Source organism: Morus notabilis, unplaced genomic scaffold, assembly GCF_000414095.1.
Source record: "Morus notabilis unplaced genomic scaffold, ASM41409v2 Scaffold99, whole genome shotgun sequence".
NCBI classification, from domain to species: Eukaryota; Viridiplantae; Streptophyta; class Magnoliopsida; order Rosales; family Moraceae; genus Morus; species Morus notabilis.
The window spans coordinates 2,092,446-2,156,733 of NW_010362482.1; the positions used below are offsets into that span (position 1 = coordinate 2,092,446).

The 64,288-nt window shown below is 32.1% G+C and overlaps 5 protein-coding genes across 7 annotated transcripts; all 5 read right to left on the minus strand.

The window, feature by feature from the left end:
* Positions 1 to 16,561: 16,561 nt before the first annotated feature.
* Positions 16,562 to 17,636, minus strand: LOC112092299 (gibberellin-regulated protein 3-like). The gene is made up of 4 exons (XM_024168158.1): positions 17,481 to 17,636; positions 17,296 to 17,337; positions 17,144 to 17,186; positions 16,562 to 17,003 (listed from the first exon to the last, which is right to left on the minus strand). Exons 1-4 carry the CDS (start codon positions 17,532 to 17,534, stop codon positions 16,819 to 16,821), a joined length of 324 nt encoding a protein of 107 aa, XP_024023926.1. The 5' UTR covers positions 17,535 to 17,636; the 3' UTR covers positions 16,562 to 16,818.
* A 7,451-nt stretch (positions 17,637 to 25,087) lies between these two features.
* Positions 25,088 to 29,877, minus strand: LOC21410439 (NLR family CARD domain-containing protein 3). The gene is made up of 18 exons (XM_024168157.1): positions 29,668 to 29,877; positions 29,305 to 29,599; positions 28,829 to 29,041; positions 28,470 to 28,528; positions 28,111 to 28,248; positions 27,856 to 27,930; positions 27,641 to 27,724; positions 27,481 to 27,542; positions 27,255 to 27,324; positions 26,910 to 26,985; positions 26,676 to 26,806; positions 26,375 to 26,434; positions 26,189 to 26,263; positions 26,009 to 26,113; positions 25,823 to 25,918; positions 25,649 to 25,729; positions 25,472 to 25,573; positions 25,088 to 25,367 (listed from the first exon to the last, which is right to left on the minus strand). The coding sequence occupies exons 1-18, from the start codon at positions 29,707 to 29,709 to the stop codon at positions 25,299 to 25,301; spliced, it is 1,833 nt and encodes a 610-aa protein (XP_024023925.1). The 5' UTR covers positions 29,710 to 29,877; the 3' UTR covers positions 25,088 to 25,298.
* A 5,379-nt stretch (positions 29,878 to 35,256) lies between these two features.
* LOC21410440 (IAA-amino acid hydrolase ILR1-like 2) lies at positions 35,257 to 38,911 on the minus strand. Its single transcript, XM_010102217.2, has 5 exons — positions 38,431 to 38,911; positions 37,283 to 37,408; positions 36,869 to 37,183; positions 36,060 to 36,188; positions 35,257 to 35,933 (listed from the first exon to the last, which is right to left on the minus strand). The coding sequence occupies exons 1-5, from the start codon at positions 38,809 to 38,811 to the stop codon at positions 35,547 to 35,549; spliced, it is 1,338 nt and encodes a 445-aa protein (XP_010100519.1). The 5' UTR covers positions 38,812 to 38,911; the 3' UTR covers positions 35,257 to 35,546.
* Positions 38,912 to 48,510: 9,599 nt separating this feature from the next.
* LOC21410441 (chaperone protein dnaJ 16) lies at positions 48,511 to 52,572 on the minus strand. 3 transcript variants are annotated; one of them, XM_010102218.2, is made up of 11 exons: positions 52,175 to 52,572; positions 51,017 to 51,140; positions 50,622 to 50,816; positions 50,440 to 50,544; positions 50,097 to 50,147; positions 49,906 to 49,995; positions 49,713 to 49,821; positions 49,465 to 49,613; positions 49,327 to 49,380; positions 49,018 to 49,237; positions 48,511 to 48,927 (listed from the first exon to the last, which is right to left on the minus strand). In XM_010102218.2, the coding sequence occupies exons 1-10, from the start codon at positions 52,309 to 52,311 to the stop codon at positions 49,022 to 49,024; spliced, it is 1,230 nt and encodes a 409-aa protein (XP_010100520.1). In that variant the 5' UTR covers positions 52,312 to 52,572; the 3' UTR covers positions 48,511 to 48,927; positions 49,018 to 49,021. The 3 variants fall into 3 exon arrangements, with proteins under 3 accessions (XP_010100520.1, XP_024023962.1, XP_024023964.1); XM_024168194.1 differs by having other exon boundaries at positions 48,511 to 48,942; XM_024168196.1 differs by having other exon boundaries at positions 48,511 to 48,948.
* Positions 52,573 to 63,054: 10,482 nt separating this feature from the next.
* Positions 63,055 to 64,105, minus strand: LOC21410443 (zinc finger protein 3). The gene has a single exon (XM_010102220.2). The coding sequence runs from the start codon at positions 64,015 to 64,017 to the stop codon at positions 63,154 to 63,156; it is 864 nt and encodes a 287-aa protein (XP_010100522.1). The 5' UTR covers positions 64,018 to 64,105; the 3' UTR covers positions 63,055 to 63,153.
* Positions 64,106 to 64,288: the final 183 nt, after the last annotated feature.

The window sequence follows — 64,288 nt, forward strand, 5'->3', positions numbered from 1 at the left end:
ATTACATCTATTGGTGATATGTTTTCATACATATCTGAACACCAATTAGTAGTAGATATAACTATTGTAATAGGTGTATTAATCGATAAAAATATACCTTTACATTGAAAATGTACCTTTATGTGAATAGTTGTAATGCTTAAGGAGGATGCATTCATTCATAAAATGACACCTCTATCTTTATTAATTCTCCAAAAAATTTACAGACTTAATTTATGTTCTGAAACTCAATATTATTGCTAAATATTGTGTTTAATGGTTTGTTGTATCTTGAGAGTAATTTGACATTAAAACTCATTAACAAACTTTAAGAAGTGAGGACAAATAAAATTTTAAATAAAAGTATTCTTATATGCCTTAAACTCTCTCTTATTTCTGTATTCTTTTCATCCTCTACTCTTAAATTCTCCTACGAAGACTACAAGAGCAATTAATTATTTCCGTCGCTCTACTAGTTTTATAGTGAAAGGACTGCCAGACTATTTCAAATGATTACATACACACAGACACACACACACACACACACACACACACACATATATATATCATTACATGATCTTTCCGAAAAGAAAAAAAAAATTAAAGTTCTACAATCACATTTACAGTTAGTATCTGGTGGAAGTAATATCGTTCACTTTGTAATTATGATGAATGTTCTTAGATACCATATTCGATTCTTTGTGGCTTTTGCCAGCCAATATATTTTCTTTTGGGAAAGACAATGAAATGACAACGAAAAAACGTAATTTCACCAGATAAAATATTAGTAACGAACGAGAATCACTCATTATTATATAAATGCGGCTCTCTAGAAGTTTCATAATGGAAGAGACCGAATCGCAGGCTTTTGAAATGGTTCCTTTCCCCCATTGTCTTTTCAAAAAGAAATATATGAGGCCGACACTACAATCACACTACAATCATATAAATGATATTTGTTTTGTGGATGTGATTGAATTTCAGGGATATTGATTAGATCTTTTTTATTTTTATTTTTTTCTAGGACTTTAGATGTTTAATTGTCGTGTACAAATCTCAGCCAAATAAAAAAGAATCAAAATCTCTTGCGTCTATAGCTAATTATCTATTATGCATCCCTCCAATTAAAGGCACTGCAGGATAAAAAAGGTACCCAGGTTATCTTCTTGTTTACCACTAACGCATAAGATTCCGGAGAAAAAGGAACCAAAAAGAGACGAGTAAAATAGGAAATGACAGCGTATAATTTGGGAAAAATTAACATTTTATATATTTTTACTTTTATTAGTATTTGATTTTAGCGAAAATAGTAGAAAATAATCTAATATGAAAAGTTTAAGAAAGTATATAGGTCAATTTTTAGTTATAGAAATTAATAAGCCATAACTTGTCAAGTTATGGTTCATAACTAGATAAGTTATGGACAAACTTATTAAGTTATGGTTCATAGCCAGACAAGTTATAGACAAAAATCGTCAATAACTTGTCAAGTTATGGTTCATAACCATACAAGTTATGAACAAAAACAGTAATTTGACCTATTTATTAACTTATGTAAACTATTGACCTATTAATTTTAATTCATCTCAAGTCTTGGCATATTTCTCTCTTTCTCTCTTGATTTTATTTGGATTTATCTAATATTAGGAAATCTCTAAATTTTATTATTTAGGTAACTCACTCGATTATGTAATTATGGCCCCATTCATTTCGTTAGTTCGAATCCAACTCGAGTTTATGTTACAATATTTTCTCAAATAAAAATTTAAATTTAACTTTTTCTGATACAGTATTTTCTCTAACATGAATTTATTTTTTAACTCAAGTTCTTAACTTGAATAAACGAAACGAACGTGGCATAATTTGTTAAATGTAATGCATTTATAGTACTCCTTACTAGTGAATTATCTCTCTCTTTCTAGTGTGCGAATGTTACATTGTCAAATCATATTTAATTCTTCGTGTTTTCATCTTTCTTTTATTTTCTTCCTTAAATTTTAACAAGAAAAACAATACTATTTTTTATAAATGAAAAATCTAGAAAGGGAGGAGTCTACGTTAGCATAATCTTTTTAAAAGTTTATTAATAGCGCTTTAGATATTAACAGGAATGTTCGTTAAAGGTCTTATGATCAAGCCCTACCTTTTGATGAGAGCACATCACCCATACCTCACTGAATGTGCAAACTGTAAGGACATGTAGGGAGTATCGTCTTAGACACTCTAAATCGAGTATTAGAACCATCCAAAAAGGAAACAGATCTTATAGGACATATCTTCACATACACAAATTTTTACACAAATCAAGTATTTGGTACCAAACACAAATATTTGCATTTATGATCCTCAAAATGGACCCCTCAGCATTTGAATTTTTGACCGTAGACCCACCATACTAATTCATTATCATTGGGGCCACCCACTCAATCGTAAGGACCATATTAGCTAATGGAACGTGATTGATCACATGAAGCGGTAACGTCAAGAATCATTCACTATATACGGCTCGTTACAAGTTTCTGAAAGAGGAACCGCTATGTTTTGAAAATGGTCTCTTTTTTTTTTTTTTTTTTTAAAGTGGATTTATTTACACAGTTCTATTTACTCTCCAAAATCACCTTTTAAATACACACCCAACATATTTTTAAATTTATTAAATTTATTTTTACACATACTATTCAAAAACTTAACTATTTCCATTAAATTATTAATTCTTAATCACTTCATTTTTTTAACACATGCGACATTATCCTGTAAAAAGCATCAAAATGACATATTCAAATAAAGGAAAAAAAACAAAAGAAACAATTTTGAAAAAAAAAAAAACATAGTGAAACAACTCAAAAAGTGGAAAAAGTAAATAAATTTAAAAAAAAAGAAAATAGAATGAATTTAAGATATCAATTGAGGTATAAGCAAAAAAGAAAAAACAACAAAAGAAACAAGAAATCATGCAAAACCATAAATCATCATAACGAGAAAAAAAAAAAAGAACGAAACCAAAATGTGAGTAAAAAATACAAAATGGCAAATGAATTGAACAAAACTTAAAGGGATTTTACCAAAATTGTCTCTGAACTTATCGTGATTTAGTAAATTATTCTAGACTTTTAATTTTGACAATCAACACCCCGATCTTGTAAATTGTTGTAATATAGTCCATTTCACTAAATTTGCTCAAATTTTTTTATTCGGTTTAAGGGATTAAAAGTTGAGTAATTGAAGGATTTGTGTTACATTTGAACTAGAATGTTAAAATTTTTAGTAGAACATGCTTTTTTATACTAATTTAACACAATTATTGTCAAAAATGGGACATATTACAATATTTTACAAGTTGATGGAGCAACTTGCTAAAATTAAAAGTTTAAAAGGATAAATTCTTTTTCATCATACAAGTTAGGGGTAAATGTGTAAAATACTTAAACTTAAAACGGCAAAAACAACATAAAAAAAGGGAATCATGCAACAATATAGAAAAAAAAAATGAAATGGTTAACATTTAAAAAAATGATTAGAGAAAAAAAAATAAACACAGAGAAAAGAAAAGAACAATCATTATTCAACAAATAGGAAAGACAACTTAACATACCTCTATATAATTTTTAGTCATTGAACAGTGAAATTAGGGTTTTGTCTTAAATTTCAAGATAGTAAGAGTTTATAATTTAAAGACATGACATGTGGGTATGAGGAGAGGAAAAATAATCCTATGATTAGTTTTATTTTTGTAATAAAAGTTAGTTACGTAATTAAGTCTATCATAATATCGTTTTTTTATTCATTTTATGTGAGGACCTTGTTTTTATGAAAAGTGTGAGGACCTTTTTGTGTTAAGAGATTTTAATTTAGTGAGAGATATGCTTAATAAAGAAAGATTTGTAAATAGAATCACCTTTTTTTTAAAAAACATTTCATGTTATATTACATCTGGTTATATCATTCCATTGTGTTTCCAAAAAGAAAGTATATGAGACCAATAATCATAAGGCACTCATTAGCTACGGAATGTAACGTTCACTTTCATATAAATGATGCGTGTTTTGTGAATGTATTCAGTGACGGAGCCAAAAAAATTTATTAGTGGGGACTAATATCTAAATAAAAAATTTAATCACAATAAATAAATATTAATGCACTATAAATGGAATATTAACATTAATTACAGTAGGGGCTTATTAATACTAATACAATATATTATATATATGAAATATGAAAGGAAAAATGATTTTGAGTGGGGGCTTAAGCCACAACTGCCAAGGCTTTGGCTCCGTGCTTGAATGTATTTAAGTTTCAGTTAGACGTTTAAGTTTGTAATACATTAACTTCAAGTAATACATTAACTTCAAGTGATTTAATTATGGAGTACAATTATCAGCCAAACAAAGAAAAAACACAAAATAGTCTAATTCCATAGTTTGTTAAGTTTTCTCGTTCTGACTTACATTAAAGACTAATACTAACACAATGGTTCATATGCTATACTATTCAGAACAATATACCAAATAAACCTTAAAAAATAGGTACATGAACAAATTAGCTTAAAAATAGGTACATGAATGAATTGGCTCATGTACGAATATAGGTATACAAGTTTCTGTTTCTTTTGACAAATATATGCGGAGTCATAATAAGAAAATTTGTGTACTCTATAACAAACAATAAAAGAATTTAACTAGAGTAATAAAACATTGTGCGTAATGTTTCTAACTGGGGCAATTTGAAATGAAGGTTTTCTGCTCCTTATATAGGGCTATAGACTTACAGACCCTTTTACTTCTAAACCGATGCGGGACTCCTTTTTATTTTTTCAAAACTGATAAATACAAGACATTAAATTTGTATGCTAAAACTGAGAGTAAGAGTATACCACTTCATCCGTCAACAATAAGGTATTTATCTACATACATGTCTAAGAATAATATGTTTGTTATTGTTTAAACTAATCTACTTACAGGGATTTATTCAAATTTCGATCTTGTCAAAATTTATTCTTATTTCTCTAACACTACGTAATTGTAATGGTATAGACAGAGTTAGAAAATGTGTTTAGTAGTGTAGTAAACTATAAATTCCTAATAGTTGTAATCCTTTATCTTGTTTATCTTCTTCCTTCAAATATATAAAGATAGGTCGTGTTGTATCCTAAAATTTGAAATATGGTTTTCTGCCCCTGCAGGTAGAGTGACATAAGTTTTTGAGAATTTAAGAGGAGGTCACAATGAGACGAGCCGTTTATCATTATGATAGGTGTCAAGTTTAAATACAGTGATATATGCAGTTGAGACATCTTAACAAAATATTATATATGTATATATATATATATATATATATATATATTTGAAATAATCAAGTATCATTAGAAATAAAAAAGAAAATGTAAATGAAATTTTTTTAAAATTGTGCATAAAATTTAGAATTAATAAGTTTTAAAGGACAAAATTTTGAATTTTATACCTAAATTAAGGGTGTGAATTCCTTTTTTGCTAGCTAATTGCACAAGATCCTAGTGAAAGGGGCCAAAAAGAGACAACGAAATTAAAACAAAAAATCGAATCCATTGGGGATCGAATCTGAAATATCTGATTCCGTAGACCAACGCCTTATCTATTGGGTCATGGAGTCGTTGTATAAGTCAGGATCAACTAAAAACTAATATAAGTTATATTTTCAGTAGTTTACTTCTAATGTGCATGTGTATATATGTAGTAGGGGTATAAGAATTGAGCCCGAACCCGACTAACATGTCTGGCCCGACCCGAAAATATAGGGTTATATTTTTTATATAAAAAAAAATCAGATTCAAATAGGCCCAATCCGCAATGTGCGGGTTGGGCCGCGGGGCGGGCAACATTTCACCTGAGTTGCCCCAACCCGCCCATTTCTGAATGAAGTTGTAAAAGTTTGTAACCCTAATCCAAATCCTTCCTCCCAGTCGCAGCCTCCAGTTCACTTCAAGCCTCCCTCGCCTCCCAAGCCTCCCAAATCCTTCATCGCCTGAGTCACCTCGATCTCACCTCTGCCTACATCTCACCTCCGCCTCCATCTCACCTCCGCGGCTCCGCCTCCATCTCACCTCCCCCTCACCCCCAGTCTCACACTCTCGATCTCGCCTTCCTCACCCTCAGTCACGCATTCTCTCGATCTCGCTTCCCTCTGTCCCTCAGTCACGCATTTCCTGATTTTGGGATTGCCGGTTCGAGCTCAACAGATCCAAGAGTATCACCGCTGTAAGTACTTAACTGATCTTCGTTTAAACTAATTTGGTTATGTTTTCACGGAAATTTTTTCCTCTGGTTGCCTTTCTCTCCATTTTGCTTCTGTTTTCACCGTAAGTGTTTTTTTCTTTATTCGATTCTATCAACATGTGAGTTAATGTTTGTTCTAGCTTTTTTTTGTGTGTTATCACCGGATTATTCTCTTGATTGATGGATTTTAGGAAAAAGAATTCATTTCTTTGCTCTGCTATGTATTTCCTTATCTTGGGGGTTTCTTGATCTTGCGCGGTATTGGTGGGGGGTTTCCTGATCTTGGGGCGGCGGCGCTGGCGGGTTCATGGGTGGGAGATTGAGGGAAAAAAAAGGGGAAGGAAGTGGTGGAGTTTGGAGACAATTAGAAAAGTAGAGAGAGATAGAGATAGAGATATAGAACTTTGATTGCATTTTCTTGAGTATGATTATGGAAAACAATAACAAATTGATTCTTATTTTTTTCCTTTTTTTGTTTTAGAGTGAGTTGACATTTCAGGGACTGTGTTTGTATTTGTAGGTATATATGTGTTTGTGTATGGATATATATGTTTGCAAGAAGTATTTTTTTTGGAATGGTGCTCTGTTATTTGGTTGGAATTGTTTCATGGATATGGTTATTTGGTTGGAATTGAAGTCTTTTTTTGTTCTTTAAACACCATATTGATTATATTGATTACAAATCAAATAAGGTTTATGTTTTTTTTTTTTTTCCAAAATCTTGTTTTTGTTTACAAATCATATTGATTATATTGATTACAAATAAAATAAGGCTTCTGTTTTTGTTTCCAAAATCTTATTTTTGATAATATTGAGCTTTAATAATATTGGTACTTGTTATTGTTTCCAGGCCAGCCGAGGAAGAAGAGTAAAGAGAAGACTGAAATCTTCATTGAAGGCAAGGCTGAAACATAAAGGTTAGTTTTATTTGTTTTCTGTTTTTTGTTTTATGTTTGTTTTGTGATAACTGAGAACTGGAAAATATTATGTTTTTCATGAGAACTGAGATGAACTGATTTTAGGTTAATCTCTACGCTTAGTCTCAATCATATGTTTTCTGTTTTTAGTTAAATTTGTGTGCTAGATGGAAAAATTTATCATCCACCCGACATAAACTTCTGCAAGTACTTGGAAGTCCTCTGCTGAAACAGAAAGTGACCAATGCCAGACTAAAAATCCAACCTCTGTCTCTTTGCCTAAAGAGCCCATTACCTTGCCCACTCCCACACCCAGCCCTAACCCTGTACCTAATTTGGGCACTAAAATTGAAAATGAAAAAGAGGAGGGAGACAGTAAAAAGAGGAAGAAGTCACAAAAAAAGTCTCATGTTTGGGATCATTTCAAAATCATAGAGGGTGAGGATCCAAATGAGCCTAGGTGTAAGTGTATGTATTGTGGGGCAACATATGCATGTGATAGTAGGAGACATGACACCAGTAGTATGAAGGTTCACATAGAAAAGCAATGCAAGAAATACCCATATAAGATCCAAGACAAAAGGTAAAAAATTCTAAGTTTCCAAACAAGCACTAAAACTGGCAGTAATCTTGTTGCTATAAGCTTTAACAAGGAGCATTGTAGAAAATCATTAGCAAAAATGGTGATTGTAGATGAGCTTTCATTTAGGCTTGTTAAAGGTGAAGGATTTAAGAATTTTTGTTGAGTGACGCAGCCTAGGTTCTCTATCCCCTCGCGTGTTACGGTTGCCAATGACATTTACTAACTTTTTTTGGAAGAGAGGAAGAAACTGAGGGCTGAATTTAGTAAGGGCAGACAAAGGATTTGCCTAACAACTGATTGTTGGATATCCTTACAAAATATTAATTATTTGTATCTAATTGCACACTACGTTGATAGTGAGTGGACTTTGTAAAAAAGGATTATAAACTTTTATCAAATTTCAAGCCACAAGGGAGAGAGTGTTGGTAAAGTCATTGAGTCATGTTTGCATGCTTGGGGTATTGAGAAAGTCTTCACTATGACTGTTGATAATGCCTCCTCAAATGACTCCATGATTACTACTTGAGAAGGAAGATTAAGGGGTGGAAAAGGGTTATTTTAGGTGGGGAATTTCTGCATGTTAGGTGTTGTGCCCATATAGTGAACTTGATTGTCAATGAAGGTTTAAAAGACCTACATAATTCCATAGCTACCATTCATAACATTATGAGGTATGTGAGGTCTTCTCCGGCTAGGTTGCTGAAATTCAAGTCATGTGTGGAGCGAGATAAAATTGAATACAAAGGTCTCGTATGCCTAGATGTCCCTGCTAGATGGAACTCCACCTATATGATGTTAGATACAACCATTAAGTTTCAAAAGGCTTTCGAAAGATATGAAGAGGAAGATGACAAGTTCGTGTCTTATTTTTGGGAAGATGAGGGGGAAACGGAAGATTGGCCCGCCACTTGATGATGATTAGGAGAATGTTAAGGTGTTTGTGAAATTTCTGAAGACTTTTTATGATATAACTTTGAAGTTTAGTGCCACTTTGAATGTCACTTCAAAATCTTACTTTCATGAGCTTTATGAGATGCAAAACCAGCTATCTGAATTAAGCAAATAAGAGGATTCAATGCTTTCATCCATGGCTGTGTGTATGAAAAAGAAGTATGACAAGTATTGGGGGAATGTTGAGAATATAAATTGTCTTCTCTTTGTGGCTGTTGTACTTGATCCTAGGTACAAAATGGATTATTTGACATATTGTTTCTCTATAGTGTATGATTCTTGCACTTCTAAAACATTAGCAAAGAATGTGAAGGATACTATGTACCGGCTGCATGAGGTTTATAGTGGGGACAATGGTGAATCTGTGGCTAATGAAAGTAGGGGAGGCGGCAACAACAAGCATAACGGAGGCAAAAAGGGAAGCATAAGGAAAAGGGTGTTTGTGGAGCTCCTTTGTTAGGAAAATGAATGAGAATAATGTGAATGAGTATAAAAATAATGTGGACAGATACTTGACAGACCCTATGGATGATCCAACTCGGTCAAATTTTGATGTTTTAGATTGGTGGAAGAATAATGCAACTAATTACAATGTTCTCTCACTAGTTGCAAGAGACATTCTTATCATTAATGTTTCAACGGTTGCCTCAGAATCTATTTTTAGTACCAGAGGCCGCATCCTCGATCCCTTTAGGAGTTCATTGAGCCCCAAGATGGTGGAGGCATTGATTTGTACACAAAATTAGCTGCGTAGTCGTGAGCACATCAACTTTATTGACATGGAAGAGTTTAATGAATATGAAGATATTTAGTCGGGTAATAATTTTACGTTTTACTTTTTCTTTTTTAACTTTACTTCATCTTCTTGTTGTTTATTTTGTTGTCCTAAACTTGATTCTGATGATTTTTTTAGTTATGTTTTCTTCTCAAGATTTTTCAAGTTCTGTTGCAACGCATGAGGGGCAAGTTGGGACTAGAGGTGCTATTATTCTGGATTAAACTGTTTGGAGTGGACTAAATTTCCTATTTTGCTGGACTATCTCTATATGGACTGTTTATTTGACGTATTGTTAATTTTATTTCTGGACTTTATTGATTGTTAAGAAGTGTGTTTGATGTTATATTAATGCTTATGGATTGTTTGTGGATTTTATACTTTTGGACTGTTAAAAGAGGTATGAAGTCATAGATTAAAATTGGTTTTCACCAACCCGAGCCTACCTGAGGTCACCCAACATGTTGCGGGTTTGTGGGCTTAAAAGAGTGTTGCGGCCTAAAGTTTTCTCAACCCGCACTGAGCGGGTCGGCTCAATTTTTCAGCTCAACCTGACCCTACCCGGCTGAATTACACTCCTAATATGTAGTCTTTTCGATAAGCGCTTTGGACCTGCTACGAGTGATAAGAGCTAAGGGGCTAATAATCATTTACACTGAACCTAGAGCTTCCAATCCTACTTTCCAACATGAGGACCACAGGCAGTTTACTTCGTTTCTTCCCTTAATTAATTAACAGGTGATTAAAATAACAGTAACTTTAAGAAACGACAGCAATATAAACCACCACAGGGCAAATCTGTTGCGGCAACCGTGAAAGAACGACACAATAAAAAATGACATCATATCAAATGACAATAATCTTTCCAAACTAAATCAATAGAAAATGACATTAAACATAAAGTTATAAACATCAAAGACTAGAGCTGAAAATTTAGACCGCCCGGGCCCGGCGGCCCGAAAGGGTAGTTAGGGCCAGCCGGCCTGGCCCGGCCTATAGTTTTAATCGGGCCGGCCCGGCCCGGCCCTAAATAACTTTATATAGGCCCAGCCCTACCCTAAGGCCCGACGGGCCTAGGACAGGGCTATTACAGGCCGGCCCAGCCTGAGCATGATTTATAAAATTTTTTAAAAAGATAACGAAATTTATAATAAATAGTGAATATTGTAAAATTTTAATGGAATAAGACTTTATTTATGTAATTATAACTGCCTCATTAAAAACCATACCAAGAAAAATCCATTGGGATAAAACCTTAGTAAGAAAAAAAGAGTGCAGTATTATTTTCACAGTTACAATTTATATATACTTAAGAAACAAAAATATCTAACTGCCTGCTACACTACTCCCAGCATCAGAAGCGTTATCGTCAATGTATAAGTTTTGAAATTGATCTATTAAATCTTTGTCTTCGGCTGTGTGTTGCATCCACAAAGAAGCATTTTCCTAATCTTTTAGACATATTAGCACCTCAACCATTTCTGGAGTCAACGAAGTCCTTCTTTCTTCAATTATCCTCCCAGTTGTGCTAAAGGCAGATTCTGAAGACACTGTTGATACTAAAATAGTCAAGATATCACATGCTAATATTGAAAGTACTAGAAATCTTACACCTTGTAGCCTCCACCATGCTAAAATTTGGAAGTTGTCATCATTATCAGCACCATCTATCACCGAGAATTTTGTCTCAAGGTATCTGTTGAGCTCCTTATATTGTGTCGTCGTTGGTGTTGATAGTGGTGGCATGACACTTGCAGTCGATGACGAACTAGAGCAACCACGATGAGAAGATATAAAATTCCAAAACTTCTTTTTTGAGCGGGCCGGCTGATCTTGTTGCGTTTGTTGAGTTGTCAAGTTACCGAACTTGTTCTCGTAAATTGCATAAATCTCAAACAACTTCTCACGTGTGTTAACAACCTGTGAACTATAATCTATGTCCAACTGGGCACCGATATGAGAAAAAACATTTTTAAGACCGGATAATTTTACTCTAGGATCCAAAATAATAGCTAAACAATACAACAGAGGAATTTCATACCAATATTTCCTAATCTTTGCTTTTATTTTTTCTACCATCGGTTTAAATAACATATCATTTCTATATGTTTCAAATAAGTCTGTAATCTCACAAATTTGATGCAATATTAATGGAGAAGAAGGATAATAAATACCAGATAATAAAATAGTGGAATCATAAAAAACCTCCAAAAAAGACACAAATCGTTTGCAAATAAACCAGTCATCTTCCTGCAACATTGTTTTGCCCATTTTTTGTATTGAAAAAAATAGTGATAATATTTTTATATGGCAAAGTACTCTTCAACATCATATATGTTGAATTCCACCTAACAGGCATGTCAAGACCAAACTTTATAGGCTTCATACCTTCTGCTTTACAATACCTCTTAAACTCAGCAATGGGGGGGTTTGAATTATGAATCCAAGAAATGGCATTTCGAATATTATCAATTGTAGAACTTACCATACGCATACCTGATTTGACAATAAGGTTAATTATATGTCATGCACACCTTTGATGAAGTAAAACTCCACCACTATACGAGTTTATAAGTCCCTCCAACATTGATATCGCCCTTACATTAGCTGTAGCATTATCTAAGGTGATAGAGTTAATGCAGTCTCGTATACCAAAATCTTGAATAACACTAACAAGTCTCTCAACAATGTTGTCAGCATTATGTGAATAATCAATAAGTCTAAAACCAATAATTATTTTTTGCATATTCCATTTAGAGTCTAAATAATGTACAATTACGCTCAAATAATCTTGATTCGCCCTACCACTCCAAATATCAGCTATTAATGCAAGACATATTTTCTCATAGTATGCAATCATATCACTCCTTAGTAGTAGTTCTAGAAACTTTTTGAAATTGAGGACAATATGCACGTTGAATATGCGCTTGATAATGTGGGTTATCACCAAGGTTAATAGGTAAATCTAAAGCATAAATAAATTGACATAAAGATTCCCTAGGAACTTGAGGATTATAGACCAAGTACTTACCGAACCATCCGGGTTTAATTGAAGTTGAGTTTGTGTAGGCTCCGTCCTGGCTTAATGAAGTCTAGCGCATTTAACTTTGTGATCTCTCAAGTGTCAAGTTCCACTTGTAGAATTTACAGTCAAAACTTTTTTACAATATATACATGTAGCTAATTTTATTTTCTTACCTCCGGCGTCAATTTTTTCTTGTGTAGTGAAGTATTTCTAACATTATGCACGTTGTCTCGCATGTTTTGTTGCCGTTGATGATGTTGAACCACTTGAGCCCGTCGGCATTTCTGAGGGTTGATTCGGTTGAATATTAATATTTTGTGGCATGTCACCTACTTGGTCACCCGCCTCCATTCGTTGAATTGTTACTTCTTCAATGTCTTGATCATCCATTCCATAGTAATCAACACCATCAAGACCATACATATACATATTTGGTTCCATTTTCTATTTCCTACAATAATAATAACAACAATAAACATATTAATACATGCTAACACTAAAAATTAAATATTCACAATAAATTAGATATAAACAAAATTAAAACATTTATAATTCTAAAATTTATCAATACCTTGATTACTTGATATGGATAATGGAATTGTGACTTGAAAATTGAAGTAGAGACTATAGTAGAAATTAGAGAATCAATAACTTTTTTTTCGAACAAAAATGAAATAGCAAAATTGAGAGAATTAATGTGAGTGAGAATTTAGAGTTGAGAAAAAATTGGAGAATAAGAAGAGAATAGAGAGAGTGAAAGTTGTGTTGTGTGAAAAAAATGGGTTAATGGAGGGGGTATTTATAGATAAAATTTATAAATTTTGGGGCGAAAAAAAATAGCAGAGGGCTGCAGCCCTCTGTTTCAGACTCACTGCCGTGAGGCAGCGCAATGGTAATATTACTGTTAGGCCAAAAACAAGTAAACAACTAAGAAAAAAAATTTTAGGCTTGGCTTTTGGGCTGCAGGCTGCAACCAGCCCAACAGTGTGGCTGCAGGCCTGCAACAGACCAACCTTAACCATTCGGGCCCGGCCCGGGGCCATTTCGGACTATTTTTTAGCAGGACTATTCAGGCTCTCCGGGCCGGGCTTGGGTTGGGCTGCCTACGGGCCTGGAATTACCGCCCAACCCGGCTCTACACTAGGGTCGGACTGGGCTCGAGCTTGTACGGATTCGGGTCGGGCTGGGCCGGTCCCCGGGCCCACAGTAACGGGTTTCGGGCCAGCCCGTCTAGCCTGGCCCAAATTTTCAGCACTATAAAGACCTATTATACGACAAAAGCTCTTCAAACGACATTGATGTAAAAAGGACAGAATGAGCAAAAAAGAAAACTAAAACAACCTTTTATACTATTAAAAAAAAAAAGCTAACGAACGACATCAACGTAAATTGGCATTGACCTTTTAAACGACAAGAATCTTTCAAATGAGACCACTGCGAAAACGACAACAATCTTAAAAGAGATTTCATACAATAAACGACAATAATCTAATAGCCCGCAAAAAGTTCACAAACGACATGAATATAGAAAACCACATCAGCGTAAACCACAACAGTCTATTAAACGATGTGACGATATGACGGTCGACAATCATTTACAAGTTGAGCGTAAACAAATACAAATGACAAAGCATAAAAAAAAAATAAATAAATAAATAAAAATAAAAAACCCAACGTGGACATGAAATGATAAACAGCAGAGAGACATGATAAACAGAGAAAAATGACAAAAAAAACGTCATTTACAAACGACGTTAATAACAAGGAGAAAATTCTGAAGCACAGTAGTAACTTCAACAAATGAGGAAACGACAGGAACATGATAAACGACAATTACCTAAGCAAACAACAATCTTAAAAATGACAATTAGAAATGAAAAAGCACTCTTGACATGGAAAAGGACACAAATATAAAATGTCGTTATAGACAACGTCTGAAGAGGAAAATAACGGAGAAAGCCATCAGCGGTTAATTGACCGAAAAAGCAACAAAAAAGGAAAAAACGACATTAATAAAAAAAACGATATAATAAAGATGAAATGAAAGCAAAATCTGAAAACGACAATATTATAAGAATTTTTAACAGGAATGAGCGCAAAAAGTTTCAACATACACTGGTAAATTACAATTTACAACCATGTGCGTGGAAGCGGAAAAGTAAATTGAAATAAAAATAACAGAAAAATAGAGAAGAGAAAGATTTAAGTTGATCGAAAAAAAATTTTAAGTTCACAGAAGATGGAAAAAAATTTCACTAACAGTTTCAAAATTACACATTCAACAAACTCTCTCTATTTATCTCTCTACCCAAAACTCCTTACATCATTTGTCTATCTCTCTCCCACTTTTCTCTATTTCTCTCAAAAGGATGCACTATTTCTCTACATTTTTCTCTTAGCACACAAAGTCTTACACAAAACACTTATTTATAGATTCCTAATAACTCTTGCCCAAATACAGAAAACAGTAACTTACCAAAAAGCACGAATGAGTAACTTTCTCAAAACTAATTTGAGGTACTTACTCAACAATCTCTACATTGATTTAAATTCTCTCAACTCACTCATTTGCATATCCAATCTCAAAACTCATCATCACACCGACAATGTAAACATCAACAAGAATAAACATGTATCAAGTTCAAATTCTCATCAAACTTGACATAAGAAACTGTCTTTTTCTTCTTCAAAGTATCTTCACTGCTATAAGTCTTCACCATCTTGTCTTTATAATCTTCAACTGTTACCATTTTGTTGCACTCTTTTACTCCTGCAACTTCTTTCACAACAAAAGATTCTTTATAGCTTGACTCCACCTTCATAGCTCCACATACAATTGTAGTCCTAATCAGTTTATACAAGTTTTTCACTTTTTCACCATTTATGGCTACTAAATCACATCTCTTGACTTGTAGTACTCATAACCCAAAATATCTAAAGTTCTCAAAGAAATCAAACTTCTCCTTAGTTGAGGAATATGCCTAATATTTATCAATGTGCCTCAAAACATTTCTTCTCAAGCGCTTTCGTATCAAAGATCTGGAGACTCGAAATATTTTTTGAGCATTGAAATTTTCCGTTCCAAGAAAAGAATTTTTATGTCACAAAGAAAGTATGCATTATATATTTTGCAAGATTCAAGACTTTGGGTGCTCAACCTGAGAAGTCTCTCCATAGAACAGAATTTAAAACTCACTCTCATAGATAAGAGTATTATTGAGTGATCCAATCAAATATAAAAGATTAGTTGGCCAATTGATTTAACTAACTGTCACAAAGCCTGACGTAGTCTATTCTGTTCGTTCACTAAGCCAATTCATGCAAGAGGCTCAAAGACCTCATTGGGATGCTACCATACGAATCCTCAAGTATATCAAGGGTACTCCTAGTCAAGGTTTACTATTGCCCTCATAACTTGAAAGCTTTTTGCGACTCAGTTTGGGGAGGCTGTCGTGCCACAAGAAGGTCAGTTACGGGTTATTGTGTTTTCCTTAGAAATTCTATCATCTCATAAGCAAACTAATGTCTCTAGATCATCAGCCGAAACAAAATATCGAGCTATGGCCAGAGCTAACTTAATTGTTCAATATATTATTGGATTTAAACGTCCCAGGTAACTGCTACACCATTATTCTGTGATAATTAGGCAACTTTATACATTGCAGTCAATCCTATTTTTTATGAATGAACAAAGCACATTAAAATAAACTGTCATATAGCACGAGAAAAAATGCAAACCGGAATGATTAGTCCTTCATTTGTACCTTCACACTCACAATTAGCAAGATGTATTTACAAAAGCTTTGGGAAAGGGTCAATTTGTGAGTCTACGCAACAAGTTAAGAGTGTTAAGAAATATCGTTGTAATATATTACCATATTCTCTGTACATTTACTAGTGTAAATCAAAATCCCACTAAAAGAGGATCACGGCTTCTAAGCCTTAGAAATAGGTAGAGTCGATTAGCAATAATTTTTTATATATATCGTGTACTGTTGTTTAATGAAATTGATAAGAACACATATTTCACCAAATTCTCCACTGTTCATTCTCTAAGCCTATTATTATTTTAGACTTTTCTTCTTTTTTTTTTTTTATTGTAGAAATCCATAAACTTGTACATGATACACCCACATAAGAAAGACACAATATAGAAAAGAAACATAGACCACCAACACATACTCATATACATCAAAGTTCATATAACCTACAGTACATATATTATATTATTCAAAAGTACTATACGTTACCTTAGCCTAAAAACAGAGCAAAAATACAACAAAATAGAGAAGGTGGTCTGGTCACTCAATATGGTTCTAGCGGAACAGGGACTAGTCTAATTAAGGGCACTTGGGTCTGTTGCCATGAGTGGTCATGTCGGTGTAACACGTTCCACACATTTCTCTGTTGCCTGCGGTGCCCGGAGGGACGCACTTGCACCTGTCGCAGCACGTCCCACATGCTCTTTTGCACACGTTTTGCCTTGAGTGTTTGCTGCACCTCACCTTACATAATCCTTCACAGTCTGCCAGAAAAAAAAAAAAAAAAAAAAAAAAAAAAAAAAAAAAAAAAAAAACTTTAATTTACCCATGCCTAAAGTATTAAAAAGATTTTGTCGTTTTGAAAATGATAACTTAACAAAAATCAAGGAAAATGAATAAATACCCAAAAATGGCAAGAGCCTTCTGTTTGGTCCTTTCACAACCACCTGATAAATAAGATTTGAGAAAATGAGTAACAGAGAAGAGTAACAAGAATGGCAAAGCAAAAGTACTATTATATGTATATTATATATATGGAGAGTTGTATTAACTTACCTGGCTTTCTTCTTTGTCTTCAATCTGGGCTTCGGATGAAACCTGTACCAACCAACATGATCAAATACAATCAGTAGAGTTTTAGGACACACAGAACAAAGTCTTGCCTACAAAAAATGTTCTGGTAAATCGGGTTTTGAACATGCGCGAGAAACGTATATTAATTGTCTCTATTTAGCATTTACCTGTAATATGCAGAAAAGCAACACAGCTATAGGAAGAAGCAAGCGGTACGCCATTTGGTGATAATATTATGTTATCACTACTAACTAAGCAGTGACGAGAGTTGTGAGCTGTGGACGCGTGTGGGAAATGTAAAGAAGCTGATGCTACAAGTGTCTTTGAAATTGAATTGCGCTTCCTCTCTCTTTTTATAGCAGTTTGGTCCTCACACGCAATTACAATATTGCCCAATTCCTTTAACGGAAAATAAGAATATATGTGGACTCTTGATGTGTTTAGAACCCTTTTTTTAAATAATTCTTACGTATTTTGAAAAGTAAAAAATTAAAATTAAAATAAATTACTTTTGTTTAATAAATATTTTAAAAATAAAAAATAATAAAAATAATTTTTATGAAGAAATTAAAAAATAATTAAAAGTTATTTTTACTTTTTTGTGCTTATTTTTTAATATTTATCAATAATATTATAATATAATAATTAATAAACATGATTTTATATTTTTATTTTATTTAAATTAATCTTTTAAAAAATTAATCAAACACAATTTCAGAATCAATTTTAAAATAATTTTTAAAATAATCTCATTTTTATTTTTTATTAAAAACAAAATTATTTTGAAATCAATTCAAAACGCACGGTTTCTTTACTTGCTCTCTTTTCAATATTAGGCTTGAGTTTGTTACATTTATTGAAAAGGGAAAATAAAGTTACTAAATTAGTAATAAAAAGTAAAATGAAGTTAAGCTTGTAAAGAATTAGATTGGTAAACATTACAAGAGAGTAACTATACACGTTAGAAAATTATGCACATCTAGCAAAAAATTTTGTTTGCCCATGTGCTTGGTAATAAACATTTACTCTATTTTAGATGATGCTTTCTTACAATTGGGCTGAGAACTTTTAGGTTGTTTTCATGAACGTTTGGTTTATAAATTTAAAATCATAATTTAAAATTATTTTTAATTTATATATATTTTTTATAAAAAAAATACTATAATAAATCACAAATTATAATTTAAATTATAGCATAAATCCGCCTACTAAACACGCTAATCAATAGATATTGGCACTGGCTTTGATTAGAAGCAGGTTTTCAACAATTGACACAGCATATAATGATGAATATAACCTTGTAATTCTTGAAAATAAAAACTATAACAGATCATTATCTAACATCCTTATTACGGAAAATTAAGAAATCTCTGTTTTTTTTTCAAATAAATCTCTCTGCTTACTATTTTGCTACGCGGGTTTTTTTAGATCCGTTCATTTCATTAATTCAAATTTAAAATTTAAAATTTATTACAATAAAAAAAATTTAAAAATAATCACATTTAATTTTTTTATTACAATAAAAAATTTTTACATAAAATTATATTTTAATTTAAATTAAAAATTTAAATTTGTAAACTAAACAGCACATTATTCTTTCTAGAACTCGGTTATTACTTATTACAAAGCAGCAGCTAGCAGCCTTTCCCAGCATTTTGTCGCGTGATCCATTTTTCTACTATTTGTTTTTTCAATATTTTTCACAATCCGTACTAGACACACAAAAAACTTTATCTTGGATATTGCCTCGAGAAACGTTGATATTTCTCCTTAGAAAGCACCGAAACTGATCGATTTCTTTCCCACTCCGCTGCAAGCTGGCGTGCAAGTTGATAATATTGTACTCCTTTTAGCACGGCTCTTTAGGAGTTTGGACACACTAAAGGCTGCAAAGTACATATCCTGTTGTTACAAGACAACACACAATCCTTCAATTGTTCTCTCACTAGGTAAAAGCCTAGAGTAAGTTCTAACCTTGAAAGTTCTGTGTATATTAGTCTTCGTTCATTTCACTGATTTAAATTTTAAATTTTAAATTTTTACAGTAAAAAATTTTCATAAAATATCACATTTAATTTTTTTTTTTATTATAATAAAAAACTTTAAAAAAATGTCACATCTCAACTCAAATTAAAAACTCAAATCTGTAAAGTGAACGATGCCTAAATATTAATACAGAACCAACTTATATGTCAATAAATAATAATACATGATACCAAAATCATTGAGTCAACTACTGGATTACATTACTACTCTGTGGGGACAGTCATTACCTTATTATAAGCTCAAAAACTATAATAAATTGTGTTTATAACAAATTAATACTCAACTTCCGACCAAAGTATAGATATGATAAATAGCTGGAGACATCTCTGTTTTATATTATGACTAGACCAGAATAAGCATTTATTAATATATCTATAATATAAAAAGAAATAGTACTGATCGTGTCAGGGAATCGAATAAAGAGCAAAAGGCCAGCTAAGCATTGTCATTGCAACTTAAGGAGTAAGTACCAGCTGAATATTTTCCTCACGGCTATGAAATTCATTTGTGTATTTTGTTTGTTACCGCCTTCTCTGATAGTTTATTGATAAGATCTATTTTTTATAATTAAATTTAATTAAAATTATATTAAATTAAAAAAATAAATAAAACAGATAATTTTTAATTTAAATTTAATAGTTAAAAAATAAAAAATTATTAGTAGTTTATTATTTTCAGTCTAATCAGATAAACTCTCTTGTTTCAAATGAAGCTGGTTGGAAAATAGGAATCAAGTATTTTGGGTTCGTTTAGTTCGTTAATTTGAGTTTTTAATTCGAATTGAAATGTGACTTTATGTAAGAACTTTTTACTGTAGTAAAAAATTAAATATAACTGTTTTTAAAAGTTTTTTACTGTAACAAAACTCAAATTATAATTTTAAATCAGTGTAATGAATGGAGTATTTGTTGAAACAAAGACATAAATTCCAGAAATAACTTTGAAGTCAAATCAAGAACTTGCAAAGAAGCAAACTGAGAATCACACAAACGAGGTTCGATTTAAAGATCTACAGCCTCGGGGAAAATTACCAGAACCGTCCTCAAGCTCTAATCAATGGAGAATTACACACTCAAACTTCCCCAAGAAAACCCCTCTGAGTATAAATCTCTCTATGAGAATGTGAAAGAAGAACTGATTCCCCTCCTATTTTCTAAGTTAATTATGTTTATACTATTCTATTTGGCTTTATAAAATAGCCGTTACAACTTATGCAACATGATCCCTCAATTTCCTCCTAATTAAGAATGCAAATCATCAATAGACATGTCAAACTTCTGATTAACAACCAATTATGAGTTGACAAAGTACTTCAATGAAGCTATACCAAAACCCTACCTAACACAAAATTTTAGGTATAGAAAGAATATATATACTAGTTTCTAAATATTTTAAATCTTCTTCAATTATTATTATTATTTTTTGTTAAATTTGCACACTTAATTTTATATGACGAGCAGTAACACATCTCGACTCTTGATAGTTAGTGCATGTAGATTAAGATAAATACACTCATCAATTTTTTATTCTAACAATTAAACTTTTTTGTTTGTTTTTTTTTTTCTTTTTATACAAGACGGATTGAACCCGCATCTTTTATCTCAAAATCCAACCCTACCAAAACCTCATCTCACAGTTTATTTAGTTCATTGGTTTAAATTTTTAATTTAAATTAAGTTACTATATAACTTTAAATAAAAAAATTTTACTATAATAAAAAAATTATATGTAATTATTTTTTAAAATTTTTTATATAATAAAATTTAAAATTTAAATTTAAATTGATAAAATAAACCAACCTCAATATTGTTGTATGTGCATTCGGTAGTATATCTAAATTTAAGAAGAGGACAGATTTTGAGGAAGCTATAGATGGATAAGAAAGAGAGTTAGACGTAACAATCGTACCATCTTGTCCTTCGTTAAAAGGGAATGTACAGAGATATTATGGGCTCGTTTAATTTATTAATTAAAATTTTTAATTTAAATTGAGATATAATTTTATATAAAAAATTTTTATTATAATAAAAAGATTAAATATAACTGTTTATGAAAATTTTTTATTATAATAAAATTTAAATTTTAAATTTAAATTAATAAAATAAATGAGACTTATTCTATTCATCAGGATAGAGGTGGCAGAAACCGCGTATATTGTGCTTGCTCGCTCATGTTGAGCTGTAAAAGATTGAATTGCATCATGAGCCACCCGACACTTGCTTGCCTTTCTTGGTATGCTGCGAATATTGCTTACTCTTTACCATCTCTACCTACTCTCTGCACATATACATATATATATATATATATATATAATGCCAACTAAGGTGATCATTTTCCCTAGAAGAATCCATCCTTCTTTTATGGCTTTACTTTTGGTTTGGTGTGCATGAATTTTAAGGACCAATATCTTTTGGATTGTTCTTTTTTTATCTTTGTTTTCCTCTTCTTCTAAGTTGGCGGCTCTTGTATTAATCTTTGGAACAATTAACATGACTCAAGTTCTAATTAATTATTTGCCGCTAAGATGATATTAATGAGCTAAAGCAGAACTCTTATAGTTATTATATTATAATGTTAGGAAATGACTCTCGTCCACAACCGTACAAATATGTGGCACTTTTTATTCATTTGTGTAACATCATTTGTGCGTCTTTATAACACTCATTTTATCTGAGTGTGACACTCAGATAAATAATCTCCCATCGTATTACATGAAACATGCTTTAATGTTACCATATTCACTAAAAATTACAAGTTTATATGAAAAATATTACACTCAAACATACTGTGCAGTCACCGGACTTAAGACCATACTAAAGTATATCATTTAACAATATTTTTAACATCATTGGACTAAAGAAAATCAATGAATAACCACGAGCAGAGAGATTTAACAATATTCTTGAGCTCTTGTGACGTAAACTATAAGTTGTCTAAGATATACATGCTCGAAAGAAATGTCATATAATTAAATGGACACTTACTACTCTGATCACTTCTGAGCTTAATAATTCCAAGGGTGATAAAAGCTGAGTCATCATAATTGGTCCGCGAGCGGGCATAGGAACCATTCGTAGGGTGATAAAAACAAAAGCTGAGTCATCATAAGTGCAGCATAGGAAATTTTGAAAGAAAGAGCTCATCAATTTCCAAGAGGCCCAGCTGCCATCAAGATAGCTACGACAAGTCACCAATAGTGTGAAACTGCAAAAGTTGATGTTTTAGCTAGAAACGGCTATACGAGTTACGACACGATAATACGATTTAAAAACGACACAAATTTTATGAATTAAGGTTGAAAAAAAAGATATTTAGATCATAATTAAGTCGACCTGAAATTGACACGAAAAACACTGATCAAATTCGAGTTGGACCCACCTAACCCGAATACGATACGAAACTCATAAAAAATTAAAAAATACACTTTTATTATGAACTTATGATACCATGATAGTTATACTCAAAATCTTATAGTATTATTTGATTAATTTCAATGGATGTTATTGTATTTTAGTGTGTTATGATTTTTAAGTTATTTTTAATATGTAAAAAACTAAATAAAAATATACAATTTTCGTGTCAATTTTAAGTTCACGGATCAATTTCATGTCACGGGTTATTTTCGTGTCGTGTCGTGTCAACCCATAAAGTGGTCGTGTCGTATTCGTGTTGCGGTTTTTAAAAAATTTCGTGTCACGGGTCGTGTTCGGGTTGACTGTAAATTTAAAAAGAAATGATCAAAACACGATACGAACACGACATGTAACACAAATTATCACCTATAATTTTAGCCCCGCTCATTTTATTATTTAAATTTAAAATTTAAGTTTTATTATAATAAAAAATTTATATTTAAATTTTTTATTATAATAAAAAACTCTTATATAAAATTATATTTAAATTTAAATTAAAAAATTAAATGAGTGAACTAAACGAATTCTTAATTTACAACTATGACGTGGATACTATTTCTAAAGACAACCGTAGAATTCTGCCAACCACTCTCTCAGCGCCAGAAAACCATTGTATATTGTTGCCACTTGTGATGACCATCTCAATGTGGTAACTTAAAAGTTGTTATAAATTTGTATTTATGGCATCAATGACTCCTTATTGAACAGCTAAAATAGAATGCCCGAAATGTCTTTCGTCATTTGCTAAGGCGTGCAGCATCATCAGATATCGGCACATTGGAAGAATCAAGCTAGCCGTTAAACTGACTTTTGAACTGTTTCACATTTTCAAATTGCTATTTTTTGAATTAATTGCACCCTCCACGGAATGAAAACAACTCAAGATCTGTTTATTTTTTTTGTCTTATTAACTGTCTCTTTGTATATTTAATATTCCATCTATATTTATGTAGTGAGATTATTAAATTTAAATAACATGACAATTAAGTATTAGAATGACAGCCAACAATGACATGAAATAAACGTTTTGTGTTAATCCTGTTTTTAACTATCTTTTCTTTTCTTCACAAAGGGAAAAAAAAAAAAATTTGTCGATGAGCCTGTAACATCATCTGGATAACATCGTTCTTAAAGTAACTTCATGTTAAAAACAATAAAATACTGAAAACTAAAAGAAACAACAACAAAAAAAAAAAACAAAATGTCTTTCCATCTACAAAATGACGGGTGCGTTTGAAACTAGTTTTAAAATAATTTTATTTTTAATAAAAAATAAAAATAAAATTATTTTAAGAATCATTTTGAAACTGATTTAAAATTACATTTGATTATTTTTTTAAAAAATTATTGTGAGTATAATAAAAAAATAAAATCATATTTATTAATTAATATATTATAATATTATTGATAAGTATTAAAAATGAAACTAAAAAAGTAAAAACTTTTAACTGTTTTCTAATTCATTTACAAAAATTGTTTTCACTGTTTTTATTTTTATTTTCAAAGCATTTACTAAACAAACATCATTTTTTGCTTCTCAAAATACGTAACAAAATATTTTGAAAAACAGTTTCAGACACACCCCTCCCCCAAATGTCGTTTCTCTTTCCGTCTACAAAATGACGAGTGCGTTTGAAATCCCCTTAGAATCATTTTAGGACTAATTCTGAAATTGCGTTTAATTAATTTTTTAAAAGATTATTTTGAGTATAATAAAAAAATAAAATCATATTTATTAATTAATATATTATAATATTATTGATAAATATTAAAAAATAAAAAAAAATAAAAATTTTTAACTGTTATTTAATTCATTTACAAAAATCATTCCCACTATTTTTATTTTCAAAACATTTACTACACAAACGCCCCGCGAAAACCAACCTTATCAATTTTCCTCGTTTCGTGAATGCGAGGATTTCGTCTTTACAACAATCGTTTACATGCAAAAAGGATTTCGTCTTTATAACAATCGTTTACATGTAAAACATGTCATTCCGTCCAAAACAACAACGGCAGTCGCAGACGACCATTTGAGACGCTCAAACTCGCAAAGGAAATGACTCGTTGTCTCTGTATTATAACCACATGACATGGACTATTCCCCCAAGGGCAAAGAACACTTTTTTTTTTTTTCCCTTGAAGCATATTTAGTATTTAGGCATAAGTTTTCCTTCATAAAAATTTAAATTTAACTTTTTCTGTAAAACATAAATTCACCTTTTAACTCAAATTTTTTAATTCAAACTAGTGAAACGAATAAGCCTTAGCTTACATAATTCAAAATCAAAAAAAAAAAAAAAATCAAATGGCTAAGAAGAATTAAATAGTAACCTTGATGTGACTATCTATCATCTCTCACCGTCAAAATTTCCAACGACTCCTTAAGAGGAGATCGGTAAGAACTCAATAATTTGGACCAAAAGTACTCTGTTGTCCTTGCCAAAACTAGCCGAGAAAAGAATCATCACCTAAACAATGTTCTACCAAGTTAACCACAACTATTTTCCCTTGAATAAATACTTTTTAGAAAATAACCTCTACTTCCTTTTCAGTCATCTCATATACATGGTCTCTTGCATCCGTTAAAGCACTCTGTACCATATAAAAGTTGATCAATTGACATATGAAGACGACAAAATAATACAAGAGAAGAAGGTGACATAGTTTAGTGGGTCCAAGGAGGCATGAAAACTAACCTGTCCAAATTTGGTCATTAAGTTACGGGAAAGATTCAGAGACGTAATTCTCACGTCTTCATTAGCCTTTAGTGCTTGAGCAATGGCAAAAGCCCCATCATCCTGCACGCAAAACCAAAATGTAAGCTTGCAAAATATTGCTAACATGTAAATGAGAATACGAAAATAAGCAAATACCCTTATCTCATTGAACCCAAGATCTAGTGTAGTTAGAGCTTCATTAACCACTTTTAAGCTACGAGCCAGGCAAATAGCTCCCTGAAATCATTGATTTATAGAAAGTTATCTAAGATTGAATCCACAAACTAGCCCAGATAGCACATAAAGACGAAACAATTTTCAGAAACGAACTTCATCTCTTAGGCCATTTCCCCTTAGGTCAAGATAGGATAAGGTACTATTGTATTTTAACATATCAGCGATGGCCTCTGCACCTTTTGCTCCTATCTGCAACACAATATGTTAAATTTAACTAAATAAGAGTCCTTTAAGGTAAAAATTCTCCAATCAGATATGCGTGATATGACAGTCGATTACCTGACACCAGCCAAGCTTGAGGTTATTAATGTTGCCATGGAATTTGAGAACGTCAGACAAAACTTTTGCACCTTCTGGTCCAATGGGATTATAACCAATTTCCAACTGAGAGAGAAGAATATGTCATTACACCCAAAAAGAGAGAAGAAGAAAAGTTGAATGGGATGGTGAAGAACATACAGTTGTAACGACAGAATTATCTTTCAAAGTCTGGGCTATTGAAGTGACACCTTTCACCTGAATGTTATTTCCTGCCTGTAAAATCGAACGTTACTTTTCCAGATATGGAGGGGTATTGGATTTTCAAAAATCACTTCAATATATAAATATGCATATCATAACAAAACAACAAGCTAATCTTCTAACCACGTCTATACTTTTTATTGACCGGTTTTCCTTCAATGCATCTCCAATTCTTTCAGCCCCCTGAAAAAGTCAACCTAAAATTAGCCAAAAAAAAAAATCATGAAATAGTTGATATATCAGGACAGCTGCAATAGAATTTCCATCCATTAAGATAAGGGTATCTAGATGGTCTAGTAAGTTGGCTGACAGGATAGCTGCAGCAGATTTTTTTAAAGGAAGTTGCAGCAGAATTTCAACCCACCAAGATAAGGTTATCTGAATGGTCCAGAAAAAGTGGTTAACGAATTTGAAATATCAATACCTCATCACCAATATCATTCATGCTAATGTTCAACACCAACAAGCTCTTGCTCTTCTTGACATATTCAGCAACATGAAAGGCACCTTTTGCACTTATTGAATTGTTGCCAATCTCTAGACGGGTAATTTTGCCTGAGGAAAGTTACATATCAATAAACTACTGAAAGTAAATAACGCGTAAAAATAACCATGTGCTTCTGAACCGAAACAAACAATACGTCTAGCAAAATACAACCTTTATGTTGAGATAGACCTGACATCAAAGCACGTATTCCTTCATCCCCAATTGAATTTCCGTGCAAATGAAGCTCCTGAGGTATAAAATCAATATGATTCTCAAGAGTATTATATATTGATAAAAGCTTATAAACACATTGGGTAGAGATCTTGTAATGGTAGTTTGTCCTTGTCCCAATTGGAACACCTGACCAGGACTTTGGTAGTTAACTTGATGCCTTTTTTTTTTTTCTTTCTTTAATAAAATCCGTCTTATTTAAAAGTATTCATTAAAAAATAAAAGATAAATAATAAAGAGACACATATGTGGAACAGAAACAAGTAATAAGAAATGACAAAGTACCCGCAAAGACTTGTTCCCTTCAAGTCCTTTAGCCAAAGCATTAGCCCCCAAGGCACCACCATAATTGCCACTTTAAACAATAAAATGATGTGAAAAAGAAAAGTTACATCAGAAGGATAGAAAGTGAAAAGATCATAAGCATACCTTAGTAATAAACGAGGAAATATAGCTTATGTAAACAAAATACATCGTGTTAAAATAAAGAAAAAAGACAAATAACACTCACTTAAGTTGTATATATCGTAGTGTCTTATTCTCGAGAAGAGCTCCAGCTAAACTTGTAAAGCCCTGTCGTCATTTTAAAAAAAGAAGTAAAGATAAGATTTGACCACATTTGACTAATTAGAATTAATGCAAAATCTTGGAATAAGTTGAAGGGTACATACAGCATAGTCAATCATATTGTTATTAAGTTCAACAAAACGCAAGGTAGAATTTTTCTTCAACATTTCTGCGATAGCCTTGGCACCCTGCATGATAAAGTAGCATCACTGTCGACTTAAGACATCTTAATTGGAAAGGCAGGGCCTACAACAATAGTAATTCAGGAAGCAGATGATCATGCTCTTAAGGGAACTAGTCTTGGCTAGAAGTGACTAACCTCATCCCCCAAGTTCGTACTGTTCAACTGAAGCTTTGTAATACCAGTATTATCAACCAGTATATCACTTAGGCACTGTGAAAAAGAATAACACATATAATATTACGCTGCAGCGCACAATAAGCAATAACATGCTTATGAGAATGCTTTTTCACTGTCAGATTGTTATCTTCCGATATGCAAGAATACGAGATAAAATTGCTAGGTTTTAAGTATAAAAAGAAACTATTATAAAAGAGTGGACTTTGGGCGTACCTTAGCTCCCTCATCTCCAATAGGATTTCCAGAAAGATCAAGAGTCTTTAACATGATGTTTGATTGCAGAATACCATCAAAAGCTTTTAACCCAGTAGCAGTTATTCCATTTCCAGCAAAACTTACTCCTTCAAGAGTCTGAAACATAACAAATATATGTCATAAGCCCAACAATATGATCAGTTAACTGATTAAGAACACAGGATTTCAAGCATTTTCTGCCAAGATTAAAGTTAGAAAATACATTGCAAAAGTTTTCCTTCCCTCATAGATTGATCGCATCAAAAGAGGGTAGTCATAATACTAAATACCAACATTTATCCCGAATTCACCAAGTCAAAATAGATTCATGCTCTAACCTGATTGTATGCTAACCTTTCAGCAAGAAAAATTAATCCTTCGTCGCTAAAATTGCATCCTGCAAGAATTTGTTCAAAACACGTTGTCATTATGCACAACGTTACGATTGGAGATAGCCTATAGGTAATAGTCGGAAAGAAATAAGCAAAAAGGGAAACAAAAATCCATTTCAATGATTGAAATAAATATGTACGAAGAGGAAACTGATAAGAATAAGGCCATTTATAAAGAATATTGCATTGAAATTGAAAATTTTAGTTAACCATTCTGAAGAAGATCCGCGTACAAGTATGAAATCATCATAACTCATAGCTAAGAACGCACGTCTTTATCATCTTCAACAACCATGGTGTCATACCTGACATGTCAACAACACTGAATGCTCTGAGTTCTTTGGCGAATTCATTGAGCCTCTCCTTGGACTCTCTATCAATCTTTGCACTAAGCCCCGATAGCAAATTCGTACCCGGAGCAAACGACCACTTCAAACCTTGTGCAGAAGTTTTCTCCTCTACATTCGTCGCCCTCTTGGACTTCGGAGTGAGGAGTTTCTCCACCACTTTCCACAAAACTGTCAGCTGAAGACATAAATTAGTACAACCATTGAGAAACCCAACAAGAAAATAGGCTAGCATTCACACATATACATTGAACATTAAACTTAAGCCCGTATATAAATTCTAGTCATAAAACACCTTACTTTAGCATTCCGATACAACAAAAAGGTTTAAACTTTTCAATTCAAGGCCTAAAAGCAACTGATTTCTACAATCATTCAATTCAAACGTAATTCCCATCTTTCCAAATAAGAATTTTGAGGCCGAAATCAATTACCAAAAGTGACGGCCAAAAACAAGCCGGCGGGGACGGCGACGGAAGCAACTTGCTGAAGCGGAGCAACGGATAACGGGCTCTCGGATTGAGACTGCCTGTACACTCTCCGAGCAGAAACCGACCTCCTGGAGCCACCGTCAGCCCTAGAAGAAGCAGAAACTTTCACCGCCAAGCTCCTGAGCCGCAAGCCTCTCTTCCTCCGGAGCGAGAGAGCAGTCGGAAAGTTCGAGCAAGGTCCACCCAACGCCTGGAGCGCTTCTAGTCTCTGCTTGTGCGTCTGAGACCGCAGCGAAATCTGAGCATCAAAAACGCATTTTTGTCAAACTGACATTGAGAGAGAGAGAGAGAGTTGGTGGTTTTTACCTTAGGAAGAGAGCAGAGGGAAATGGCGGAAGTGGAGCCCATAGAATTTGAGTCAGAGGCACATAGATGTTGAAGCCTTGGATTCTGAGCTTCGTTGCAATGGAGGGGAGAGAGAGAGAGAGAGACGGCGGATCTCCGGGAATGTTCGGATTTTCTGAAAGTTCTCGTTCTGTCTATCGGTTACCAGAGTGCCAAGTGCAAAAGTCTTGCTGCTCGATTGCTCCGGATTTCCAACTGGGTTTGCTTATGCTTGGCCCAAATACGCTGGAGTCGTCTGTGTGGGTGATCCCGTATTGTCCGTATCTTGTTGTTTTGGGCCCAAAGGTAAACCCAACCCATTGGATAATTACACAATGTCACCACCTTTTTCCTGGAGAATTAAAATGGGGAGAAAGAGAAAAATAGGTCAAGACTTGAAATGAATTAAAATTAATAGGTTAATAGTTTATATAAGTTAATAAATAGGCTAAATTACTATTTTTATTCATAACTTGTCTGGTTATGAATCATAACTTGACAAGTTATTGTCCATAAATCACGATTTTTGTCCATAACTTGTCTGGCTATGAATCATAACTTGACAAGTTTGTCCATAACTTATCTGGTTATGAACCATAACTTGACAAGTTATGGCCTATTAATTTCTATAACTAAAAGCTGGCCTATATACTTCCTTAAGCTTTTCATATTGGCCTATTTTCTACTATTTCTGATTAAAATGAGGCTTCGTTGTTGCATGAGGCCCGTTTGGTACGAGGATTTTAGAATTAAAGCTATGATTCTGATTTAAATTAGTGTTTATTTGTAAAAAATAAAAAGTGGTTTAAATCCAGTCCAACAAATCAATGTTTAATTTTGAATGATTCTGGTTCAAAATTTAAACCCTATGTTTTAAACTAGAACTGCCCTAAAAAATAAAATTACCTCCTCTTTTTAGTTTTAGCTTACTCAAAATCATGATTTTGGTTTACATGATTCAAACTCAAATATTCATAGTTTGAGCCCCAGTTTAAACCATGAATTATGAATTATAGTTCTGGTTCCAAAACTAGAACCAACATAGATTAAACCTTTCTATCAAACGGAGCTGAGAATATCATTTATATGGATGATTTTTGAATTTTATTTCTTGACTACGTAAAAATACCTTTGAGTTGACTTTATCATATGTTTACTTTTCGTAACTAATTTCCATAATTTTTCCATAGCTGAATTTCTTAAATGTACCTATAGGTGAACTTATCGTTTTTTTCCTTTTAATATTTGTTTCAAATTCACATATTGTTCGCGGGTGATGTCGATTTCAGTTAGTGTATAATGATATATTCATTGTTAAATAATAATTTATGAAAATTACATTCATCTGTGTTTCTGTCTTAATAATGCTTCTTCTTATGCTTGTATTATAACGGTATATTCATTATTATAATGATAACATAAAAAGACTAACATGTGTTTGTGTTCGTGTTTCAATTATCTTTCTTGTTCCTTTTTATAATGATATATTCATTATAATGATAATATAAAAAGACTGACATGTGTTTGTGTTCGTGTTTCAATTATCTCTCTTGTTCTTTTATATAATGATATATTCATTATTGTAATGATATGTTATTTTTTCATTATCTATCTATTTTTGTCTATATACATTTTTTTATTATAATGTTGCTAGTATCTTTGATATGTTGCACTCTCAGATGGGAAAATTTAAAATTCTGCATTTCAATATACGTATTATATTGAGCAAAAAATCTCATAATTTTAAGGATTTGATTCATTTAAAGAAGATTAATGATCCCTTAAATTAGGGGATAAATAATATAATAATATCATTTTGTTAAGGGATATATTAATATAATTATCAAAATTGATTATATAATAAATTAAAATTAATAATATTATTATTAAGATCAACAAGGTCATTAAACCATATGCATTACGTCATATATAGAAAATTCACAAACTGCAGCTATATTTTTATGCCGCAAAGATAATTAACTCGTATGTGTTATTATCACCGCAGTTTAAATTGTAGATTAGGATTGAAGAGGAAAAATCTAAAAATAGTAAAGTTGATATATAAAAAGATTCTTCAAATATTATAAGAATAACATATTTTGATGTCATTAAAATAATGACTACGTAATTATTTAATACAATATGCACCGCTATGATAATTGTTATGATATTTTTGTTATTTTTATAATTTTTTTTTTAAAAAAAAAAAACTTAAGATGTAAAATTTTGTCGTGTAATTATCTCATGAAGTAAAGCTGATATTTTGATTCTTTATCAAATATATAAGGATTAAAACTTTAAATTAAAATAAAACATATCAAAAAATACATGATTGAGCTGGAATATATGTTTCTTTCAGTTAGGGATTTTTTTTTAATTAAAAAAAATCTTTCAGTTAGGAAGTTGTGTCATAGACAAATGGATCTAAATAAATAAATAAACAGATAGAAGAAGATAGATTTGGGTAATATATATTGGCTTGTAGGACTTTTCCAAAGGGGAAAAAAAAGAGAAAAATATATATTGGCTTGTAGGACTTTTCCAAAGGGTGAAAAATAGAGAAGAGAAAACATTTTGACTTCATCAAAAAAAAAAATAAATAAATAAAACATTTTGACTTCAAAAATGAATAAATAATGGGCGCCACTTTTGTTGTTTTTATTATTTTGGCGCTGCGTTTACTCATTCTCCTGAAACGGTTTAAAGTTGAACTACATGACCTCAACTATACGACTCAAGTTAAGAATGTAAATTGTGTTTATAAAAAAAATATATATATAGTGTAATAAAAAAATAAAATTTAAATTTTTATAAAAAAAATATTGTAATAATAAAATTTGAATTGTGATATCTATTGCAAGAGTATTGCTATAGGCTATTATTACTGTGTTTTTGGAAACTGAGAAAATACTGTACGAATTAATACGACAAATGATAAGCACAGTATAATTTGTATTTCCAAATAAGTAATGCGTTCAAAATTTTGGCATAAAATTACATGTGTTGGTACATTCTTCAAACACCAAAAAAATTTCCTTGAACTTGTGTTACATAATACAAAACACTTTATAAAAATGATTCTATCAGTAAATTCTAATAAAGTAGTACAAAAAGGATGATAAAATACGAAATCCGATATTAAAAAAGTTTCTCGATACATTAATTTAAGTACGCATAAGGTTCTTTTTAAATCAATGTAGTTTTGATAGCATAGAAAAATGTGTATATTGACCTCTCAAAATTTGAGGAATTTATAGACAATCGGAGATGATTGATAAACGTTGAAATTTGCTTTTGATATAAAAGATTTATTTGTTAATTTTTTTGAAAAAAAAAAAAAGGAAAATAAGTTTTTTTCTTTATTGACATTAATTAAATAGAGCGAGTTGGGATATTGATCTCCTATAATAATTGTTGATAAATGCTGTGAATTCACGATGTTAGTCAAGGTTTGAAGATTGGCTAATGGCGCTAGAGCTCGAGCGTGGGTGCATTCCATCCTAGCGCTTGGGATTTGCACAACCGCTGCTTGAAATTTCAATTACGGATTTTATGAGGGATGGACAGTGCGACAATGACGTTTGATTCATAAGTTCAGAATTGTAATTTAGAATTATTTTCAGTTTATGTGTGTTTTTTGTGAGAAAAAATATTGTAATGAGCCACGAACTATGATCCGAATCATAGGTGCGTTTGGTTGGTAGATTTATGTCATGATTCGAATCATGGTTTATGATTCATTACAGTATTTTCTCTCATAAAAAACACAAATAAATCAAGAATGATTATGAATCATGATGTTAAATTTATGAACCAAACGTCCACAAACTTCTCTATTCTCTTGGGAGTTTGAGTCACGGCGTATTTAACAAGTACAATGAAATTTAATGTGATTTTAATGATTAAAAACTATATATTGATAACAAAAAAAAAGTCAACATTTAGATTTAAATATAACAAGAAAATAATAAACTAAGATTAATATATTTGAATGTGCCATTTCAATATATATATATATATATATATTTGAAAAATGAAAGTGTTAAAAAATGTTTTTGGACTACAAATACGTATTCATGTATTACACGTTAAATTCTAGTGAAAAGTAAGCATATTTTTTCTTTATTCAAAAATATGTACGCACTATACTGCTTAAGCGTTTTTTAGGAGGAAAAAAAAGAAAAATCAAAATTAGAGTCGCATACTTACAAAGTTATCAGGGTTAAGTATCCTGTGTAAAGAGCTCAGTATTACTGTCTATATATGCTAAACTTAGAACACAATTACCTATTAAAAAAAACATAATTCAGATATTTAATTCAAAAATACTTACTGTAATAGGCATATTATACGTAAAGTTTCTAACTATGGCGATGAGTATGATGCAATGTTAAAAGCCTTAAATTTGAAACTATTCCTGTTATTCTTGTAAAAATATAAGGCCCCGTTCATTTCACCTATTCGAGTTTTGTTACAATAAAATTTTTTTAAAAATAATTATAATTAATCTTTTTATTATAATAAAAAAATCTCATATAAAATCAGTCTCAATTAAAATTAATAAATTAAACAAGTCCATAAATTAATAAAATGATATGCAAGAATTTTCCTTATCCTACATTGATAAAGCAAAGTTGAGAGGTTGTTCTTCTCGCCACGCCTGCAATGTGTAGTACATACCACATAATTGGATAGTACAATCCCTAGTACCGTTGACATTTATAACACTTTTTTTCAAAGCTATTTTTTATTCGTGGTTTACTTGGTTTTATTCCTATTTTTTTTGGTTGAAAAGTTATATCCCTATTTATAAGGATTTAATTCTAGGCAATAACGGAAAAAATGTGTCCGCCAATATGGTAGTACAGATTACATCTACAATATGTGGCGCTAATCACACTATATATAAACCCCCTTTAATACCTTAAATTCACGGCGAAAAGACATCCTCCCCAACAACGAAAGCCACTAAGCCAGTATTGTAATAACTAATACCAGAAAAAATGGCTTCTCAAGTCGAATGGGCATGTTTCGTTGCTTGTTTAGCGCTCTTTGCCATGGTTGTTGCCGCGCACGAAGGCCATGAACACACACCAGGAATGGAAATGGCTCCTTCACCAAGCCATGATCATGACCATGGTAAAAATCACGGCAGCTTCGCTTATCCGTCGATGATGCTCGGAGTTCTTGCTCTCGCTTTTCCCTTTCTGGCTTTTTGGGAGAGGATCTGAGGTGTTTGTTTTCTTGGTATTTGTTGGCCATGCCTTTGTTTTCTTTGTTTGTTTCTTTCGACTTATAAGACTAATGACACAGTCCACAAGTCTTATTAGTCGAAAAGTCTCGAGTCCTTTTATTGGGACTCAGAACACATGATATTATTTCTTTTGTTTTCTAAATTCTCATCATCATGTCATGATGAGTTTGGTCCACTTGGAATAACACATGTACTTACATGGTTTTCTCTAATGTACTTTTTTCAATTTGGTATTTGATGTTTGTTTGATCTATTTGCCATTCCATGTTATCATTTTATTGAAGTACCGTATTTGTTATAAATGAAAAGAACAAAGAGGAGAGAATATCAGCTTCTTTGCTTCAATACTTGGGTAAATAGGGATTATACATGAAAAGTATATACATTTGGGGTTATAGCATTCATGTTCCTCAATCGATTGCTTATACCTGTGAAACCCCCAAGAAAAATAATGTGTTACACCTTATAATTCTTTCAATATTACCCTGATCAAAATAAGGACAAACAGATTCAAGAGAGTTGAATCTGTAAAACATTCAATGGATTGATTGAGGGAAAATTTTGTGAAAATGTATATACATATGTATTATATATAGACACAAAAGAGCTAGCATTGTGAATTTAACTTCTTGGATGAATCCGAGAGGTAAGAAACTGCGAAAGCTGCATGTATTGCTGCCCCAACGGGAAGCACATCCTCGTCAACAAGGAAGTAAGGGCTATGTGGTGAATATATGGCTCCCATATTTTCATTTCTTATGCCTAACATCAAGAATGATCCGGGAACCTTATCCAAGTAGAAAGCAAAATCTTCACTCCCCATGATGGTGTTGGACAATTGTGTGTTTTCTTCTCCGACTATTTCGCTTGAGACGCGCTGCACATGTTTGTAAATTCTCTCGTTGTTTATGGTCGGTGGAATACTTGTTTGTCCCTCTCCGGAGAAGTCAATCTCAGCCGTGCACCGGTGCACCGCCGCTTGCCCTTTGATGACCTAAACACAAAAGAAAGTCAATTTTCACCTTGGAAAGTTGCAAAAATTTTTACAAGCTAATTCTAGTACTTGTCTTGATAATTTGTAAAGCTAGGTGTTTAATTTTTTTTTTTTTTTTTTTGTTACCTCTTCTATTCTTTCCCTCAAAGCCTTGAAGCTTTTCTTGCTAAAAGCTCTAAAAGTACCGGCTATTGTAGCCGAATCAGGGATGACATTGAAAGTTGTCCCCGCATGAATCATAGCCACAGAAACTACCTGCAATTCGTCACTATCTAAGGTGAAAAAAAAAAAAAAAAAAAAACTAACGTAACCTTATACGAGATTTAAAATTCCAAGAATTCGTGGACAGATAAAACGTTCCATTTTTACTATTGTCTGGATGCTTTGCACACGGATCAATCAAATTTTAGTAAGAGTACATTAGACTTTTGTTCAAGTATTTTTTTACTTTCCCTAAATATACAAAAGGAGTGCCGATTTAGTATTACTAAAGGTTAGAGAAAATAACATTAAAACTTGAGGTCTCTGTTTTTTTTTTTTTTTTTTTTTCCTCATTATAGTGAAGTTCTGACTGAAAGTAAACGTAGCTTTCATACTCAACGTGAAAACAAGCTTAGTTATGGTTAGATGACTATGCTACTCCTAATTATGCTTATGTAAGGGGTGCCGATTTTGTAGTACTGAAGGTTGGATAAGAAACAGAGAGTCTGAAAGGATTGAGTCTGTTTTTCTTGTGATCTTCGTTTTCATCATAATAAAATTCTACGGTGGCTGAAAGATAGACGGAGTCTTTATATTCAAGGTGAATTACTATAAATCTTACAAGTGCTTTCTTGTCAAGGATTTAAATTTTGATCAGTATTATTATAAACAAACTCGGTTTTAGTTAGATGACTAATGCTACTCCACATCTACAGGGTATAAATCCAACATACCTGGGAATCTAAAGGGTCTATCTCTCTGGAAACAATGCTCTGCAAGCTGATTACTGAGGTTGACACTGCCAAGATTGGATCAATGGATTGTTGTGGAATTGCTGCATGACCACCTTTGCCGCTGATTTTCGCAGTGAAGCTACCGCAGCCAGCGAGAAATTCCCTTGGCCGCGCTGCAACAACGCCTGTGGGGAAGTCAGGCGAAACGTGCAAGCCAAGGATGGCCTCTACCCCATCAAGCGCCCCTTCTTTAATCATGTCCTTTGCACCAAAACCACGCTCCTCAGCTGGTTGGAATAGAAGTACTACAGTTCCCTGCAAGACATGGGAATTCAATGTGACCATATTATAGCAGTGAAGGGAAAGAAATGGAATGCACTAAATTGAATAAATCTTGGCACAATTTGATTTCACCTGTAACAGATCTCTGAGTTCTTTAAGTATCTTTGCGGCGCCAAGGAGCATCGTAACGTGCACGTCGTGACCGCAAGCGTGCATTTCTCCGTCCTTTTTGCTTTTGTGCTCCCATTCCACCAGTTCCTAACTCAATCAATGCAATATTTCCCATGTCAAGTTTATTCAGGAGGGGGGGAAAAAATCAGCTCACTTGACCACACACATTCAGACAGAGTGTGGATAAAAATGCTACAAAGACCAATTTTTGAGTTCGTTTTGTACGAGGATTTAAATCACGGTGATTCTAATTATAATTCTGAAATTAAAACTATGATTCATGATTTTTTGTTCAAATCATGATTCAAAATCAGAATCAGGAGTTTGAATCACATTGAATTAAGAGGGGGAGTGATTTTAAAATCATAATTTGAGTTAGTTTAAAACATCACATCAGATTTTGAATCATGATTTATAATCATCTAAATCAAACACTGATTTTGAATCATGATTCAAAATCACTGTAAATAAATACTAATTCTGAATCAAGATTTAAAATTATAATTCTGAATTCATCCACCAAACGCTTTTATGTTCCCATTACTAAACCCATTGTACCAGAGTTTTAAACAGTGTCTTAGAATATGTTACTCTATCATTATTAAATTTGTTCAATTTTCAAATGTCAAAACTTTTCAACTTTTGTATCATGTCACGTGATTATTAAGAGCCCGTTTAATTCGTTGATTCGAGTTTTTAATTTAAGTTGAGATGTAATTTTATGTAAATTTTTTACTGTAGTAAAAAAATTAAATGTGATTGTTTATGAGAATTTTTTATTATAAAAAAATTTGAATCAGTGAAATAAACGGAGAGAGAACTCTGCTAACAAAGTCGTAAATGATCATATTTGATAGCCTTTTGGGCGACCTTGGTAATTAGCATCATCTACAGTTATGTCCTAATCACTGATTGAAGTTGTCTGATAAATAGTGCATTGATTAGAAATATAAAATGATTTTAAGAATACAATTATTTGGGAGGACTAACTTATCTGATTAGACTTTCAATAGGAAAAAGAAAAAATAATCTGATTAGTCCCAACAATTTTTCTTCCCAAAAAAAAAAAAAATGATTAGCTGAACATAATTTTTTTTTTTTTAAGTTACCTGAATAGGCAAGGCATCCATATCTGCTCTGAGAGCAACAAAGGGTGGAGAGCCGGTCCCAATAGTGGCAACGACGCCGGTCCGCGCCACGGGCCACCGATACGAAACACCGAGCCGATCAAGCTCATGCCTTATAAGCTCACTAGTTTGGAATTCTTGGAAAGCAAGTTCCGGGTTCTCATGGATTCTTCTCCTTATGCTCTTCATCCATTTCACCGTATTGGGGTCATTAGCCAATCCAACAATCTGGTCTCTGACTGAAAGATGTTGATAATCTGATGACGAGCTAAACCATTTTTCACCAGCACAAGTTTGGAAGATCAAAGAGACGCATAAAGGTATGGTAAAGGAGATTAGGAATATGAGTTGCAGAAACTCCATATTGAGGCAAAAAAAATATAGACGTAATTAATAAAACACAAGACAGCAAAAGCAGCAATATAAATAGATGTTTTTATGTGGCACAAGTGAACGCTATGGAATCAATATATATATTGTTCTGAAACACAGATCTCACAAACAAATATATACCAGATTTTAAAAGGTGGGGAAAAGAGAAAAATAAAAATAAAAATAAAAATAAAAGGTGTTACTTTTACGGTACTCATGGGGTTCGTTATTCCTCTCTCTTTTGATTAATTTTTATTTTTTTTTCTTTTAAATTGTTATAGTACAAAATCAAGTGGCAGAGAGCACAAAAGTCAAGCACGTCAAGGAAATAGAATAATAACATGTGACTTTATTTAGTTTAGTGATCGGAATATACAATAAAAATAATGTTGCACTGAATAATGGGGATCAATAATGATGTTGCAAAAAGTTTAGGTAAATGCTAAATTATTATCGCATTAGGGATCAAGTTTCGAGACATGTTTTCAATTCTAATCTAAGATTCAACCTTAAAATATTCATAATTCCGATAGAGAATTCTCCGTTAAAGTTAAAATATTATTCATTTTATCGATTTAAATTTAAAATTTAAATTTTATTATAATAAAAAATTTTTAAAAACTGTTATATTTAATTTCTTTTATTATAATAAAAATTTTCACATAAAATTATATTTTAATTTAAATTAAAATTTTAAATTAACAAACTGAATAAATTCTAAATAGACACGGTCCCAAATAAAGGTGGCAAAAGGTGGAAGTGAGAATTCCTTGTGGATCAGTATGACGGGTGGAGGAGAATGAGACAACAGAGACTAGACTAGACTAGTTGATGGAGTGGGGCCCTTGAGCAACAAGAGGGGGGGAAAAAGGAAAGAAAGAAAAGGCCCACGTGCTGAAATTTGGATTTTGAAGTCGGCAGTTACAACTGCACGTGAATAGAACACCATGTGACAGCAGCTATGCACCGCCAGAAAAATCACAGAGGCGTATATCAATGGGCCACAATATAGTGGTGGGGCTTGATATGCCAGAATTGTGATAACATCTAATATATATATATATATATATATTTTTTTTATTTTTACAATAGGTCTAAAAAAAATGAACCATTCATTCGTTTTTATTTTTAATTGTTAGACTTTTATTAAAATTATTTGTTTTACTTGTCTTTTTAAAAGACATTTATACGTGATTTTGACTGAGGCTTCGTTCACTTTGCAAATTTGAGTTTTTAATTTGAGCTGAGATGTAATAATTTATGAGTTTTTTACTGTACTAAAAAAGTTAAATGTGATATTTTTTGAGAACTTTTTACTGTAAAAATCTAAAACTGAAAACTCAAATCGGTAAAATGAACGAGACCTAAATTTTAAGATCACAAATAGACTTTACAATAGGAGGCCCTACTGTTAGAAGGACCTTTTTCATTAAAATCTTCACAACTTGTAAAACGACTTTTGTAAAGTTTTATTTTGAATTGTCATATTTAGGTCTTTTTTTTTTTTTACTAATTTGAGTTTATAATTTAAGTTTTACTATAGTAAAAAGTTCTCAGAAACAGTCACATTTAATTTTTTTACTACAGTAAAAAGCTCTAACATAAAGTCACATCTCAACTCGAATCAGCGAACTAAACGTGCCGTTAGATTAAGTTCTTTCAACTTCATATACTTTGACATGAATATAAAAATAAAAAATAAAATACTTTTAGAGATACCATATGAAAGGGAGAATATTTATAGTGGATAAGACTATTTTGTTCTACCGATAAAAACTTTTGTTATTAACCGTAAGGCTAGTTTTTTAACTGTTATATTTGTGCATGTTCACATTAAAAATTTACAGTGCGCAATATAAAATTGCTCCCACTGCAGATCAAGCCATTAAAAAATTAATTCAACCATAAAAACAGAGTTCTTATTGATAGGGTAAAATAGTTTTATCACCCTAAAAAAAGCTCTTAAATAAGGGAGTTTCTTTGGTAGTTCTTAAAAAAAATGAATTAATAGTAGTATCTACGTTCAGCTGTTAGATCTAGTTAAAATCACATCAGTTTAAAAAAAGTACACTGAATAAATAATAGACAATTTTTTATGTAGATTTAACAGTTGAAAACTGAGAACTAATTAGGGCCCGTTTAGTTCGTTGATTTGAGTTTTTAATTCGAATTAAGATGTGACTTTATGTGAGAGCTTTTTACTGTAGATAAAAAGTTAAATGTGACTGTTTCTGAGAACTTTTTACTATAACAAACTTAAATTTTAAATTCAAATCGATAAAATGAACGGGAGTTTATACTTTATTTTTTCTAAACCTACTTGAGAAACTCCACCTAAATAATATTTTTATGTGTGGTCTATTTGTTTGGAAAGAAGTTAAAAACTAGGGGAGGAAAAGAGGAAAAGAAGGGAAAAAGTGGATTGTACTTTGTGGTTCTCATTTTCCTGCTCGTTTTCCTTATTGTGCTTTTGGTCAACTCACATGACATGACTATCCAGTTTCAAGAGGAGCTTTCCTTAGTCAGGCGCTCACTCCTTGGTTCTTTCTTTTAGGTGCACGTGAAAATCGTCTTTACTTCTTTAAGTTCCCAATACCTAACAGGATAAAATTGCTATAGTTGTTTTTCTTTTTTGGGGAATAGTTATCATCGTCTTTTTTTTTTTTTTTTTTTTTTTTTTTTTTTATCTAAGTGCATGTTTGGTTGGGAGATTGAGGGATTCAAATCCCCTTATTAAGGTTAAATCAGTGTTTGAAAAGATAAAAATGAACAGTAAAAAATGGGATCAAAAAAGTGATTGGGATCATTTTGGGGCCTGATTTTGGAATCAGGCCCCCCCTAATTCACCTGTTTGAAACCTCATAAACAGTAAAAAAATGTGATTTGACATGGTGATTTGACATGCGGGTGAGAATTTTTTTCATTGGCTTGTTATATAATTGTTCTCGTATTTGATGTGGTAAATTTTTTTCTACTAATTGGCTTGTTATAAATTGTTGCTCGTGGGAGACAAGTTATGTTTGGCTTTTATTTACATAATTTTTTTCTAATACTTTATTTTTTTAATTATACGACGAATTATATATTTTTTTAAATTACACATAACGATTTATATTTATTATATAATTTCTTAAATTATATTTATTTTGATCATGATTTAAATTCAGAAAATAAGACAACTAAACACTGGTTCGAATCACATTTCAGGTTAGAATCAGAATCATGCATATACACATCCAAACGAAGGTTCTGATCACTCTAAATCATGATTCAAATCATGAATCATAGATCTGAATCAAATGACTCAAATCACCCTGATTTCAATCCTTATACCAAACGAACCCTAAGTTTTTAACCTGTATCACTTGATACTTGGACTAAAATTAGAGATTTTATCTGGTAGGCCGCAGTACTAGTCAAATTAGTTTTTAATCGTTAAATTTGATTAAAATTACATTAAATTAAAAAAATGCAGAATAAATAGTTTATGATATAGATTGACAATTGAAAAATAAAAAAAACTATTGGTAATTATTTTTTTGGGTTTTATAAGAGCAAACCCCCTAAAAATATCCTTCTTTCCTTCTAAATTTTTATTGCGTGTTGCTTTTTTGGTGTTGTAATAATGTTCCACGTACACCTAATTACTTGTTAAAAAACATAAAAGAAAGAGACCGAAAACTGTTTGGGCAAAACAAAATTACATCTTTGAGGCGTAATTTTCTTGAGGTGTTATTTGTCGACATTAAAAAATGTTTGCTTACGATTTCTTACAATTCTCTCATTGACAATTGATACAGCAAATCCACGAATTCTATAAATAGTGAGCTTATAATATTTCTTTGAACTCTAAGAAATTAAAACTGACAACGAATCTGAATATTATGGGTCTTATTTGTAGCCAAATTCGTGTTTGTTCATCAACGGATCATCATCGAACACCTTCACTTTGAAACTGTATTTTAACATTCGTATTTATTTGAGTCAATGTCTTTCAATATATACATAATTCGGAGCACTATTTCTAAATAATCACACATGTTATTAACAGACATTTAATTCGATCTTAAGATCGCATTTGTTTATATAGACAATGCAGATTTAAGATCTAAAAAGTAAAAACCAAACTAAAAAAAGATAAGGTTCCTACTAGTTCCTCACTACAAATAAGTAATTACTTGTCACCCGCATTTAACATAAATCACTTATCTTCCTTTTAGATTTCTAATGTGAGACTTTTCTCCTTTTAACTTAACCCTAAAAAAGTTCTTTTATAAAATTTGAGTTAGGAACTTGAGTTTAGTACGTGAGAGAGAACACTATAATTAAAAAAGGTAAATTAAAATTTTTATGAAAAAAAATACTGTAACAAAAAATTTAAATTGTGATTTGAGTTAGATAAAATAACATGCCAATAATCTCCCAACATTACTCACCAATTGACATCCACTTTGAGCTCGTTTGCCGTTGCTCATAGAAGCTTGTTTTAAATTGTTAAAAAAAAAAATTACATCATGGTAGGTAGAGCTATAAATACGGGTCAGCCCATATTAGAATTCAAGCTCAATCCGCCCAACCCACATAACAGGGCCGGGCTTCGTTCTTTTCAAACATTATATTTACTGTAAAAACTAAAAACGTTATTACATTTTTCTCCATTAAAATATTCCATTAGTTCACCCCAAAAATCAATCGACCTAGTAAATCAGTGGCAGCGAGCGAGAATTTCCCTCTCCCAACACACTATCTTGTTTGATACAAGTATAAAGCCTCACAATGAACCGAGCCCAATTTTCTCAAAATTTAAGAAAGGTACACAGTTTGTGATGATTTTGTGTAAGTCTATTATTTACACCATTTTAAATAATTGAGTACTATCATAACTTTTTGTTTTCTCTTTATTAATAGAATATGAATTGTTTTATTTATTTTTTTTAAAAGAAAATTACATTTAATTAAAAACTGATAAATAGTCATTTAGGTATAATACTAATGACCTATTAAAGAGACGACCGCACGCTTGAGACACGAAAACGAGAACACATTGACACACAAATAATGAGCACACATAAGACTCGAATTAAAGAAACCCCTCCCATCGAAATATGCTTTCGAGTGATAGAGGGACAAATCGTCAAACCCTACAAAGAAGGGACATCTACATGGCATAGATAAAATTCTAGCTGGACCAAGACAACCCTAACAGTTGAAATACAAATAGCCTTAAGTCGATCACCAAAAACTAACAACAAATAGAAAAACAAATGAGGGTCGGGTGGGGAGACCAACGCCCTTATTACAAACACGAAAATTACATTAAAAAAAAAACAGAAAAAACCTTTGATCATTGCCGTTAGAAGCCTTCGATGAATGGCAACCGGCCAATGGGTTGTCAAGGGAAATAGCCAGTCAAGAGATCTAACCCACCAAACAACAAAATCGCTTCGAAATGAAGCTCATTTGTTCGGCTTCTAAGCTACAAACCGGTTTAGATCCACCCAAATGGAGCCACCATTGTTAGCGTTTATGCCCTTAGGAATAAATGTAACAATGTTCTTTGAGACATTTTGACTATTAATAAAGATTTATACATTTCATATATCTAAGTATTGTCCTTTTTATGTTCATATTAGTTGAATGTATGATAAGCAAACTGAAAGTCTGAGACTGTCATTCTAAATCTTTAGGTCCTGCATGTAATGTGAAGAACATGCGGAAGACAAGAATCTAAAGATAATAGTCTAAATCTTATGATCCACAATCGAGGGAATAAAGTTGGGCGCTTTATTCATGTTAAGATTGTTATGTTGTCTACTTCCTAACGGAGACGGCTTGTCTTGGTCGTCGGAGGTGGAACTCCATGGGTGGAGACATTGATATAGTTTCTAATGGTGAAATCTATATTGGATTGGACCAAAGTTGAATTGTTTTAATTAATAATTCTGTTTGAATAAAACAATTCACTTTTGACGAATTATATGTTGTCATATTAATCCTGAGATGGATAATAAACCCGTATGCTTGGCTTGTATCCTTTGATGTACCAAAGGGAGACATCCTTACATTATTTAAAGGTACGCTTATCAGTACATTGGGGGTATGACTCGTGTATGCGTAGATTCATTATTTATAGATAGTGGAATCCATAGGTCTTACAAAGAGTCAATGATATCCTCTTATGCATTATCTGTGGATTGAAAAATACGAGCGCTCGGCCATTAGACTACTCTGTGCTATCTAATGGTTTACTATTTGTAATGGTACGGATAGTGTTTTTTCTCATGGTGTGATAATGGTACATAAGATAAATGTAATCGGGAAGGTAAAACGGAACTTGACCTCAAGTTGATTATGGATATCCTATGGGGATGAACACTAATTTATTGAGTCATGGACGAGAGCTAATCAGAGTTTTGTAAATACGCTATATAAATCGAGAATGCAGCTCTAGGCTTTTAGTGGAGTAGCGCTAGACTTTTATAATCATGAGACGGACTTGTTGGTTTACAAGTAGCGTTGTGATTATAGGAGCTTGATTTATATATGTCCATCGGGTCCCTTTCCTAGCTCACATAATTTTCTGTAACGATACAGTGTATTTCCTACATATTGGTAACTTGTGTTTTTTCCTGTAAAAGAGGTTCAAAGTTAATATGAGATTGATTAATTCATGAGTGATTTATCGGGTGAATTAATTGATAAATTAATTCTAGATAAGTTGGTTGAATTATTATTTTAAGAGTTTTTTAATATGAGAAGACTATTATATAACTATTTTGATCATGCAACTTCTCTATTGGGTTGCTTGAATCAAAATTGAGGCTCTATGCAAGTTTCCCATGTTGAAAAACTAGAAAAACAAGTTTCGTCAGTGCAGACAGGTCGACCGGTCCGGTTGACCGATTAGTGAAGACAGGTCGACCGGTGAGTTATAACGTCTCTGTCACCGGTCGACCGGTTGTAACGTAAAATGCATGCTAACATGGCAAAATCGACTCTGTAAGGGAGATAAACTTTAGAAAATCTAATTGTTACGGAAATATGACTTCCTAAACACTATAAATAGCCTATTAAGTCACATTATTCATTAGATCACTTGAGAGACTTTTTGGAGGCTATTGACAAAAGATTCCTGAGAGAAAAAATTGTTTAATTCTCAAGAACAGTTTTTTCTTTGGCTCTCTTGTGATTGGAAGGAGATCAAGAATACCAAGAGGAGATTGAACGACGTGTGCCCACCCGCACTCCGATTGTGGAAATGAGAATAGCAAAGAAGACCAGTTGGTTAAGGCTCTTCCGGTTGCTGTTTGGAATGCTTTGATCTGTCAGACGTGCAGTTTCCTAAATCTCAAAAGGTATGATTTAGATCTTTAGTATTTATGTTATATAGCATCATGAATATGTTCTTGATTGGCTTTGACATTGATTTAAATTTTTAAAATTCCGCTGCGCACTCGATGTCATTATTTTCTAACAACCATACCGTACACTACAACCACCAACGAGGCGAGCCGAAGGACCAAGTTTCATGGTCGGGAGCCCGGTAACGCACCCAGAGGCAGTCCCGCAACTCCGGCCATCGTTCACTCTTTTTTTTTTTCTAGTTCGAGTGGGGGGTTGAGAGAGAAAGTTGGAATTGTTTAGTTGAGTATCTTGCATATTTGCCCTATGAAGAGCAAGTCCCTGCGGGTGAAAATGCCAACTTTCACCTTCATAATTATGGCCTCGACTTCTACATCAGCAACAATACCAGGAAGGAATTTAGCAATTTCTAATCTCCCGTTTCTTCATTTGGCTGAAAAAAGTGGACAACCGTTCTCTTACCCTTTTTTTTTTAAAGAGAGCCTCTACACATCACGAATAAAATTATTATTTACATCTCGAAACAATTAGGTGAGGCACGCGGCTAAGAAGTTCATGCTTGCAGATGCAAAATTACTAAAAAGTCCAAACTTTCTCTTCAGTTTTCTTCTTTCTTCTTTGTATGTATAGCAAACTACAACTATTTATCTTTTTCCTCTTAGCTCTTCCGTATCCATCATCCATCAAACTCTTAAAATCAAAACGATTATTTGATTTTGGAGAAATTTTTCTTGTTGCCAGTTTGAAGTATTAAATTTTCCGTACTGATTTGATATTTTTTTCCCCCTCCTATCTACTATTTCACGAAAATGGTTCTAAGAATAATTTATGTGAAAGGGGAAGAAGAATAGTAATGCGGCCATGTATACCTGCTTCCTATATTCATGAAATACTTTTAATGGAAAATAACAAATTCAGCCAATCTCTCTTTTGCTCTATAGAAGAAAAAAAAGAAAAAAAACTATGTCAAGAAGAACGGGGAGACAAAATTTTTGAATTTAGTTAAAGGGAAAAAAATAGAAGTAGAGATATCCAAGAAACCCAAGACATGATTTTGTATTCCTTTTATTTCCTTCTATTAATTTCCATTAATTTGCTAAAGAATATAATCGCTGGTTGTGCTATTGTTGGGAGAAAATTAACGGGCCATGCGAAGTCCTACCAAGATTGACTAGGTTGAGCAAAAAAATTGTAAAGAACTTTGAATTTTGAACAGATATTTGGTTTCGTTTATTTTACCGATTGGAGTTTTTAGTTTTAGATTTTTATAATAAAAAGCTCTTAAAAAATGTCACATCTAACTTTTTTTTACTATAATGAAAAGCTCTCAGAAAATGTCACATCTCAGCTCGAATTAAAAACTCAAACTCGTAAAGTAAACGAGGTTGGTGAAGAAAAAAAAAAAAAGAAATAAGAAGTGTTTGTATGAAGAAATAGATTAAAGAAAAGAGAATGAAAACTATAAAATATTGCAGTGTGGAATTGTCAAAATGTTTCACATCACCTATTCGTGAAATTCCAGTTAAAACTTTTCACAAAGACTAGCATTTTCCTTTTTTTTAAAAGCAACTAATTGGAAGTTATGACCAAGAAGGCTAACGTGTTGTTGAAACAACAATCCGAATCAAAAAATTCAATTCAGATTGTAATTGAATGTTCAAATTAATCTTTAGTAGAGAATTAAATTAAAATAATTCAAATTCTTGACTTTAAAATTGATCCCACCTCCTAAATAATTTTATTTTTTCTCTTCCTCAATTTTATGCTTAAAAATATTATAACTTTTTCGTTTTAATTTTAATTGAGGTAATTTTTTTTTATTGTGTTTATAATAAAAAGAGTTACAAATACCCATCCATATTACATTTTTTTAATGTCATTCACAATAAGATTTTATAAGATTTGGTACATAATTCTAATGACACTTTAGTTCAAATTTTATTCTCAATATAAATTACAATTTATTTATGTATTTAAAAATCAGTTCAAATCACAATTTAAATCACCACAATTCAAACTAAATCTTATAATCTAAACAGCGAACCAAACAAAGCCTAAGCAAATTGAAGCAACCAATGCACTGATTCTCTTCCCTTTCATAACGACGACAACGATGACCCAAAAAAACAAAAAAGAAGAACCCAATCAGCATTGACTTGGGAAAAAGACATAGTCTAAGGCCTTATTCATTGCACAAATTTGAGTTTTTAATTTTAATTTTACTACAGTTAAAAGCTCTCATAAAAAGTCAAATCTGACTTTTGTATTAAAGTGAAAAAACTCACATATAATCACATTTAAACTCGAATTAAAAATTCAAATCCGCAAACTGAAAGAGTCTTAAATTAATACAGACGTTCGTGGAAGATAACTGAGAAGAGACTTACTGCTTACTTTTACGAGAGAAAAATATCTCCCAGCAACGTGCCATTTCTCCATTTTCTTTATCCAAAAATACAAGCAATCAATGAGGCGATGAACGGACCTCCATGAATAACTTACGTAATTTACATGTGTAACAGATGAAATGCTGAAGAAAAGCAACAAGAGAACTACGTAGACATGAAAGAATACAAGAAAGAATTTTACAACAACGAGTTGCCGAGTTGACACGATACAAGTAATGGAGCCATCTCACCGGAGTCCCAGTCTCCACTTCCCCAATAAGCCTTTGGGACTCCTTTTTAGTCCTTTACTAGGCTTGCGCGTATGCGAAAGTGAAACTACCGCAACAAAAGAGCTTCCCTGTCCGACACAAAGCTAACTCTGAATATACAAATCAGCTTATCATGAATAGACGAATTCGATAACACAAAAGACAGTCATGATTCTCACCCTGTCAGCACGGCTTCCTCTTGTCAACCTTTAAATGAATGTTGTACCACTTCTTCTTCTTAGGCCTATCTCTTGTTGGTTTCTTATACCTCCCTTGCCCATCCTCACTAACCTCCTTGGATGGACCCTTGTTCCTGTTTCTACTTGAACTCCGTTTCATTGGAGGAAGAGTTGTATACGAGGCATGTATCTCATTCCTTTGCTTGAGCAGGTCGTCAATCTGTATAAAACAAACATTTTAAAAAAGTTATTAAAAAAAAAATACGTAGACACTAGATATGGTTAAAAGACCAATGTACTTTAACTCACCTCTTGCATTTCTTGCGCATACCTACTGGTCATCTCCGTAAACTGGGCCAGAACCTATCAAAACAGAACATGAAAACTAGTCGAATATAAAATTTATATGCGTGCATAAGTACTGCTCATGTCATGTCAAGTCCAGACCTCTCTGTATTCAGCTTCAAATTTTGACAACTCCACCCTTTTTGATAGTATTTGTCCTTCGACAGCCCTTAGATTCTCCTTTTCCTCAAAAAAAGGTTCAGCACAAACAGCTTCTATTGTGTAGCTTGCACTTTTAAAAAAATTGTCGCCTAGAAGAATTTTCAAAAATGAAAGACAATGGCTTATAACCATGGTTCAAAACCAAACTGCATAATAATCTAAACTGGACACAAAATCTTTTGACAGACCATAAACAGAAAACACGTGGGTTCCAGCCTTCAGTTCGTTTATTTCACATGGCTGAAATCCATCTAATTTTTTGAAGAAGGCGGCATCAGGATCCTTTGCAGCAGTTATCTATAACAAAAATTCAAAACCAAATTCGGGTTAAAAAGCTATGAACTAAATCTTTTACAAGACAAACAAATGATGACAGCTTACCGAGTTGACTGTTTGATCCAATCGGTATACTGGAAAACAAAGAAAATACATCCCAGCAGATGTAAGCTTTCCGGTTTTTGCACTGTCCTCCTAATAAGAAACAAGTTGTCCATGAGAGACTTGAACAAACAAAATACACCCCGTCGACTCTACAAGGAGGAGAGAGAGAGAGAGAGATGGGTCTAGTGTACCTGTAGAGCAAGACTCAGCCCACTATTCCCTTCCTGGTCAAAGTACAATAACTAGAAGAGAAGCATAGCATTGAGTCAGTTAAGTTGTAATTCAGTATGTACTTATAAAGCAGATTCATCTACACTTCAACCAGAAATAGAAAATGATCCATACAAACTTCCACACGAAAATAGATTTCATTATAGAAAGCAACTTTTTTTTACAGAAGTTTTGACAGATTTTCGAGGGAAAGGAAAAAAAAAAAAGGAAGAAGAGAGTGAGAGCGGGGGGAATCAAAGAACAGTAAATAAAAAATTAAGCAAAGTCCGTTCAAAAATTCTGCAAGAGATTCAATGAATCAACCTTAAACTTGCTTTTGTCAGATGATTGCACTCGGCAAACGAATCCAGCTTGTGCCTCCTCTTCAGTAATTGTAACGGAGTAGAAGTGAGCACATTGCTTTTCAACCTATTAAAAAGAAAAATATAAATAACGTTGCAAAGAACAGTAAAAAATTAACAGGGAAAAAAAGGTAAAGACCCAACCTTTCTGGATATAGGCTGCCCCAATGGAAGTGGACGAATAGTGACCATGCCATTAAGTGCCTCCTCTAAAACCGTTGCTGATACAGTGGTCTTAATTGGAACCCCAAGTTTACTGAAAAGGGCAGCAAACATGGTGTTGACTGCTCCCAGACTTGAAAGATCTAGTTCCAATTCTTGACTCTCTGCTTCAACAGCCTAGTAAACAGATAATGCAACCATGTCAGGCACCGATTTTCTCATTTAATCAAAATAAATAATTAAATTCTCATGATAGCTAATTAGCTATAAACAAATAAAACAACCGGAATCAATAGATTTCCTGAGTAGCAGAGTGACAAATATGACTGGTTAGAAACACAGGTCAGATTTTATATATTTATTCAATAATATCATACCTCAAATCCAGCTGTATCATACTGACGCCGTTTATCTGGGTCAGACAAGATATTATAGGAGAATGTGACCTCCTTAAACGTATCAGCTGCTTCAGGGTCATTTGCGTTCTTGTCAGGATGATACCTGCAATGATTTGCTTTAAGCCACTTAAATATTGCTACTTTTCATTTTAATAACTTAATGAGACTTCGATCTCCATCTCCTTACCAACTAGACTAGGTAAAGGCCTTTTAACCACATTAGCAATGGACGTGAAATGTAAAGCAAGCAGGTTGATAATACAGAAAATACAAAAGCTAAACAAATATCAGATGCATAAACCTATTCCAATCAATATTCATCTATAGGTAACATTGTAACCAAAAGCTCGTTGACCTGAAAGAACAACGTGTATCCAAAACAGTACTTTTCCTCTACTTATAGTTTAGGTCAAGCCCAGCCGACATGTCATAGAAAAGACCAAAAGAGCTCAAATATGTTTTCAACATTCCTACAACAGGCCAAAATTTCCCTAAGAAATTTCACACGTGGACTAATGGCGCTAAAGAGCTCAAAAAACGATCATATAAATGCAAGCGAAAAACTCAATCTTTCTTCACGTGCATATGCTCAAGCAAATGTTCCAATTGGCGCTATCTTTTATCGACTGACGAATCAGTCGCTTGATAAGCTAATTGAAAGCACCTTACAGTTAATCAATAAAGTAACAGCTCCTAGTTTAACAAAACAACTAGATTTAAGGACCAAAACTTTCAGCTACCTATCCCTAAGTTCACCCATCCTTAATAGCTGATTAGTCCTATTTGCTCGCAAGAACGCTCTAGAACCCCGAATCGATAAGGAAAAAGGGAAAGACTGCCATCTTTCTCAATCTTCAACAAATTAAAAAAGGAAAAGTTACTAAACCATTCATTTCCCTTCACTTCTGTCTGCTACATCTTGTCGGGAGAAAAAAAAAAGAAAAAGAAAAAGAAAAACAAGAAAGTTCGAATTTTGAATGCAATTAAAGCTTAAGCTAAAGAAAACTCTTCAGAAGTAGTTAAATCTCTTCTCCCGGGAGAGGGCTAAGGGAATTTCAAACTCATTAAAAAAAAGAAAAGAAAAAGAAAATACTCATAGGCTAAGAAAAATTGAACAATTATTAAGATATAACATACTTGAGAGCCATTCGTCGGTAAGCGCTTTTGATTTCCTGATCAGTGGAGTTCCTAGAGACGCCGAGTACCTCGTACGGGTCCCGCCGGAGCTGCTTCGCAGCGTCATGCTTCTCCGATTTCGATCTACTCGCCGGCATTCTCGAATCAGTCGGCGATTCGTACGCGAAAAACCCTAAAAATCACCCAAAAAGATGCTCCGAAATCGTCGAACAATCCACGACACCGAATCAAAATTCACCTCATTTTACGCGAATTTCTTGCGAAATCAGCCTCTTCAACAGCCCAGAGGAAACCCTATAAAACCAGGACGGAACAGAAGCTCCATGCACCTCCGAGCTGGAGCTCGCTTTGAGAGAGAACCGAAGAGAGAGAAAGAGACAAGACAAGAGGACGAGAAATTGGAGGGGAAATTAGGTGTTATATTGTTATTATATTAATATTTAAAATTATATATATACATTTCACTTCAAAATAATATTTGAAAATACTTTCGAAGAGAATTTGAATGTCGATAAGGTACACGGAGTGCGTAGAAGTTAGAACGCATGTGATGTTGACGTGGCGCTTCCTAAACAGCGTGCATTAAAGGAGTGCGCAGTACGCACCAGGCGCAGTTAAGATTGGGCCAATAAGAGATTTAATTTAAAAAACGTTTGATTCATGCACTATAATTTAAATTATGGTATGAATCTCTTTACTAGACGTATTTTTAATTTAAATTTTATTTGCATTAAAAAAATAGGAATTTAATTTTAAGAGAGGGCATCGGGTTCAAAATTATGAGGCCATCAAGAAATGAATGCTAAAAAAGCTAATGAATTGAGATCGCAATCAGTGGGTTGGACTGAGAGAGAAATCTGACCTCAAATTCTAGATTATTTACTTTTTGTATTTTTTAAACTATATTTTGGCTATATTATATACATATTTTTTGCTTTTCTTTCTGGGAAAAATGATTAGACCATATGGAATGAAATGGACCCAGCTAAGGAAAAAGTTTGAAATCATATTCTCACTTCTTGCAGGGATTGCATTTTTAAGTCCCCAAGCTACATTTGTTGTTATTTTAGGAAAAGAAATTGTGAAAAAAGGGGAAAAAAATACAGTGCGGATGGTGATGAGGAGACAGATGAGAATTGTTGGACAACATAATGATGAGGGGATGTCTACGGTAGGGGGGCGCTTTTTTCCTCTACCGATACGGTAAAATCTTATACACCGTTGGATAAAAAATCTACGGTCCAAGATCATCTTCTCCTAGAAACAAACATCATAACAACTGCACCTGATCAAATTCACCTTTCAAGTGTAATACTCCATCTCGCTTCTCCTCAACGGAAGCCATATCCTCCGACCGCGCCAGCACCAAGCTCCTTTGTCCAGCCCTCTACCGGCGATCCGCGCCCCCGCTCTACTCGTCTGCATCTTGGCCCCACTCGCCCGCCCTCTCAGCCATCGGCCTTTGCGCCCCAGCAAACCGCCACCCTCCACGCTGTCGTCAGAAAATGTTGGCCCTCCCCGGCAGGTCGCTTGTCGGGCCTCTCGCCCCTCTCCGTTCGCCGTTCACAGTCTCACCGCAGTAGAACCTTCGGTCCTCGCCATTAACGAACAGTGGGTCGTGACCCACGAGATGGGTCTCGCTGCCCACCTACGAACGCCGCGGGTCTCTCCGGCGAACGTCCGCCGGAATCTGGGTTTCGCACTTCTTTGTTCTGTGTACCGTGTAAATCAATGGAGATTACATTTTTTTTTTTATTTTGTCTCATTCGATATGTGAAATTTGTTTGGATTGTTGTAAAGTTTCTGAATAACATTGAGAATTGGTGGGTTAGCATCGGCTTTGAGGGCTTGAGATTTAGCCTCGTTCATTTGTAGATTCAAATTAATATGTGATATTTTTTTAAAATTTTTTATTATAATAAAAAAAATTAAATGTGATATTTTTTTAAAATCTTTTGTAAAAATTTTAAATTAAAATTTAAATCAGAGTCCATTATTTTAATTTTTGATTTATCAAATCAATTTGTGTATTTGTTAAAAATTTTCGCGAGTGTCGATTCAGCTTGATATTATTTCCTTGATTGTTCTGGTTTTTGTATCTTTTGATTTATCAAATCTTTGGTTGTTAGGATTTTTGTGACTTTTGTTTCATGAATTGTTCGAGTTTTTGTGCATTTTTTTTTGTTTTCCGGCAAGGCTATGGTACTGGGTTTGAATTTTTTTTTTTTTTTTCCCAGTAGAGTTCTGAGTTTGAAGTTTGATATGTGTATTTGTTGAAAATTTATATGAAATATGGGTAAAAAATTATATTTTGAAAAAGTAAGTGTTGTTTTTGTAATTATATTTATTATGTTTGGGTTACAATCAAATGTGAAATGAAACACATGGACCTTCGCCGAGATCTAATGTGAATCGTTGGATTTCACCCTACCATAGACATGCCAGAGAAAAGAACTTTGTCGGGAGATCTTTCCTCTGGCTTGTATAAACAAGCCATTCGTTTTTTAATTACATAAAGAAAAGTTTCCAAATGTGTTCAAGCTTCTCATTATTTTTTCCCTAGATAATCGTATTATTAGAAATTAGTTGTGCCAGAGCAATAGGGTCAGACTCATGCAAGTCAATGAGTGTGCTTAGAAAAGGGATTTTGTGGTTTATTGGGTGCGTTTGGAATTGATTCCAAAACGTTTTTGTTTTCTATACGAAAATAAAAATGAAAACGTTTTTAGTTTCATTTTTGAATTATTTCTGAAAATGCGTTTAGTAGTTTTATTTAGAGATTGATTTCAGTTTTAAAAAAAACTGAAACTGCGTTTGGTGGTTTAATTTTTGAAAACATGTAATAATAGATTAAATAATAATAGATTAAATAAATAATATTATTAAATATATTAAATAATAATATATTAAATAAATAACATAAATAAACATATATAATACAAAAACGGTTTCAGAAAAGAGGGAAGAAAATTGAAAAAAAAAAAAAAAAAAAGTGAAATCCGTTTTCAGAAAACAGAAAACAAAAACGAGAAAATGAAAATACATTTTTTTCGTTTTCTGATTTCCATAAAAAGATAAAAACGTTTTTGGTTTTGTTTTTTTAAAAAATTTGCACCAAACACGTTTTTAACACCCGTTTTTATTTTTTTGCTTTGAAAACCGTGAAAAACGAAAATGAAAACACAAACAAACAGGCCCATTGTTTTCACTAATCTTACAATGTTGCTATTCTCCAGTTTTAAATACATATAGTTCGGATCTAGATTTTTTGTCTTATTTTTAGTATCCTAATTAGTGTATAATCAATCATATCATGTTACATCATCTTATGATAAATACAAAAAAATTAATCAAAAAGCGGTTTAAATACTAAAATTAGACATAAGATAAAGACACAATGTGATAACACACAACGCGGCATGATATAATTGGTTATACACTAATTAAAATGCTAAAATTAGACAGAAGATTTGAATCCATAAAGTTTAAAATCTTTGTTTATAAATTAACATTTTCCAATGAGGTTTGTCACAAAAACAACACATAAATTTAAGATTAAAATGAGGTGTTTTTTTTAAGACAATATAACGCATATTTCATATGTTAAATCTAATGAAAATCACATCAAAATTATAAATATACAAGATTATAATGCATATTAGACAGAATACATAATCATATTAATAGGGTATTTTTTTCATGTCTTAATTTAGAATTCTCCTTACAATAATTAGAGAAGCGCATTGTATTATCTTATGAGTTATGATCGAAGAGGATATACTGCTTGACCAGGTAGACTGCGCAGGAAGCTTGCTGTATAAGTGCATAATATTATGGAATATATAAAATAAAGTGAAATGATATTGCATTCTCTCCACATTATATTTAACTAGAGAAAACAACTTATTAGCTTGTCATATTTGCCACGTTCAGGTTTAACTAGAGAAAACAACTTCTCAGCTTGTCCTAAGCACTTTTACCATCTTTATTTTATTTTATTTTATTTTATTTTTTATCTTGGCCTTGAAATAAATCATAACAATTATAGAAATGATTGAAAAGTTGCTGATATGATAGATGTACTCAAAGACAATGAAAAATTAAGGTCTCGTTCATTCTGTGAATTTAAATTTTTAATTTGATTTAATATGTAATATTTTTTTAGAGTTTGTAATTGTAGAAGAAAAAGTTAGATGTTATATTTTTTGAGAGTTTTTAACTATATAAATCTAGAATTAAAAACTCGAATCGGTGAAATAAACGATACCTAAAAAAATGAGATTTTTTTTTTTTTTTGAAATAGTTGGCCCAGCGCAAAAAAGAGCATAGTTAGCGTTAATAAACTTTCCCAAAAACAAGGAAGACAATATCAATGGGAAATGATGTTTAAGGGTCCACCATTCTCTCCTCTTGGTGGCAAATTTCATAAAGTGGGCAGTGAAATTTTTTGTTCATTTTAAGTCCAGAGAAGTTCCACAGATGATAGTTTGATATATCAGATCAGCAATATATAAATAGAACACAAAAAACAAGACATCTTTCTCTTTGATTTTGACAATAGATTTTGTTTGTTTGTTTAGAATGTTGCTAATGGAAATTGTTTTTAAATGGATATATATGGTTACCTAATCTACCTATGAAGAGTTTTGTATACTTTAGAATGTCTCATTCACAGCTGGCTTTAGGCTTATCTTTTAATTAGAATAATAAAAATGTCAGGATCATTAAACTAAATACTTATTTTATGTCAAAGCTTATGGGTGGTTTACCAAAACTTGTAGGTGAAATAATAATTTCTTAATGATTTGAAGGTTTGACACAAATGGAATGAGTTATGGAAAATATACCTTCATATTTGAGCATAATATTTTTCTTTCCCATCCTTTAACAGAAAGAAGAGAGAGCTCTCTTTTTTTTTTGGAGCTTTTTATGAAAACCTACTCAACATCTACATTTGTTAATATTAGATTTAGTCCAAATAATATATATTGTTAATATTAGATGATTAAATCTCGTTCAAATCACATCAAAATATAGAGATGTACAAAAATATAAAACTTAATATAAATTTAACAGTTTAAAGTATGATTGTACTAATAAGATATTTTCATACTCTATCATAGAATTCTATCTCTTTTTTAAAGCGTTTGGCTTCCTTCACACACGCTCAAAGATACTTTAGCTAGTGATCCTCTTCAACATTCTCATCTTTGTTTCTTTTTTTTTTTTTTTTTTTTTTTGGTAACTTGATGTCCATTATCTCAACGACAAAATGTAACATATAAAAGAGGGGGGAAAAGGACAAAATGTAAACTCCTAGCCAAGAGAAATTGGAAACCACTAATTGATATAGACATATGATTAGCAAAAAGAAGAAAAAAAATAATTATATACACACACACAGCATAATCAAATGTAAGAATATTGGATTTATAGTGGCATAAATACCATGCATTAGAGCAATAAATTCTCGTACTTCTTTATACTAAGTTATGAATTTAAGACCACATGTTGCAAAAAAGAAAAAAAGTGGTCTAAAATCAAGCCAACAGAGAAATAAATGGTCCGTCCTTTTTTATTTATTTGGTAGGTAAGAATACAATTCCATTTTTATATATAGTTTCAGAAATTCATGTTTAGTTTTGAGGTGATTATAAGCTTAGACATTAATGAAGGAAAGTATTGTGCTTTAAGGATGAGGATCAAGAGGGTGACCCAGCACCTAATCACCCACTAACTAAATCAATTTCATGACTTTGTAATAAAAAGTGAGACAGATACTTGCGTGACAACTCTTTTATCATCCTTGGATAAAACGTGGGAATACTTTTTTGGGAACCTTTACAATTTTTACCTTTTCCAGGGACTCCCCAACAATGATTGCAAATTTTTTTTTTTGGTTGGAAATATACACGAAATTTTTATTATTTATTTTTTTTTTTTATAAAAAAAGGGTAATCCAATTGTCCATTTTGACAAAAATCTGTCTGTTATCTGTTATTGTTTTAAAATATTTTTTTTTGGCTAGTTTTCTTTTCTTTTTTAAATGTATATATATATATATATATCCAGCTCAATTGACTTAACACTTATTCATTTCGTCGATTTGAGTTTAGAATTTGAGTTTTACTACCGTAAAAAACTCTCAGAAATAATCACATCTAACTTTTTTACTATAATAAAAATTCTCATATAAAATTATATTTTAACTCAAATTAAAAATTTAAATTGGCAAACTAAACAGCACTTAATCTGTTTATGTTCACCAGTCACCATCCAGTCATCCACACCCAGGTGATAAACAACTTCGGAATGGGCCGGGCTAGGATTTGTTAATTTTCTAGACCAGGAGCTGTATATGGGCTAAGAAAGAAAGGTAACCCAGTGCGTAATTTCTAGTTAAAAAAAGGAAAATAGTAGAAAATAGACCAATATAAAAAGTTTAAGAAAGTATATAGGTTAATTTTTAGTTATAAAAATTAATAGGTCATAACTTATCAAGTTATGATTCATAATTAGATAAATTATGGATAAACTTGTCAAGTTATGGCTCATAACCAGACAAGTTATGAACAATTATGGACAATAACTTGTCAAGTTATGGTTCATAACCAGACAAGTTATGGACGAAAACAGTAATTTGGCCTATTTATTAACTTATGTAAACTATTGGCCTATTAATTTTAATTCATCTCAAATCTTGACATATTTCTCTCTTTCTCCCTTAAAAAAAAAAAAAAGAAAAGTACTTGGTTGACTTGCAAACCTATATTGTATGTCATTATAAATAATTAAACGTTATTGTAAACTTTTTTGTTTCTTTATTAACTGAATAATAATTATTTATTTTCGAGTGAAGTGACATATATAATATTTTTTACCATCTTACATGATATTTATGGTCTTTTTCCAAAAATTAGGGTATGTGCCTCTCAACTCATCTCTTTAGTTTTGTGACACTCTTATAATTCTGCCTTTCTTAAGATTAATATATAAAATAAGAAAGCGAAGAAAAAAATCTTATAGCATTTAATAAATGGTAAAAGTTCTTACAATATATTTTTTATTGAAAAAATCTTTCATATTACTTTGTTAGAGGGGCATTCCTCTAGTTTTTCCTTCATTTTCCTCGTCGAGAAAATTATGAAATTTCTCCTCTTAATTTCGTTTCTTTAGTTTTGTGCCTTATATCTTACGTCCATTTGGTTCATAAGTTTTAATCTATAGCTTTGATTCTGCTACAATATTTTTTTTTACAAAAATATTGAATTTAAAAAATTCTTGTTAGTGGGTTCTCTTACAAAATTTGAATGCATAATTAAAATCATTAGTTCGAACCTATAAACCAAACGGGGCCTCAAAATTTTTTGATTCTTAATTTTGTGACTCTAATTCCGTTATAATAATGTTGTATCTCTTAAGTTAGTATAAAAAGGATAAAGTGAAAATATAAATAATACAGTGCTTAGTAAATGTATAAATCTTTAATGCCTCGTCAGAATTTAGAGGACATTTCTCAAGATTTCCTTCCTTGTACTTGTCGAGAAAATTAAGAAATATGCCCATTAATTTCTTTTTTAGTTTCGTGACTAATTATGTGATTCTTTCTTAGAATTGTGGCTCTGAATTTAATATATAAGATTATAACGGGAGAAAAAAAAAGTAGAAATCTTATATAGAAAATTAAGTGGTATGACAAAGCTTTTATATGTATTCAAATTTATACGATATTTTTCTGTCAAAACAAAAAAAAAAAATTATACAATATTTAGTTGATATTTAATTTTGACTAATCTATTTATTTGATACAATTACAAATCCAAAACTTCAATACAAGTGGCATAAATCTAAAGGTGGTGTTTTTTCTTTCTTTCTTTTTTTTTATGCCAAAAGCACATAGTAGAAATAATCCATAACTCAGCTAACCAATGGCCAAACAAACTAAACAAGACACCTCTGCTATTTATTGGCAAAGAGTCGGTAGGTCAAACAAAAAGAACAATGCTATTAGACATAAGTGATGTTGAGCATCATTTATAAATAGAAAATGGATCTACAGTATGAGTTCATAAATGGAGTTCACATTCTATTAGTAGTGGTGCTTAATACCGGTAATGTCTTAAAATGTTATTCAAATAAATTACTTTAACTTAACAAGGGGCGCACTTTAATTATATGTTAATGTTACGTGATCAATTAGAATACCACGAAGCACATCCATCACTAACATTCTTAAAATATGTGAATTTTATAGGTCTCGTTCTTTTCACGAATTCAAGTGAAAAACTCAAACTAAAATTTAAATTTTTATAAAAGAAAAAAAGGTTGAATTATAATTCGAACTCTAAAAAAAAAAAAAAAAATGTTAATGTTAGCTGTACAAATCCTTGTGCTCCTCATTGAATGTGCATTTCTTTACTCTCTTCTATTGTCGTCCATAATCAGAAAGACTAGAACGATATTATTATTAAAATATAAATTAAATAAAAAACACGTAAAGTCTGATCAAAATAAAATGCATGGTGAAAATGAAAGAAATGGCAACAGTTGTAGCAATTATTTTCTTTCTATCTTTCTTTCTTTATTTCATTTCCGAAAAAAAAAAAATAGAACAAGCTGCTTATACGACACTTCATCTAGGAAACATCATTCAGTGATCACTGCAAAAGTATATAATTATTCAAGGGCAATTACATCAGCACCATGAATACTGATCCCTAATTCTTGCTTAATTTTTGTTTTTGGTCTTCATGACTACTTTAATAGCTTGCATTGTTCTTGTTATCAAATTATTTGAACTATGTTTAAGACGCTAAGGCATTGACCAAGCTAGAAGCCAGAGTGTTGGACAGATAATTATAAATATACACAAGTACATTGCATGTGTAATATATTTGCATGATGCTTTAATTAATATATCTCTCATAGTACGTATCTCAATTAAAGACATAAAATATTAGACGGTTTATCCAAATTGTAATAAGTCTTATAAGTCAATTTAAAAGATAATTTTGCTTGATTTGAACGAACATATTTTAAACACATTTTAAATTAAACATCAATTCGGGTAGAGCAATTGATTAATTGTGTTGTTAATACAAATCCTAAGCATGTGACGGGTGATTATTTTGTTTTAAATGTACAAATATTAAATGAATAAAAGATATATATAGCCAACAAATCTTGTATATACGTCCAATCCTAGTCCTAACTCGATTAGAAAAATTGTAATAGAATATACCAGATGAATCCAATTTTCAAAAAGTCATATCATATTATTATTTCATCTTGAATAGATAATTCAAATCAAGTATAATTTGATATCAGAAATTAAGTAAAGATATTCAAACAAATGGTTCTCTTCAAAATACATTAATTTAATTGCTAATGAGACGAGTAAGAGGTATACTAAATTTATATTGATAAGTGACAACCATGACTAAAATGAAAGATAGGATCTTCTAGATTATGAAGAACTAATTATAATATATACTTATAAACTAATATCAGGATGAGTAGGTTTACAAAAAACCTGGTACAACCATTGGAATTGTTCAAAAACCATCTTCTTCTCTATTTTTAATTGTTTCTTTCATGAATATTTTTATGGAAGAAAACATTTTCATCTACGTACCAAATTTGTACTTTTTTGGTTTTTTTTTCATAATTACATATCGACATATCTTAGACTACTAGTGTTTTTTTTTTTTTTTTTAAGGGAATTCTACTACTAGTTTTCTGTATACAGGAGCCATAATCAAGTTGTAAAAATAAAAGTTTAATACAAATTTTTAAAATTAATGTTTCGTATAGCGTCTAAAAGTTTAATATACGTGTGTGTGTGTTTGTATGCCGAAATATATATGCTAATCATATATTTTAAAGTAACAACTTTCACACTACATGAAATTGTATAAATAATTAATCTCAATACACCAGCTATATCAACCGACTAATAATTTTAAGTAATAATCTAACCTAGTTTTGCAAATGGGGCTTTGCAATTATTTATCAACCCACATTCTTATTATTCTCCTTCATGGCTTCGTTTATACATATTAATATAAAGATGTATAACATATTCTAAAGAAAGTTTCTCGGTTTTTCGAGAGAAAAGATGTATAAATTAATGTTAGTCCAATAAGTAGGGTGTTCCCTTGCACTAACATGACTTTAATATGCCTGGATCAGATCCCGTTTAAAGCAAGTTATATTTATATTTGAATTATATATGCTTTGCAATAAAGATATATAAACGTACAATAATGGCACCTGAAATTGATTAGATATTGTCCTAAGAGATCAATAGGTTGAAACTGAAATTATCAATTAGTATTTAATTAATTTGGTAGTACAATATTACGAATAAACAAATGTGAATTCAGCCCAATCAAAGTGTTCAAAATTCATCAATTGTGGCATTCACCACTCTCAACAATATACTGCCATTTCTTTATTATCTGCTTATTTAGATTTGAATGATATATGCTTGGCAATAAAGATACATAAACGTACAATAATGGCACCTGAAATTGATTAATTATATACTGTCCTAAGAGATCAATAGGTTGAAACTGCAATTCTCAATTAGTATTTAATTAATTGGTAGTACAATAAGCCCAATTAAAGTGTTCAAAATTCATCAATTGTAGCTTGCACCACTCAACAATATTGCCATTTCTGCTTGTATACCTCATAAAATTTGCATGTATTGTGCATGCATACGATTCCATAACCTCTACAAGAAGTTGCACATAAAACTGTATGATCATATATAATCAATGGTTAATCTTTCTTTCTTTGATCAAATATTTGTTTATGCCTTGATCAGTTTTGTTCTTTCTTTTCATCTTTGCCAATCATATTCAAAAGTTGGAAAGAATCAAAGTCACTGTTGAAGAAGACATTAACACATCACTGTTTAACCTACACTGCTAAAAACTCTTTTCTTTTTCTTTTTCTTTTTTTTTTTTGCTTTTTCATATCCCACTTGGGGAGGAGCTAGCTATCTTTGATTGAAATCCTAGACCTAACTGAAGATCTAAAGATTTACAGCTTTGTTTCGGAGAAGGCTTGAAGATGACAGAAGATCCATTGTTTGCTCCTCCTGATCTCATGTTGTCTGAAGCATGTGTTGTTAAGGTGAACTTGCATGTTTCTTGGATGGAAGGGGTATAATTGTAATTATCGTAATTAGTTGGTGAAGAATACCAACTATTACTATTAGATAGCTGAGAAGAATTATGATGATCAGCATATTCAAAAGGGTTGAAACTAATCTGTTGGGACTCATCATGGAAGGTCAAATCTGAGGCATTATATGAAGAGGAATAATAATTATCAAACAACATTGGTGGGGTAGTAGTGGAAGTAGTATTTGAGCCTGAATTATATTGGTATGAAAAGCCAAGGCTGTTTTGGAAAGGTTGAAGGTAATAGCTGAGGCTGGCTTTCCTGGCTTGAAGCTGCAACCTTTTCTTCTTCATTCTCTCCTTCTTGTGGGCATTTTGATGGCCTCCCAACGCCTGCGAATTCGCAAACTCCTTGAAGCAATACTGGCACTCAAACTTCCTGTCATGATTAATATGATCTGGCGAGCTTTTTATGGTGATCTCCTTGGGAGGTACAGAGTTTGAGGAGTTGACACTCTCATCTCCTAATTCTGCTGATGAGCCGCCGCCTTTCAAAGAGCTCGTTTCGTGATCGATATTATTATTAATCTTGCATGGATTCAGCTCAAAACCAAACAATTTGAGCTTCTTCTCAATACAAGATCCAGAAGAATGGCCATCATGTTCCTCATCACATGAGGGATGAAGATGGCTTAAGGCATCTTTTGCCATATTGTTTGGCTTAATTAATACAAGAGGGGTTTTAATTATTTGTGTGTGGGATTTCTTTGGTGGTGAAATTGTGCACAGATTAGTGGTTGGTTTCACTTGCTTTTATAGTAGACTCTTTGTGGTTTACAACGATGCAATGCATCTAAACAATAATAGGTTTAATAAACACAAACGGCACAAGCACACTCAATGGTCATTTTATAAAAAAAAAAAAAAGGCAGAAAAGAAAAGTCAGATCAGAGAAGCCATCTCATGCAATATTTATTTTTTA

What these genes read in the sequence shown, in the direction of transcription:
- LOC112092299 (XM_024168158.1), bottom strand. Translation starts at nt 17,534, where the DNA reads ATGGCGTACCGCTTGCTTCTTCCTATAGCTGTGTTGCTTTTCTGCATA. An exon ending in TGCTTTTCTGCATATTACAG is followed by an intron (nt 17,338 to 17,480) that starts GTAAATGCTAAA and finishes TGGTTGGTACAG; the next exon opens with GTTTCATCCGAAGCCCAGAT. An exon ending in AAGGCTCTTGCCATTTTTGG is followed by an intron (nt 17,004 to 17,143) that starts GTATTTATTCAT and finishes TTTTTCTGGCAG; the next exon opens with ACTGTGAAGGATTATGTAAG.
- LOC21410439 (XM_024168157.1), bottom strand. Translation starts at nt 29,709, where the DNA reads ATGGGCTCCACTTCCGCCATTTCCCTCTGCTCTCTTCCTAAG. An exon ending in ACAATATGATTGACTATGCT is followed by an intron (nt 27,543 to 27,640) that starts GTATGTACCCTT and finishes AAATGACGACAG; the next exon opens with GGCTTTACAAGTTTAGCTGG. An exon ending in TCAAGCTTGGCTGGTGTCAG is followed by an intron (nt 25,919 to 26,008) that starts GTAATCGACTGT and finishes ATTGTGTTGCAG; the next exon opens with ATAGGAGCAAAAGGTGCAGA.
- LOC21410440 (XM_010102217.2), bottom strand. Translation starts at nt 38,811, where the DNA reads ATGGAGTTTCTGCAACTCATATTCCTAATCTCCTTTACCATACCTTTA. An exon ending in TAGACCCTTTAGATTCCCAG is followed by an intron (nt 36,189 to 36,868) that starts GTATGTTGGATT and finishes GACGAATTGCAG; the next exon opens with GTAGTTTCTGTGGCTATGAT. An exon ending in TGAGGGAAAGAATAGAAGAG is followed by an intron (nt 35,934 to 36,059) that starts GTAACAAAAAAA and finishes TTTTGTGTTTAG; the next exon opens with GTCATCAAAGGGCAAGCGGC.
- LOC21410441 (XM_010102218.2), bottom strand. Translation starts at nt 52,311, where the DNA reads ATGCCGGCGAGTAGATCGAAATCGGAGAAGCATGACGCTGCGAAGCAG. An exon ending in ATGATACAGCTGGATTTGAG is followed by an intron (nt 50,817 to 51,016) that starts GTATGATATTAT and finishes TCTGTTTACTAG; the next exon opens with GCTGTTGAAGCAGAGAGTCA. An exon ending in CTGACAAAAGCAAGTTTAAG is followed by an intron (nt 50,148 to 50,439) that starts GTTGATTCATTG and finishes CTTCTCTTCTAG; the next exon opens with TTATTGTACTTTGACCAGGA.
- LOC21410443 (XM_010102220.2), bottom strand. Translation starts at nt 64,017, where the DNA reads ATGGCAAAAGATGCCTTAAGCCATCTTCATCCCTCATGTGATGAGGAA.